The 60,914-nt window shown below is 44.6% G+C and overlaps 2 protein-coding genes and 1 long non-coding RNA gene across 3 annotated transcripts; 1 reads left to right on the forward strand and 2 right to left on the reverse strand.

Moving 5' to 3' along the window:
* Positions 1-11,939: 11,939 nt before the first annotated feature.
* Positions 11,940-12,368, reverse strand: LOC117529019 (histone H2B-like). The gene has a single exon (XM_034191711.1). It carries the CDS (start codon positions 12,366-12,368, stop codon positions 11,994-11,996), a length of 375 nt encoding a protein of 124 aa, XP_034047602.1. The 3' UTR covers positions 11,940-11,993.
* Positions 12,369-12,825: 457 nt separating this feature from the next.
* Positions 12,826-13,261, reverse strand: LOC117529024 (histone H4). The gene has a single exon (XM_034191715.1). It carries the CDS (start codon positions 13,177-13,179, stop codon positions 12,868-12,870), a length of 312 nt encoding a protein of 103 aa, XP_034047606.1. The 5' UTR covers positions 13,180-13,261; the 3' UTR covers positions 12,826-12,867.
* A 9,908-nt stretch (positions 13,262-23,169) lies between these two features.
* LOC117529688 lies at positions 23,170-39,841 on the forward strand. The gene is made up of 2 exons (XR_004566075.1): positions 23,170-23,269; positions 39,739-39,841. It is a non-coding gene; the product is annotated as an uncharacterized LOC117529688 (long non-coding RNA).
* The last annotated feature ends 21,073 nt before the right edge of the window (positions 39,842-60,914 follow it).

Genomic DNA, 60,914 nt, shown 5'->3' on the forward strand with positions numbered 1-60,914 from the left:
CCTGGTTCTGCTGGAGGTTTCTTCCTGTTAAAAGGGAGTTTTTCCTTCCCACTGTCGCCAAGTGCTTGCTCACAGGGGGTCGTTTTGACAGTTGGGGTTTTTCTGTCATTATTGTATGGCTTTGCCTTGCAATATGAAGCGCCTTGGGGCAACTGTTTGTTGTGATTTGGCGCTATATAAATGAAATTGATTTGATTCGATTTGATTTGATGAATGACATCCAGTGGATCCAAAGGAAAACTGAAATTGCGAATATCTGTCCAGTCCAGACACTTAATCGGATGAAAAATTATGGATTTATTTTGTCAAAATGGTATTGCTTTATCCAAGGAGATGATTAATATAGGTTTTGACTGAAAAAAAAAAATGGTTTACAACAGAAAATGGGGCTGAAGTTGTGAATATCTGTCCAGTCCAGACACTTATGATGAAAACAAAAATTCCTTCATTTTTTTTTTTGGTTAGAATGGCATTAATTTGGTCCAGTGATATGACATATAGGTTTTACCTGAAAATAACTGTCTGGACTGGACAGATATTCAGACAGATATTCGCAATTTCAGTCCAATTTCCTCTATTATGTGTCTCTGTGGATCCACTGGATGTCATTCATCCAAAAAACAAACAAACAAACAAACAAAAAAAACTGTCAAATAACACAGATATTATCAATTTCAGCCCAATTTGCAATTGTAACCCAGTTTTTTTTTCAGTCACAACCTATATTAATTATCTCCTTTGACCAAATTGTCTTCTGACCAAAAAATAACCATTTTCTTCTCCAGCCGAATAAGTGTCTGGACTGGACAGATAATTGCAGTTTCCTCTATTAGGCATCTATGTGGATCCACTGGATGTCATTCAAACCAAAAATAAAAATTGTTGAATAAGTAACTGGTAACTGAATAAGTATCTGGACAGAATTTCAAACAGATATCCCCCATTTCAGCCCGATTTGAGCTGTAGCCCAATTTTATCAGTCAAAACCTATATTAATCATCTCCTTGGAAGAAAAAAAAAAACACATTTTGACCAAAAAATGAACAATTTTTTTTTTTTTTTTTAGCTGAATAAGTGTCTGGACTGCAGACAGATACTCGCAATTTCAGGCTGATTTCATGTATGATACATTGCTGTGGATCTACTGGATGTCATTCAAACCACTGAAAAAAAAATGCAGAATAAGTGTCTGAATAAGTTTCGAGTAACTGTAAACCAACTTAACTCTGTCTTGACTGTCAATAACCAATCAGCATGTGTTTGTCAGTCATAACATTTGAATCTCCTACAGTTGGCAGTATTATTAGGGAAAATGTGCCTGTGATTTTAAAATAAAGTGACCTCAGTGATATGTTGAGTGTCTACAGTGTTTGTGTGTTTACATGATACATAGTAGAGGAATATGAATGTTGAGAAATGAAAATGACCAATGAGCCTTATGTAAATGACATGGAATAAAACCAAAAAAGTTGGTGTAGTTTGTTTTTTCCAATACAGAACCATAGATTGAAAGAGAGCCAAAGTAAACAACGTTTTGATAAGAATCATGTCATTAGTAAAGCTCATTCTGATATTTCTCATAGCTACAAAAAGTGTTTGACATAAAACAGCACACATGTATTACTAATCATTACTGATTAGTCAGTACTCCACCCACACACACACACACACACACACACACACACACACACACACACACACACACACACACACACACACACACACACACACACACAATAAAAGGGAAATATATGCAAAAGCAAATATTTCTCATCTGCCTTGTCATTGAAAGTGTCTACTCAATCGACATTAGCTTTGGAAAATCTGTGTAGGTCCTTTGAGGTGTGCCCTCAACAAATTTCTGATTACTGCTGTCACGTGTCCAGATTACATCATTCTAAATCCTTACTCATGTTTATAACTTGATTTGCTGCAATAGTTATGTGATAGTCTACTTCAGTGGCTAATAGCTCACAAGCAAGAGGGAGGAGAGACATATGACATATGTTTAAACTGAGTTTTGTTGTGGTCGCCGGAAGGTTGCCAAAGTCCAAATGACAGCTGGGCAATGTTACACAGCCTAATACACCATTCATAGCTTTTTTTCCCCAGAGCTTTGACTGGGTTTTGAACAGAGGATCCTCTGTTCTGAATGGTTTATGGATGATTCATACAAAAAATAAAGACTATTCATAGACAAGGACCATTCATACATATTTGAAGAACCAGTCATTGTCACAGGTGATGCAGGGGTGGTGGCCAAGTGGTTAATACGCTTGGTTTCAGTTCAGAAGGTTCCGGGTTCAAATCCCACCCCTGCCACATTTCTCCATGTAATGTGGAGTTGCGTCAGGAAGGGCATCCGGCGTAAAACTTGTGCCAATTCAACATGCAGATCCACCTTGGATTTGCTGTGGCGACCCCAAGTGCAAACAAGGGAGCAGCTGAAGGGACTTACTATTGTCACAGGTGATGATTGTGGACTGGTTGATGGCAGGTCATGCAGGGATATTCCATGGTGTGAGCTCCAGCTCCTTACTGATTTTTATGTCTGGTGCAGGTCTCTTTTTAAAAGTGACAATTCCTTTAACGTGTGATCTATCAGTCATATGACTGCTGCTGCTATTGGTGCTGACAAACCATGGCCGCCATTAGATCGATCATTTGGATCATCTGACCTGCTCCACTCAGTGTTGTTCGACAGGCGCAGCGCATTGGAGGCTTGCCTCTACTGGTGGTTGGCTCTCACTGCGGTATTGTATCACTTCCTGTTCCGGAGCACAGCGGTGTTTTTCTGTATCTGTTAGCTGTTTAATCTGCGCAATTAGATTGATCTAGTTATCTAGATTACGATTTGTTTCCCAGTGTAATCGTCACGTGCCTTAACTAAAGCACTCCTTCTGCTGAATCACCTCTAAATTATTTACACATTATTCACTTTGCGTGTTTTTAGGAATCCGCTAGCTTAGCGTAGCTACTAGCTCTTAGCCAATTTAGCATGGCGGCTTCTCCTGTCTCTCCTGCACTTTTCTGCTCTGGGTGTGAAATGTTTAGTTATTCGTCGGCCTCCTTTAGCAGTAACAGTACTTGTAATAAGTGTAGCTTATTCGTAGCTTTGGAGGCCAGGCTGGGCGAATTGGAGACTCGGCTCCGCACCGTGGAAAATTCTACAGCTAGCCAGGCCCCTGTAGTCGGTGCGGACCAGGGACGTAGCCAGAAATTTTGAATAGGGCGGGCCTGAAGAAAAGTGGGCGGGCCAACTTTTGCCAGAGGAAAAATCCATATAATATCCAATAATGCCTAGCAGAAACAACCTTAAGGTAATTATTCTATGACCTATTTAAGTGAAACAGCGCACCCTGCTGTCCTCAAGTGCACACTGACAAAGTGGACTGACTACTACAGTACATCATTATATTTCTATAGTTTAAAATTAAGCATTGTTGTTTTGCAAAAACATTTCCTCCATTGAAAAAAGACAACTGGTGTTCAATATTCCCCTGGTGCAGCTAATGTCAAAATAACTGCAAAGGCAGAGGTAAAGATATAACACATTTATTGTCAAATATAAAATTTGAATTTGATGAAAATGAGAACATCTCAAAATGTAGGCCTAATGACAACATAGTCTACTTGTATAAAATGTATATTAAACAGGTGTCCTATATTCCCCACGGTAGAGAATTGCAAGGGCAGGGGTAATGATACAAAACATGAACTGTCAAACATAATATTAAAACTGAGAACATAAATATAAAACATATAGAAAAGTATTAAAACTTGTGCTGCTGTCTTGTTCTCTTGTTCGAAACAGCTCTTTTTATTCTGCTCTCTTCCTATTCTGTTCTTCTGTTTTTTTTTCTTCTCAATAGTTCTGTTCTTTAGTTGTTGTGCTCTGCTGTTATATTCTACATTGTTCTGTTCTATTCTGCTCTATGTCCTCATGTTCTCTTCTACTGCTGTTCTACTCTATTCTAATGCTATTCTGCTCTGCTATATTGGCCTAATATTCTTCTCTATTCTATTCTGTTCTCTTATGCACTGCTCATGTCCTGCTCTTCCATTCTACTCTACTCTTCTGCCCTATTCACGTTCTGCTGTTCTATTCTACTTGGTTCTCTTCTGCTCTGTTCTCCTAAAGAGTTAAAGAAGGCGCAAACGCCTGGGTTTGCGGTTGAAAATTGTGATGATCTCATCATAATCCAAAGAGTCACTAATTTCCCTTTCAAATGACAAGAGGGACAAGTGGTTGAGACGGTCAGTGTTCATCTTTGATCTAAGGTAATTCTTGATGCGGCCCACAGTTGAGAAAAGTCTTTCTACACTACACGAGGTTATAGGAAGGGTTAGGATGACTTGAAGGACTCTGTTCAGGTTTGGGAATATGTCTGCTGGACAGATGTCCAGTACCTCCATCAGTGAAGGAAAGTTTTCTTTTAAGGCTTTCCTTTTCAGTTGCTCGTAGAATACTGCCAACTCTGCATCCCTGACTGAAATGTTGTAGTGATTACATACAGAGTGCAGAGATTCCTTCTCGCCAAAGGTTTGTGACTGTGGTAGGAAAGCTGCTGCAGCTTTCATGATGCCATACTGGTCCTCTTGGAACCGGGTATCAAGCTCGGTCAGCTGCCTGTCAGAAAAAGAAAGAATAGTCTATCAAATGCAGGCTACAGTAGGCTATGCATGCCATAGGCCACAGGAAAAGAAAAAGTAATGATGATGAATACAGGACGCCTAAGGAGTAAAAGGAAATTAGGGACAAGGAAACTCAGATTATTATATATTATTTCATTATGAATTGCCTTGGCCTAATGAAAGAAGTGGTATGCTGTTATTGGTTATTACATAAGGTATTACATTAGGCTAACTTAGTACCAGAATGTTCTATAAATGTGTTAATCTGGCCTAGATAAACAACATGGACAAGACTGCCCTCAATTGCATATAGTGAAAACAACTATAGGCCCAGTCTATGGCATTCTACACTCTACTTCAGTTGACACAATAGGTTATATAAATCAATTACATTGTTCTGCAGGACCTGAAGAATAGAACACAAACAAAATAATGCATAGCCTTCGATAAATGCAAGAGGTCAATATACACAGCCTATCAGCCTATGTTACCTGTCAAGTATGTCATTCCAGATGTGTCTCAGGTCGTCATCATTCCCCACAGCTGTTGCTTTTCCCAGAGTCGTCGAGACCACAGAATCAGTGAGCCTGGAAGGGAGGCTCCTCTTTCTGGTCCCCACTGTGATATCCCAGCTTGTGATTTCACATTTCTGCATAAGGTCTTCAGTTAGCTTCATCACTTGTTGGAAAACACATTCTGGCTTGTCTCTAAACTCTGCAAAACTGTCTTTCAGTCCCTCGATTAAGTCAATGCATCCAGTGACTGACAGGGTTGGACTTTGTAATCCCTGTGTGGCAAAATAACTTGTTTCAAATAATTTACCAAATGTTACAAGCAGAAATAGGAACTTCTTTGTTTGTATCTGTTGGAGCAGGGACTGGGCATCGACTTTTGTTTGACCACTGCTTTCTGCACACTCAGCCAGTACTTCAAGTATTACATCAAATAATGTCAGTATTTTGTCTACTGATCCAGCTTTGGAGCTCCAGCGCGTATCCACAGAACGCTCAAGTTCAAGGCAGGGCCGTCCTGGGTGCATCTCTTTCTGCATTTCTATAAAGCATGTGTGTCTGCTTGACCCTGTCATGAACGCGTGCAAAATGTTTACTGTTTCAAAGAATGTGCTAACATGTCCAGACGCTTTTATTACTGCACTGAGAACCAAATTTAATCGGTGTGAATTGCAGTGCACATAGACAGCAGGGGAAATGTCTCTTTTAAAATAACCTGCACACCTCCTTTATGGCCTGACATTACTGAAGCCCCGTCAAAGCTGAATCCAACACACAGAGATGGGTCAAGACCCAGTGGTTCAATGATCTCTAATATCTTGGCTGAAATCCCCTGCGCACTCATGTCCTTGCTGGTGTCCACAAAGCCGACTGCGTGCTCTTTTATTTTTCCTCCATGGATGTATCTCACACACACAGCGACAAGTTCACGCTTGGAAACGTCTTTATACTCGTCTGCCATGATGGCAAAATATATACCAGGCACTTCCTTGATTTCATCCTTTATTTTACGCAGCAGTAAGGAGGCAGCTGACTCGAGCAGCTCATTTTGTATGTCAGGGCTCATTAGGGTTGCATTTTTGGGCAGCTGCTCTAAACGTGCTTTGATCTCCGGGTCATATTTGCAGACCCAATTAAAGATTTCTAGAAAGTTACCTCTGTTGAGATCTGCCTCCGTTTCCCTGTGCCCTCGCAAACTTAAATCCTGTTTGGCACAAAGCATAACAATATCCAGGACGACTTTGATATGCTCCCTATTCCTTTCAACAAACACTTTATCCCGCGCATCCAGGTCCATCTGATCAATGATGTTTCCCCTTCCAGATGTTTTGGTTTCCCTGTAGGCCTCAAACTTGGATAAGGAAATTGAGTGCTGCTCACTTCTTTCATGTCTCTCTAAAGAATAGCGCAGGTGTTTCCAGTCAGTGTACCCGTCCTGTAAAAACGCACGTTCAGCTCTCGCGCTGGGGAAATGTCTACACATTTTACAAAAAAGTGCGTCCCTGCACACACTGTATTCCACCCAGGGAAATTCATCATACCACTTCAGTGAGAAGCACCGTGCTTTCCCATGACTCACAGTGTAGGAAAACTTCTTCGGTTTTGGCTGGGCAGGTGGTTCATCTAGCTGTGACAAATCACTGGGTGGGCCTTCATGCTGGCGACCGGGGGGAGGAACAGGACCCGCCGATGTCGGCAGCCCGGCTGGAGAGGCGCTGGCGGGGGGTGGCGTGCTGCTAGTCTCTGGAGTGGGAGTCGACGTTGATGGAGTAGCACTAGTAGGAGCGACGGTGATGCTGCTAGAAGGTTGTGGCTCATTTTCTAGTCTAACCCTTTTAAAGCCAAATTTACTCAGTTTACTCTGAGCCATGATGGCTAACTTAGCTAATTGTGTACGCTGTCTGACAACAAAATTAAGCAGCGGCGCACAGCGCGCACAATCCGCACATCTCAGTGTTCGCTGCAAAATCGTTAGTTCCGTTGTAACAATTGCAATATAAAATGAATATGATTGTCCTATTTTTCATTCTACCAAAACATTTTGTAATTTTAAAATTTAAATATTATCATGACTTCAAAATAACTTAATTACAGTGTAATTTACACGGTCCCACTCATTTTTATTTTTTCAATACATTTTTATACGTTTTGGTTTGAATGTCAATGTTAAGCATATTTTTAATGAGTGAATAAAAAATATCAATAATAAAATAATAGTGAGAAAAATCATGTAAGCTTTCTCAGGGCGGGCCAGGCCCTGGGCCAATCAAAAAGTGGGCGGGCCTAGGACCGCCCTGGCCCTAATATGCCTACGTCCCTGGTGCGGACCAAGGTAGCTTAGCCGCCGTTAGTTACCCCCTGGCAGATCCCGAGCAGTCGGGAAAGCAGGCTGACTGGGTGACTGTGAGGAGGAAGCGTAGCCCTAAACAGAAGCCCCGTGTACACCGCCAACCCGTTCACATCTCTAACCGTTTTTCCCCACTCGACGACACACCCGCCGAGGATCAAACTCTGGTTATTGGCAACTCTGTTTTGCGAAATGTGAAGTTAGCGACACCAGCAACCATAGTCAATTGTCTTCCGGTGGCCAGAGCAGGCGACATTGAAGGAAATTTGAAACTGCTGGTTAAGGCTAAGCGTAAATTTGGTAAGATTGTAATTCACGTCGGCAGTAATGACATCCGGTTACGCCAATCGGAGGTCACTAAAATTAACATTAAATCGGTGTGTAACTTTGCAAAAACAATGTCGGACTCTGTAGTTTTCTCTGGGCCCCTCCCCAATCAGACCGGGAGTGACATGTTTAGCTGCATGTTCTCCTTGAATTGCTGGCTGTCTGAGTGGTGTCCAAAAAATGAGGTGGGCGTCATAGATAATTGGCAAAGCTTCTGGGGAAAACCTGGTCTTGTTAGGAGAGACGGCATCCATCCCACTTTGGATGGAGCAGCTCTCATTTCTAGAAATCTGGCCAATTTTCTTAAATCCTCCAAACCGTGACTATCCAGGGTTGGGACCAGGAAGCAGAGTTGTAGTCTTACACACCTCTCTGCAGCTTCTCTCCCCCTGCCATCCCCTCATTACCCCATCCCCGTAGAGACGGTGCCTGCTCCCAGACTACCAATAACCAGCAAAAATCTATTTAAGCATAAAAATTCAAAAAGAAAAAATAATATAGCACCTTCAACTGCACCACAGACTAAAACAGTTAAATGTGGTCTATTAAACATTAGGTCTCTCTCTTCTAAGTCCCTGTTGGTAAATGATATAATAATTGATCAACATATTGATGTATTCTGCCTTACAGAAACCTGGTTACAGCAGGATGAATTTGTTAGTTTAAATGAGTCAACACCCCCAAGTCACACTAACTGTCAGAATGCTCGTAGCACGGGCCGAGGCGGTGGATTAGCAGCAATCTTCCATTCCAGCTTATTAATTAATCAAAAACCCAGACAGAGCTTTAATTCATTTGAAAGCTTGACTTGATTTGAAGTCTTGTCCATCCAAATTGGAAGTCCCAAAAACCAGTTTTATTTGTTATTATCTATCGTCCACCTGGTCGTTACTGTGAGTTTCTCTGTGAATTTTCAGACCTTTTGTCTGACTTAGTGCTTAGCTCAGATAAGATAATTATAGTGGGCGATTTTAACATCCACACAGATGCTGAGAATGACAGCCTCAACACTGCATTTAATCTATTATTAGACTCTATTGGCTTTGCTCAAAAAGTAAATGAGTCCATCCACCACTTTAATCATATCTTAGATCTTGTTCTGACTTATGGTATGGAAATTGAAGACTTAACAGTATTCCCTGAAAACTCCCTTCTGTCTGATCATTTCTTAATAACATTTACATTTACTCTGATGGACTACCCTGCAGTGGGGAATAAGTTTCATTACACTAGAAGTCTTTCAGAAAGCGCTGTAACTAGGTTTAAGGATATGATTCCTTCTTTATGTTCTCTAATGCCATATACCAACACAGTGCAGAGTAGCTACCTAAACTCTGTAAGTGAGATAGAGTATCTCGTCAATAGTTTTACATCCTCATTGAAGACAACTTTGGATGCTGTAGCTCCTCTAAAAAAGAGAGCTTTAAATCAGAAGTGCCTGACTCCGTGGTATAACTCACAAACTCGTAGCTTAAAGCAGATAACCCGTAAGTTGGAGAGGAAATGGCGTCTCACTAATTTAGAAGATCTTCACTTAGCCTGGAAAAAGAGTCTGTTGCTCTATAAAAAAGCCCTCTGTAAAGCTAGGACATCTTTCTACTCATCACTAATTGAAGAAAATAAGAACAACCCCAGGTTTCTTTTCAGCACTGTAGCCAGGCTGACAAAGAGTCAGAGCTCTATTGAGTTGAGTATTCCATTAACTTTAACTAGTAATGACTTTATGACTTTCTTTGCTAACAAAATTTTAACTATTAGAGAAAAAAATACTCATAACCATCCCAAAGACGTATCGTTATCTTTGGCTGCTTTCAGTGATGCCGGTATTTGGTTAGACTCTTTCTCTCCGATTGTTCTGTCTGAGTTATTTTCATTAGTTACTTCATCCAAACCATCAACATGTTTATTAGACCCCATTCCTACCAGGCTGCTCAAGGAAGCCCTACCATTATTTAATGCTTCACACTAAAGTTAATTATGGAGTTCCACAAGGTTCTGTGCTAGGACCAATTTTATTCACTTTATACATGCTTCCCTTAGGCAGTATTATTAGACGGTATTGTTTAAATTTTCATTGTTACGCAGATGATACCCAGCTTTATCTATCCATGAAGCCAGAGGACACACACCAATTAGCTAAACTGCAGGATTGTCTTACAGACATAAAGACATGGATGACCTCTAATTTCCTGCTTTTAAACTCAGATAAAACTGAAGTTATTGTACTTGGCCCCACAAATCTTAGAAACATGGTGTCTAATCAGATCCTTACTCTGGATGGCATTACCCTGACCTCTAGTAATACTGTGAGAAATCTTGGAGTCATTTTTGATCAGGATATGTCATTCAAAGCGCATATTAATCAAATATGTAGGACTGCTTTTTTGCATTTACGCAATATCTCTAAAATTAGAACGGTCTTGTCTCAGAGTGATGCTGAAAAACTAATTCATGCATTTATTTCCTCTAGGCTGGACTATTGTAATTCATTATTATCAGGTTGTCCTAAAAGTTCCCTAAAAAGCCTTCAGTTAATTCAAAATGCTGCAGCTAGAGTACTGACGGGGACTAGAAGGAGAGAGCATATCTCACCCATATTGGCCTCTCTTCATTGGCTTCCTGTTAATTCTAGAATAGAATTTAAAATTCTTCTTCTTACTTATAAGGTTTTGAATAATCAGGTCCCATCTTATCTTAGGGACCTCATAGTACCATATCACCCCAATAGAGCGCTTCGCTCTCAGACTGCAGGCTTACTTGTAGTTCCTAGGGTTTGTAAGAGTAGAATGGGAGGCAGAGCCTTCAGCTTTCAGGCTCCTCTCCTGTGGAACCAGCTCCCAATTCAGATCAGGGAGACAGACACCCTCTCTACTTTTAAGATTAGGCTTAAAACTTTCCTTTTTGCTAAAGCTTATAGTTAGGGCTGGATCAGGTGACCCTGAACCATCCCTTAGTTATGCTGCTGTAGACGTAGACTGCTGGGGGGTTCCCATGATGCACTGTTTCTTTCTCTTTTTGCTCTGTATGCACCACTCTGCATTTAATCATTAGTGATTGATCTCTGCTCCCCTCCACAGCATGTCTTTTTCCTGGTTCTCTCCCTCAGCCCCAACCAGTCCCAGCAGAAGACTGCCCCTCCCTGAGCCTGGTTCTGCTGGAGGTTTCTTCCTGTTAAAAGGGAGTTTTTCCTTCCCACTGTAGCCAAGTGCTTGCTCACAGGGGGTCGTTTTGACCATTGGGGTTTTACATGATTATTGTATGGCCTTGCCTTACAATATAAAGCGCCTTGGGGCAACTGTTTGTTGTGATTTGGCGCTATATAAAAAAAATTGATTGATTGATTTAATCCATCATAACTCTCTGAATACGAAACTGATTTTCACACTTTTTTTTTCTGCAAACATCTGACATATAGCTATGATACAGGACAAATGGTATGTCATATTTTAATATTCATATTGGTATTAACAGTAATAGGATATTCTGATATAACCTAGACTGTAGACAGGTATTTTGCAAACACTCTGAACACACACGATACATATATACAAACACCGATATATGATAAAGAAGCAGATAGTGGCAGTAAAGTCAACTATTTTAGTCATTTGAAGAGACAAAATATGATTAGACTATTAATAAATATTTATATATAAACAAAATACTGACTAATGAATACATTATATTTCTATGTAAAACATAATAAATATAAGTTATAACACAGGTGTGATCTCTCAGTATGACTTGATGTCATTCAGTAAATCTGAGTGGTCTTTTCTTTTTGTCTATGAATCGTCTGGTTACTGGTCTGAAGCCCAACAAGTAACCAATACATTTCCTCATGCCATATTTTGCAATACTGATTCACTGTTTATTATGCTCTTTAACAAATATTGATATTTTTCTGTGGCACTATTTTAACTTTACGCACCAACTTCACAATTCTTTTATCAGTATGTGCCAATGCTGTGGACATCACATTACACGGTTGCCAAAAATTGTATAACATATGTAATGTGTTTGTATTGATATCCAACATTACGTATAAGAGAAAAATACTAAAGACGAACTAAAACTACTGTTTGTCTACAACATATAGAATGTTTGCACTTTTGCAGACGTGTGTGGCTCTTAAAAGAGCCGTTGGTTTGATGGTGAAGGCGCACATCAGTTCACTTGGAGCTGGTGTACTTGGTCACAGCCTTGGTGCCCTCGGACACGGCGTGCTTGGCCAGTTCACCGGGCAACAGGAGGCGCACGGCGGTCTGAATCTCCCTGGATGTGATGGTGGAGCGCTTGTTGTAGTGAGCCAGACGGGACGCCTCGGCAGCAATGCGCTCAAAGATGTCGTTGACGAACGAGTTCATGATGCTCATGGCCTTGGAAGAAACGCCCGTGTCGGGATGGACCTGTTTAAGCACTTTGTACACGTAGATGGCGTAACTCTCCTTCCTGCTCCTCTTTCTTTTCTTGCCTCCTTTTCCGGCGGTCTTGGTTACCACTTTTTTGGAGCCTTTCTTGGGCGCCGACTTTGCTTGTTCGGGCATGGTCGATTTCTCTCCTACTTTTTACACGAAACGAATGAGATTTCGTTTGTGAGAACAGCTCATTTAAAGACACCGCATGCAAATTTAACTGTGGGACTCCCCGTGTGTGATTGGTGGACGGCGTTAGGGGCGGAAACATTGCTGTGGCGCTCGTTTTCATGAGAAGTTTTTGTCCAGACCACAGTCGCCACAGAAGGATGAGGATCAGTTAATATTGACGCACACGGACACAGAAAACGCTATTTTTCCCCACACGTTGCAATCATCGCACATTACTGTCAGGACGTTTGTTAATCAATAATAGAGCAACATAAGACATAACAACAAAGGACATAAAAGTTACTCATTTAATGTTTAAAAAAAATATTAAAACCAAATTGTACTCAATCCTGCTGTGATAACTGTGTTACCATACAATCAAAGGAGATGAGCTCTTTCATAGGACAGTGGGCGGCTCTTAAAAGAGCCTTTGTGTTGTCATTAAAGACACTGAAGCGGTTTAACCACCGAAGCCGTACAGGGTCCTTCCCTGTCTCTTCAGAGCGTACACCACATCCATGGCGGTCACAGTCTTCCTCTTGGCGTGTTCAGTGTAGGTGACGGCATCACGGATCACGTTCTCCAGAAACACCTTCAACACACCGCGAGTCTCCTCGTAGATAAGACCGGAAATCCGCTTGACGCCGCCGCGACGAGCCAGACGGCGGATGGCGGGTTTGGTGATTCCCTGGATGTTATCACGAAGAACTTTACGGTGCCGCTTAGCGCCTCCCTTTCCGAGTCCTTTGCCGCCCTTTCCCCTTCCACTCATCGTCACCAGCGTTCAAGTATCATACAACTACCGGCGCCGTTCAGATGTCCATGTCCTTTAAAACCCACCTGAGGACGTAAGTGAAGACAGGGGCGTGGCTATTTTCTTCTTTGGCCACGATGGTTCTTTGGAGCTGATGCGCCACTTGCTGGACAAACATATGAATGACGAAGCATTTTTGCTGTGTTTCTGTCATTGCTTCTTTGCCTTCTCCCTCTTTATGAGTTATGAATCAGTCATTATTTGTTTTCTACTTAACTGTCTTTAAAAACACAAAATAAAAAAAATTGGGGAAGAAGAGATAAAAACTATGATACCTCATCTTACATAGTGAAGCAATGCTGAAGAGCAGATAACTGAGTGGTTCAAAGAAACAAAAAAGTGACTTTAAATAAAGTGTTTATATTACACCAAATGACACCAAACCTGCCCCAAGGCACTTCACACGTTATTCTCCTCTTTATGGAAAACAATCGTTGTTTGACATGATTTGAATCATTTTGGAGGCAGTAAAATGATATGTAATAAAAATATCTGGACTGCACAGTCTTTGGAATAGGGGTTTGCTCCGTCCACTCCACTCATGGACCTGGTATTGCAGTATTACCAGGAAGGGTGCACCCTCTCCAAACATGTTTAAAATCTTTTATATATATATATATATATATATATATATATATATATATATATATATATATATATATATATATATATATATATATATATATAAAAGAAAAGAAAAACTAGTTACACTTTCAGTAACACAAAATAAAATCTTTCTCTTATTTCATCTGCTAGCTCAGAGAGGGATTTATATCTACACACCCACAAAACATGCAGACATGTTCTTAACAGGAAATAATCAAACTCAGCACACTGGCGCCACATAGTGAAAAAATGTTATAAACGCAGTAAGTTTTTGCAGTACTTTTATTAAATTCTCTAATCTGCTGCTGGGTAACCACTGAGTGCTTGAACAATAAATTCATCACTTTTAAAAAACTTTTTTTTCCACCCTGTCAAACTCTGTTCTATCCTGTTAGGTCATTTTTAAAGAATAATTTGACAGCATCATTAAATGTTTGGCATTTTTTTTGTGTTGAGAAATAAGGAATGTTAACAGCATAAATATGTTTTTTGTGCCAAATTTTGGTATCTATTTCGTCCTGTGAAATGGGTCCACAAGAAATACCACTTTTTAAAAACTGACACTTAATATTTGTCAGATTTTTTTTCAAGAATTTAAAAATACTATGATGGCATAAGGGACATATACAATCATTTATGTTTAACACTTACTTTACTAACATTTTATGATAATCCTGTGTACGTCCCAAACAGGGTAGAATATCTTCATGACCAGTCTCTACGCAATCTGTCCATAATTATTAGGGCCCGAGTACCCTATTGTAATTGCGCTGTTTATTATTATTATTATTATTATTATTCTCACTCTTGAAATCGAAATTTCAGCCTCTTCCTATGCTCAAAAACTCACCAAACTTTCCAAAGTCGTCCGGCCGGATCCGAAATTCGATATTTTGGGGGCCTCGCACATGGTCGCAGAAAAATCGCGAAATAGCGCCCCCTAGAAATTTTCAAAAACCCCTCCGCATTGGGCTTTTTTCGTCGTAGCCTCACGAAATTCGGTACACATATTTACCATGCCAGGACGCACGAAAAAGTCTCTTACTGTCATGGTGAAATATCGACAGGAAGTCGGCCATTTTGATTTTAAATTTCGATTTTGAGCAAATTTTTGCCATTTTTGGTCATTTCCACTACTTACATTTGAAAGAACTCGTCCTAGGGATTTCATCCGATCGACTTCAAATTTGGTCAAAATCATCACAACACAATGGTGATCAAAAGTTAGGCGAGTAGGCGTGGCTGCTAGGGGTCGTCAAACTTTGGCAAGCTTTTCGGAGCACACCATTTCACTTCGAACGGCTGTCACGCCCACATACTTCATCGTAGATCCTTCAAACTTGCTGGACATGATGAGAGCTCCGCCCTGAACGTCTACATATCTTAATTTCCCACCTGCGCCATAGCGCTCCCCGGTGGCGGGAAATGTCCTATTTTTACTTTAAGAGGTCCTGATGTCACATACTTAACCCAATCAACTTCATTCCACTTTTAAAACATGCAGAACAAATTGGTGAACATAGGCAATAAACACCGTGAAGTTACGAGTAACGGCGTCCGTATGGCGGCGTACCGAATATTGCCCATTCGCCATGAAATTACGTTCTTCCTTTTGACGGCTTTAATTTTGTCACGTCATCATGAAAATTGATAGGTCGAGCACGACAACCTCTTACCACTCATAGGGGCGTCGCCCATGGGTGGGGCAAAATGCCTCAATAGCGCCCTCTTGGAACTTTCAAAAACCCCTCCACATAGGGGTTTTTTTGGAGTTGGGAGATGAAAATTGGTGCACATGTGTGACTTGCATAGACGTACAAAAAAGTCTCTTGCACCATGGGTCTACTCCAAACAGGAAGTCGGCCATTTTGAATTTTCTTCTCATTTTGGCGTGATTTCCACATGTTGTATTTGAACGAACTCCTCCTAGGGATTTTGTCCAATGCACTTCAAATTTCTTCCACATCACCCACAGACGATACTGACCAAAAGTTATCGAATACTTTCTTTATGTCGAAGGGTGTGGCCGCTATGGCGTCGCCATTTTGACCCTTCGCCATGGAACATTATACTTAAACAGGTACTGATGTCACATACTTAACACCATCAAGTTCCTTCCACTTCTAAAACATGCAGAACACGTTGGTGAAGGTAGGCGATGATCGCCGTGAACTTACGAGTAACGGCTTCTGTGTGGTGGCGTACCTAATATCGCCCCTTCGCCATGAAATTACGTTCTTCCTTTTGACGGCTTTAATTTTGTCATATCATCATGAAAATTGATACACAAGTCAAGCATGACAACCTCCTACAATTCATAGGGGTCTCGCCCATGGGCGGGGCAAAGTGCCTCAATAGCGCCCCCTTGAAACTTTCCAAAACCCCTCCCCTTAGGGGTTTTTCTGGAGTAGGGAGATGAAAATTGGTACACATGTGTGACTTGCATAGACGTACAAAAAAGTCTCTTGCACCATGAGTCTACTCCAAACAGGAAGTCGGCCATTTTGCATTTTCTTCTCTTTTTGAAATGATTTCCACGTGTTATTTGAACAAACTCCTCCTAGGGATTTTGGCCAGTGCACTTGAAATTTCTTTGACAGCATCCAAAGATGATACTGACCAAAAGTTATCGAAAGCTTTTCTCTATGTTGAAGGGTGTGGCCGCTATGGTGCCGCCATTTTGACCCTTTGCCATGGAACATCAAGTCATGATAACTCCTTTATGCTTTGCCTGATTGACTTGAAACTTCACATGTATGATGACGGTTGGCCCCTGAACACACCCAGCCCCTCTGTTTGTACACTGAGCGCCCCCTAGTGGATGAATAATCAACATGTCATAACTCCTTGATGCATTGACTTAGACTTAGACTTAGACAACTTTATTCATCCCACCAGGGGCAATTAATTTCAGCAGCCTGCATACCGGCACATCACAAAAAAAAAACATACTACATCCACATAAAACGTGCAACATACTACATCCACATACCCATACATCTACGCCTTACAAGGAATTTAAAAGACGTATAGCAGAAGGAATAAAAGATTTTAACAACCGATTCGTCCTGCAGACAGGTGAAACATAACGACGGCCCGAAGGCAACAAAGAAAATTCACCTGCCAGCACATGTCCGGGAGAAGACAAGATACAATTTGCCTTCCTCACCATTTGTTGTTCACAAAAACTAGCTAGGTCTCTGGTTTCCACTCCAATGATCTTTGAACATGTCTTTGTGATACTATGCAAGCTACTTTTATCTTTCAGTGCCAGGCTAGGAAACCAGCAGATGAAAGAAAAACATAAAAGACTTTCAATAAAAGACTGATAAAAACGACCCATAATAACAGAACTGACAGAGAAGGACTTCAATTTGCGAAGGAGGTACACTCTCTGTTGCCCTCGCTTCACAATGTCTGCCGTATTTACGTCAAATCTCAACTTCTCATCAAAAAAAGTGTCCAGATATTTATATGCAGGAACATTTTCTACAGCTTTCCCATGAATAATGCTGTCTATAGCAAACCCTTTGTTACGTCTAAAATCAATTATAAGTTCCTTCGTTTTAGATACATTTAGCTCCAAGTGATTTGTATCGCACCATGAAACAAAATCAGCAAGGGCCTCCCCATGTCCTGACTCCTCTCCCTGAAGAAGGGACAGCAGAGCAGTATCATCAGAGAACTTAACTAAATAGCTGCGGTGCCTGACACTTCTGCATTCATCTGTATATAAGATGAAAAGCAAGGGGGAAAGAACACAGCCCTGTGGTGAGCCTGTGGACAAAACTAAGGAGTCTGAAACGCGTCCATTTACCAAAACTCTCTGTCTCCTATTCGTTAAAAAGTCCGCCAACCATTCAACCATCTGGTGAGGCAATTTAAAATCACACCTTAACCTCTTAATTAAAAGGCAAGGCTGCATCAAGTTAAAAGCTGAAGAGAAATCAGCAAATAAAAGTCGAGCATGAGCTCGAGGCTTTTCCAAATGTCTGTAAAGACAGTTGAGAATAAAAAGCTTAGCATCTTCTACTCCTTTACCCGCCTGATATGCAAATTGAAGTGGATCAATATTCCCTTTCATATTTGACATTATCATATTCTTCATAATTTTCTCAAAGACCTTCATACACAGTGATGTAAGTGCCACAGGTCTAAAGTCATTAAACTGTTTAGGAAATGACTTTTTCGGGACAGGAATTATAAGTGATGATTTCCTTGCTTGCCTCTACTGGTGGTTGGCTCTCACTGCGGTATTGTATCACTTCCTGTTCCGGAGCACAGCGGTGTTTTTCTGTATCTGTTAGCTGTTTAATCTGCGCAGTTAGATTGATCTAGTTATCTAGATTACGATTTGTTTCCCAGTGTAATCTTTACGTGCCTTAACTAAAGCACTCCTTCTGCTGAATCACCTCTAAATTATTTACACATTATTCACTTTGCGTGTTTTTAGGAATCCGCTAGCTTAGCGTAGCTACTAGCTCTTAGCCGATTTAGCATGGCGGCTTCTCCTGTCTCTCCCGCACTTTTCTGCTCTGGGTGTGAAATGTTTAGTTATTCCTCGGCCTCAATTAGCAGTAACGGTACTTGTAATAAGTGTAGCTTATTCGTAGCTTTGGAGGCCAGGCTGGGCGAATTGGAGACTCGGCTCCGCACCGTGGAAAATTCTACAGCTAGCCAGGCCCCTGTAGTCGGTGCGGACCAAGGTAGCTTAGCCACCGTTAGTTCCCCCCTGGCAGATGCCGAGCAGCCGGGAAAGCAGGCTGACTGGGTGACTGTGAGGAGGAAGCGTAGCCCTAAACCGAAGCCCCGTGTACACCGCCAACCCGTTCACATTTCTAACCGTTTTTCCCCACTCGACGACACACCCGCCGAGGATCAAACTCTGGTTATTGGCGACTCTGTTTTGAGAAATGTGAAGTTAGCGACACCAGCAACCATAGTCAATTGTCTTCCGGGGGCCAGAGCAGGCGACATTGAAGGAAATTTGAAACTGCTGGCTAAGGCTAAGCGTAAATTTGGTAAGATTGTAATTCGACACCCGGTTACGCCAATCGGAGGTCACTAAAATTAACATTAAATCGGTGTGTAACTTTGCAAAAACAATGTCGGACTCTGTAGTTTTCTCTGGGCCACTCCCCAATCAGACCGGGAGTGACATGTTTAGCCGCATGTTCTCCTTGAATTGCTGGCTGTCTGAGTGGTGTCCAAAAAATGAGGTGGGCTTCATAGATAATTGGCAAAGCTTCTGGGGAAAACCTGGTCTTGTTAGGAGAGACGGCATCCATCCCACTTTGGATGGAGCAGCTCTCATTTCTAGAAATCTGGCCAATTTTCTTAAATCCTCCAAACCGTGACTATCCAGGGTTGGGACCAGGAAGCAGAGTTGTAGTCTTACACACCTCTCTGCAGCTTCTCTCCCCCTGCCATCCCCTCATTACCCCATCCCCGTAGAGACGGTGCCTGCTCCCAGACTACCAATAACCAGCAAAAATCTATTTAAGCATAAAAATTCAAAAAGAAAAATAATATAGCCCCTTCAAATGCACCACAGACTAAAACAGTTAAATGTGGTCTATTAAACATTAGGTCTGTCTCTTCTAAGTCCCTGTTGGTAAATGATATAATAATTGATCAACATATTGATTTATTCTGCCTTACAGAAACCTGGTTACAGCAGGATGAATATGTTAGTTTAAATGAGTCAACACCCCCGAGTCACACTAACTGTCAGAATGCTCGTAGCACGGGCCGAGGCGGAGGATTAGCAGCAATCTTCCATTCCAGCTTATTAATTAATCAAAAACCCAGACAGAGCTTTAATTCATTTGAAAGCTTGTCTCTTAGTCTTGTCCATCCAAATTGGAAGTCCCAAAAACCAGTTTTATTTGTTATTATCTATCGTCCACCTGGTCGTTACTGTGAGTTTCTCTGTGAATTTTCAGACCTTTTGTCTGACTTAGTGCTTAGCTCAGATAAGATAATTATAGTGGGCGATTTTAACATCCACACAGATGCTGAGAATGACAGCCTCAACACTGCATTTAATCTATTATTAGACTCTATTGGCTTTGCTCAAAAAGTAAATGAGTCCACCCACCACTTTAATCATATCTTAGATCTTGTTCTGACTTATGGTATGGAAATAGAAGACTTAACAGTATTCCCTGAAAACTCCCTTCTGTCTGATCATTTCTTAATAACATTTACATTTACTCTGATGGACTACCCAGCAGTGGGGAATAAGTTTCATTACACTAGAAGTCTTTCAGAAAGCGCTGTAACTAGGTTTAAGGATATGATTCCTTCTTTATGTTCTCTAATGCCATATACCAACACAGTGCAGAGTAGCTACCTAAACTCTGTAAGTGAGATAGAGTATCTCGTCAATAGTTTTACATCCTCATTGAAGACAACTTTGGATGCTGTAGCTCCTCTGAAAAAGAGAGCTTTAAATCAGAAGTGTCTGACTCCGTGGTATAACTCACAAACTCGTAGCTTAAAGCAGATAACCCATAAGTTGGAGAGGAAATGGCGTCTCACTAATTTAGAAGATCTTCACTTAGCCTGGAAAAAGAGTCTGTTGCTCTATAAAAAAGCCCTCCATAAAGCTAGGACATCTTTCTACTCATCACTAATTGAAGAAAATAAGAACAACCCCAGGTTTCTTTTCAGCACTGTAGCCAGGCTGACAAAGAGTCAGAGCTCTATTGAGCTGAGTATTCCATTAACTTTAACTAGTAATGACTTCATGACTTTCTTTGCTAACAAAATTTTAACTATTAGAGAAAAAATTACTCATAACCATCCCAAAGTCGTAAGCCCTACCATTATTTAATGCTTCGATCTTAAATATGATCAATCTATCTTTGTTAGCGGCTATGTACCACAGGCTTTTAAGGTGGCAGTAATTAAACCATTACTTAAAAAGCCATCACTTGACCCAGCTATCTTAGCTAATTATAGGCCAATCTCCAACCTTCCTTTTCTCTCAAAAATTCTTGAAAGGGTAGTTGTAAAACAGCTAACTGATCATCTGCAGAGGAATGGTCTATTTGAAGAGTTTCAGTCAGGTTTTAGAATTCATCATAGTACAGAAACAGCATTAGTGAAGGTTACAAATGATCTTCTTATGGCCTCGGACAGTGGACTCATCTCTGTGCTTGTTCTGTTAGACCTCAGTGCTGCTTTTGATACTGTTGACCATAAAATTTTATTACAGAGATTAGAGCATGCCATAGGTATTAAAGGCACTGCGCTGCGGTGGTTTGAATCATATTTGTCTAGTAGATTACAATTTGTTCATGTAAATGGGGAATCTTCTTCACAGACTAAAGTTAATTATGGAGTTCCACAAGGTTCTGTGCTAGGACCAATTTTATTCACTTTATACATGCTTCCCTTAGGCAGTATTATTAGACGGTATTGCTTAAATTTTCATTGTTACGCAGATGATACCCAGCTTTATCTATCCATGAAGCCAGAGGACACACACCAATTAGCTAAACTGCAGGATTGTCTTACAGACATAAAGACATGGATGACCTCTAATTTCCTGCTTTTAAACTCAGATAAAACTGAAGTTATTGTACTTGGCCCCACAAATCTTAGAAACATGGTGTCTAACCAGATCCTTACTCTGGATGGCATTACCCTGACCTCTAGTAATACTGTGAGAAATCTTGGAGTCATTTTTGATCAGGATATGTCATTCAAAGCGCTATATAAATAAAATTGATTGATTGATTGATTGATAAATCTGGCACTCGGCCGCAACTAAGTGACCTCTGAAAGATATAGAGGAGGACACTACTGAGTTGCTCACCACAATACCTCAGTGTACGTCCACAAATTCCATCTGGACCACAAGACTTCATTACATTAACCTTCTCCAGAAGTCTTTTCACACTATCCTCGCTAATGATTATACCATCGTCAGTAGCAGAGGAAGTGCTCTCAAGGGGGAGTTTATCTGCAACTTCATAGTTCTCAAACCTAGAATAGAAACAGTTAAATGCATTCGGCAGATCCTCATCGTAGCTCCCCTCTACTTTAATTGGCGCTCTATTATTATCCTGTTGGACATTAGTAACTGAAGCCATAGATTTAATGCCTATCCAGGCTGCCCGCAGATCACCACTACTGTACATATGTTCTACCTTGTCTTTGTAAGCTCTTTTAGCTTTACGGATTTCGTTCCTAACCTCCTTGTTAATTTCTTTCTTTTCCGCATTATCTCCTATATAAAAAAATTTTTTCTTCTTATTTAAAACACTCTTTAAATTTTTGGTGACCCATGGTTTATTATTGGCATAGCTAATAATATTCTGAGGAATGTTGATATCCACACAGAAGGATATATAAGAGGAAACAGTCTGTGTCAGTTCATTCAGATCAGAGCATGTATCATAGAAAACCTCCCACGCAGTCCATTCGAAGCAGGCCTTCAGTTTGTCGATGCAGTCTTCGGACCAACACCTCACAGTCTTTATAGTCCGCTCCCGACGTCTACAGACTGGCTTATAAGTCGGCAAAAGAAGAACACTATTATGGTATGAGGCTCCGAGAGGGGGCATACTGATGGACCTATAAGCTTTGGCTACTGAGCCATAGCACTGGTCAACAATAGAATTCCCCATAGTTGTTGAACAAGTAACATACTGCTCGTATGTCCTCAGTACTCTGTCTAATCGGCAGTGTGTGATTTGTTTAAAATTTTAACTGTGTGATGAGTGGTTGCCCCTGCATGCACATGCCCACATGTGGTCACAAGGGCACCCAGTGGCCTGGGTAGGTGGTTGTGCGGAACGAGGGCCCATATATGACTGCTTGCAGTCCTAGTTATTATTATTTTTTGAGTCTCTGAACTCCCCACCACTGCCCTCCAGCACACATTCCTTTCAGGTGACACACATGAACATGCAACACCGCTCACTTGACACTTAAAAATGTGTGGCCATTCACGCTTTTAGCATGAAAATAGTGAGCGGATGATAACTTTTGAGCTGACTGTGAAATTTGTCTAAGTGCCCCTACGAGTGTGGCGTTCCAAAAAGCAACACACATGTGGTGCACGTGTCTCTCACGTGTGTGCGTGTGTCGCACAGAGTCAAACTTGACACCCAGGATCTCCATGTTAGTTTGTATATGGATTTCACTTGACTTTAGTTTAAACTTAGGAGGGGTTTTTAGTCGGCTTTTTCCTACGATACAAACTTGTGTTTTCTTTAAACCAAAAGTAAACAGCCAGTCAGCAGTGTGGTGCAGATATTGATAAGTGAGTGGAGTCTCAGGAACATTGAACTCAGTACTGTTACATCATTAGGGGAGGTGTTGGTCTAGTGGTTAAGCTGTTGGGCTTGAGACCAGAGGATCCTTGGATCAAATCCCAGCCTGACTGGAAAATCACTATGGGCCCTTGGGCAAAGTCTTTAATCCCCTAGTTGCTCCTGGTGTGTAGTGAGCGCCTTGTATGGCAGCACTCTGACATCGCATGAATGTGAGGCATTATTGTAAAGTGCTTTGAGCGTCTGATGCAGATGGAAAAGTGCTATATAAATACAGTCCATGTTGTGTGGGCCACCAGAAGAGGTACTGCTGGCCCACCACCAGAGGGCGCCCTGCCTGAAGTGCGGGCTTCAGGCACGAGAGGGCGCTGCCGCCACGGACACAGCCAGGGGTGACAGCTGTCACTCATTATCTCCTGACAGCTGTCACTCATTCATGCTTCATCATCTCACTCCATAAAACCCGGACGTCATCTCCACCTCATCGCCGAGATATCGTCAAACCGTTCAGGTAGTATTCTCAGCCTTGAAAGGGAACTGTGTATCAGTCTGAACTCTTTTTTTGCAGCCGCTTTCCTGTGGTGTTCCGTGTCTGTGTGACCGGCATTCGGTGTGTCCAGCAACGGCTCCGCTGCACACCTCTACCAGATAAGTGGGTAGACAGGAGCTGCACGAGTGTGTGTTAGAGGTGGAGGTGGCATTCCCACCATTGTTGCTACTGGGTGTGCACACACCCATATCTTATTGTCTCTGCTCCCTGCCAGCAGTACCAGATCCGACCTTCGAAGACGGTGGCCACCTGGGGACTCGGGACTTGGCGGCTCCAGTATTCGCCGGGTTCGGTGGCGGAGGAAATCGTGTGGTTCCGGTTCATCTCAGGACAGACGTCTTCTATCCTCGAGCCTGCCCACACGTCACCCTTGTGATTGACTGTCTGTTAAATTTCACATTCCTCTGTGTTGTGCTCATTCACAACAGTAAAGTGTTCATATTTGACTCTTTCATTGTCCGTTCATTTGCGCCCCCTGTTGTGGGTCCGTGTCACTACACTTTCCCCAACAGTCCATTTACATCATCAGCATATACAAACCATTAATATTGTTGTGTGTTGGGGGGTTTGGCTGGATGTTTTTGTGTTGTTTTCTTTTCTTTGCTCTCCAGGTGGTATGCAAACTGTTTTTTGTCTGTGGAGACGGTGCTGGCAGAAGAGTCCTTCACCCTCATCAGCATTATTAGCTGCACCTGTGGATGATGCTCACGTGTAATCTTAAAGACTTTCAGCTGAAGCAGATAATGAGATGGCGTTCTGCATTTAAGCCATGAGTGGTTCAAGCAGAATTGCCGGGAACTCGACCTTGTGACGTTCAGTTGTGAGACGCTGAGGACCGCGCCTGGGTTTGACACATCATGCCTGTGAAGGAGGACGGGTGAGGGACACATGCTGTCAGCACACATCAGAGGTGATGATTGTCTGAATAAGTGTTAACAGTAATTTGATATTTTGTTACGCAGTATATTTTAACATTGATGAGAATTGTGCAGCTCGCTTCTCACTGCCATGGCGTACAGAATGATGATCCTCCACCTGTTGTGAGAAGCTGCTCATTTACATAAAGCTTAAATTCAGACCTGAATGTGTTGCTGATAGTGTGTGCCTTTGAAGGATATTTGTTGTAGCTGTTGACTTGCCTCACCTTTTCCATCCTTCACAGAGTCAGTTTGTCGTGTCCACCTGGGGGGTGTTCGGCGGTGAGTCTGGGTCCAGAAGCGTCGGGCTTCGATCCATTTGGGCGCTGGAGAGCGTGCCATCCTTCACCTCGCCAGACAAATGCACATTTATGTTGTACACAATTATTGCACAAAAGGGAAATAAATTTGTTTTGTTTTTGGAACCGCTTTCTGGTTATTTTAGCGCGGGGTTCAGTCAGACGCTGGTCGCGCTCCTCAACTCGCGTCTGCACATAACAGTAGTTCCCGGCCATTCCAAAATGGATCCAGCGGCAGAAGCGGTTCCTTTTGCTGAAAGAGTTCAAGAATACTTGGAGAAGATATGAGAGCAATTACAGCCTCTCGCAAATCAAATTAAACAAACAGATGCTCACATTACGGAGCTTGCAGCACAAGCCGTTCTGCTTCCTGCTGCTCCAGCTGCGGCACTATGGATACCGGTGCAGATAACTCCGTCACCCAAGGGGAGGTGGAGTGCGGCAGATTATTCTGTGGATTTCCGAATTTTTTCTGCTCAGTCCGGTTGGGATGCCGCAGCTTTGAGAGGAGTGTTTGTGGATGGTTTGAACGATTCATTAAAAGACGAGCTAGCAGTCTGTGATGAACCAAAAGATTTAGATGAGCTGATATCTTTGGCTATTCGTCTAGATGATCGGATAAAGGAGCGTGGACGCGAGAGAGGGCGGACATCAGAGCGGGTCTTTTCGTCTCGGGGTTTTCCCCGACACAGCTCAGGGCTGCCTCTTCTTCGCCCCACTGAGACTCCTCCGACGGGACCTCTGGCTCCTCTTGCGGATGAGCCCATGCAGCTCGGACGAGCTGAAGCCGCCATATTGCCCCGGTCACATAAGCGTCAAGAAAGAGAACAATGACGTATCTCCAGGTGTTCTTAGACAGGCATAATAATGGACACACAAAAAAATAAATAAATAAAGGGGCAGACCATTGGTTGTTTAGTTATTTGGGCTGTTTTTGTTTTCATGTAAGGGGTTATAAATTGTTTTGGGATTTTGAGGCGGTTCTGGTGAACGACTGGCAGTTCGGAGCTCGGCTGGACTCAGGTAATCATAGGTTTTCATTTTTTGGACTTAGGTTATTTCTGTTTGAGGATTGGGTCGTTTTGTTTTATTGTTTTTTATTTCCCTGCTTCCCTAACCCCAACCTCACAGGCTCTAAGACCGATTGTCTTGTGGGTTGTGGGGTGGTGCAGGTTGGTTATGCTGAGCGTTTCTCAGAAAACCTCTGCACCTGGGGGGGGGGTTGTCAGGGGCGTTTTTTTGTGTTTGGTTGATCCCCGGTTCCACTCCAGCTCCGGTGGGCCTTTGACCGTTCGTCATTGGTGTTACCGGGGTGTGGTGCAGCGGGAACGTACCTCAGTCAGAGTGGTGGGCCGATCTGTGCCGTTCGCCATTTCGGTAGTTCCACCCCTCCCGATGGGCTGGTGGTATGGTCGGTTTGGGGCACCGGACGTATTTCCGGTTTTCCGCTGCGCTTAGGGGATGGGACTGGGTTAGTTTTTCCTGTTTCCTTCCCCAGCTTAGTAGTTTTGTGCCGTTCGCCAAAATAGGGCTAACGATAGACTCTGGGAGTGATCTGGGGTCTTTCGGGGTGCTGGGGGGGGGTAACAGGGTTTGCCAGTTGTTTTATTTTGCCCCCGGGGTGTTTTAATGAAGTCCACCGGGGGTTGGATTTTTGTGTTGTTATGTTTCCTTCCAGGTTCCACCTCCAGGGTCGATGGGACGGTCCTCTGGGGGGGAATTGATTGTGGGGCTGATTAACCAAGTGTGGCCGGGTCTGGGGTTCCTGGGTTGTGGGGAGGGTACCTCCTGGGGTTGATGGTACGGTCCTCTGGGGGGCGCTGTTCCTCCGTGTAAACCTGGGGACCTCTGTAAGATTCCGGTTTTGGTTGTTCTCTCCTGGAACTGGCGGTAAAGGTCTTTTGGGGGTGGGGTGGGCTCTGCATATCGTTCTGGGGTTGTTTGTTATTTTTCTTTGTGAATTCATGTTTGTCTTGTGTTGTTGGGGCTGTGTTGGGTTATTGCATTTGGGAGTTTTTCTTTTCTTCCCGGGGTTGGATGGGACGGTCCCCTGGGGAGGGTTTGGGTGGGTTTTGTGTTTTTCTTCTATGTTGGGTTGTATATGGGACTTGTTTGGGGTTTTTGTTGATGCCAGCCGGCCTTCCAGCCGCGGTGCCCTGTCCTGCCGTCTGCTTTCTGTCATGGACCCCGGAGGGAGGTGTTGTTCTCGGGCCTGGTCTGTTCAGTCGCCGGGAGGCTTCCCGTTGATGGGGGAGTACTGTTGTGTGTTGGGGGGTTTGGCTGGATGTTTTTGTGTTGTTTTCTTTTCTTTGCTCTCCAGGTGGTTTGCAAACTGGTTTTTGTCTGTGGAGACGGTGCTGGCAGAAGAGTCCTTCACCCTCATCAGCATTATTAGCTGCACCTGTGGATGATGCTCATGTGTAATCTTAAAGACTTTCAGCTGAAGCAGATAATGAGATGGCGTTCTGCATTTAAGCCTTGAGTGGTTCAAGCAGAATTGCCGGGAACTCGACCTTGTGACGTTCGTTTGTGAGACGCTGAGGACCGCGCCTGGGTTTGACACATCGTGCCTGTGAAGGAGGACGGGTGAGGGACACATGCTGTCAGCACACATCAGAGGTGATGATTGTCTGAATAAGTGTTAACAGTAATTTGATATTTTGTTACGCAGTATATTTGAACATTGATGAGAATTGTGCAGTTTGCTTCTCACTGCCGTGGCGTACGGAATGATGATCCTCCACCTGTTGTGAGAAGCTGCTCATTTACATAAAGCTTAAATTCAGACCTGAATGTGTTGCTGATAGTGTGTGCCTTTGAAGGATATTTGTTGTAGCTGTTGACTTACCTCACCTTTTCCATCCTTCACAGAGTCAGTTTGTTGTGTCCACCTGGGGGGTGTTCCGCGGTGAGTCTGGGTCCAGAAGCGTCGGGCTTCAATCCATTTGGGCGCTGGAGAGCGCGCCGTCCTTCACCTCGCCAGACAAATGCACATTTATGTTGTACACAATTATTGCACAAAAGGGAAATAAATTTGTTTTGTTTTTGGAACCGCTTTCTGGTTATTTTAGTGCTGGGTTCAGTCAGACGCTGGTCGCGCTCCTCAACTCGCGTCTGCACATAACAAATATTTTAATTTTATACATTAATAATTAATACATTCTTGTTCATGTACCTTCTACTAAGTCACCAAAGTTTTTTTTTTTAATTTACATTTTTGAGAATCTCAAACACTGAACCCTGTCCGTGTCTACCAGCATCAACCCAGACAGAGCACCAAAAACGCTTTTTATCCCTAATTTTACTGAGTGCAGGACACCAGTGTGGTTTAGGTTTAAAAACCATTTTAGGAACACTCCCAGCCTCCTTAGAGGTACATATGTCACTATTTTCACTTTTTCAAACAAAGTGAAAATAGTGCAACAGCATAACTGCAAGTGGCTTTCAAATCCCAGCCTGACCGTAAAATCACTAAGGGTCCTTGGGCAAGGTCCTTAATCCCCTAGTTGCTCCTGGTTTGTAGTGGGCGCCTTTCATGGCAGCAGCCTAACATTGAGGTGAATGTGAGGCATTTGATGGGTAAAGTACTTTGAGCATCTGACGCAAATGGATAAGAGCTATACAAATGCAGTCCATTTAGCCATTTCCATCCTTTTTGCAAAATCAACTACCATCTGTCCATCCACATTCCTGTTCTTGATACCATATCTACCCATTACTTCCTCATTACCTCTGTTCCCGTCATCAACATGCCCATTGAAGTCTGCTCCTATCACCACTCTTTCATGCTTGGGCACACCCTCCACCACCTCATCTAACTCACTCCAGAAGTCTTCTTTCTCCTTCAACTTACAACCTACCTGTGGGGCATATGCACTGATGATATTCATCCTCACCCCTTCAATTTCCAACTTCACACTCATCACCCTGTCAGACACTCGCTTAACCTCCAACACACTCCTGACATACTCTTCCTTTAAAATGACCCCAACACCATTTCTCTTCCTGTCCTCACCATGGTACAGCAACTCAAACCCACCTGTGCTCCTGCTCTTACTTCCCTTCCACTTGGTCTCTTGCACACACAATATGTCTACATTTGTCCTCTCCATCATATCAGGTGATGGATGTTGTTAATCTGGGCCTCAACTGTGGACCCACTGTGGAAATTTGATTCTTAGTCTACATTGTTGAGTTGGCTTGTTTTACGCCGGATGCTCTTCCTGACACAACCCTCCTCATTTATCCGGCTTGGGATCAGCACTCAGAGTGTACTGGCTGCACACCCCATGTGGCTTCATTCATTCATATTTGGGAACACAGCCAATGATAAACATTATCCAATTGTATGTGTTGTGTGGGCCGCTGAAGAGGAGGTACTGCTGGCCCACCACCACCAGAGGGCGCCCTGCCTGGAGTGCGGGCTCCAGGCACCGGAGGGCGCTGCCGCCTCACAGGAGCAGCCAGGGTGACGGCTGTCACCCATCACCTGAGACAGCTGATATCAATCAACAGGGAGGTATATCAGCAGGACGGCATCTCCACCTCATTGCCGAGATATCGCTCTACCAAGGAGGTAACGAACTCAGCCAGCCATACGGATTAATCCATTGTTGCTTGTGTGTAAAACGACTGAAGACTGAAAAGGACGTATTTGGATAAGTACTCTTATTCCCACATTACAGCGTTGTTTCTGAGTAGAGGTGGAGGTGGTGTTTTCCACCCCACGTGTTGTTGGGTGCAGCCGCACCCAAATCTGATTGTTTCTGTTCCTCGCCAGCAGTACCGGATCCGACGAGCGGAGGCAGTGATCACCTGGGAGTTCGGGACTTGGCGGCTCCAGTATTCCCGGGGTTCGGTGGCAGAGGAAATCGGGTGGTTCCGGTTCGACTTGGACAGACGTCTCCTATCGTCGAGCCTGCCCACACGACACCGTTGGAATTCGACTCGTGACCAAAATTGTAATTTGTTGTGTTTGTTGTGCGTGTTCACAACAGTAAAGCTTTGTTATTTGACTTTCTTCATTGTCCGTTCATTTGCGCCCCCTGTTGTGGGTCCGTGTACTGACACTTTCCCAACAGGATATCTCGGCCATCTTCATGGATCCCGAGGGGCGTCAACCGGCTGTTGAACGGCCAATGGAAGAACAGGATGCGCAGGCGTCCGCAGGAGGGGTAATCGGTGAGTTGCAGCGGATCCTCACCGCTTTCACGACTCGGTTAGATTTGATGACCGAGCAGAACGTCCTCCTGAACCGCAGGGTGGAGGCTCTCGCCGCGCAGGTGGAAGCGCGCCCTCCAGGCGCCGCTGCGGCTCTCCCTCCCGTAGACCCTGTACGTAACATAGACGTTCCACTGGTTGTTCAACGACCCCTCCCACCTTTCCCGGAAGCATACATAAGCCCCCCAGAGCCGTACGGAGGCTGTGTGGAGACGTGCGCGGATTTTCTTATGCAGTGTTCGCTCGTCTTCGCACAGCGTCCTGTTATGTACGCGACCGATGCTAGCAAGGTAGCTTATGTAATAAACCTGCTTCGCGGTGAGGCACGCGCTTGGGCTACAGCGCTCTGGGAGCAGAACTCATGGCTCCTTCAGACATATGATGGGTTTGTGAGGGAGTTCAGAACCGTGTTCGATCATCCCAATAGAGGAGAAACCGCTTCAACAGTGCTACTGTCAGAGACAGGGGCGTCGACTTCCGCATCGCGGCTGCGAGGTCCGGCTGGAATAGCACTGCCCTCCGCGCCGCCTTTGTAAACGGACTGTCATTGGTTCTTAAGGAGCACCTGGTGGCTAAGGACGAACCGCGGGATTTAGATGGGCTTATCGATCTGGTCATACGATTAGACAATCGGTTAGAAGAACGTCGTCGGGAACGAGACGAAGGGCGTGGCCGGGCACGCGCCGTCCCTCTCCCTTCCGGTTCCGACCGCGTCCCGCCTTCCCCACGCTCCACGGCTCCGGCGCTCCATGTGGCTACAGCTCCCCCTGCTGACGAAGCTATGGACACGAGCAGGGCAACATTTAGGGCACCAGATGCACAGAGGAGGCAGGCCCACGGCGTATGTTTTAATTGTGGCTCGACAGAGCACCAAGTGAGAGACTGCCCTGAGCGGTTAAACACCAACGCCCGCCCCTAGAGACTGGGCTAAGGGTGGGCCGAGACATTCACGTGGGACACACCCACATTGCCACACGACTCCCAGTTACGATCCTTTATGAGGAATCAACCCTGAAAGCCCCAGCACTGGTGGACACGGGATCTGAAGGGAATCTGTTGGATAGCAGATGGGCCAGGGAGATAGGGCTCCCTCTGGTGGCGCTTACCTCGCCTGTGCAGGTGCGAGCACTAGATGGCTCCCTACTCCCTCCAATCACGCATAAGACACCACCTGTAACCCTGGTGGTGTCCGGAAATCACCGGGAGGAGATCGAGTTTTTTGTGACTCCTGCTACCTCCCGAGTGATTTTGGGGTTTCCCTGGATGTTGAAACACAATCCCCGGATCGATTGGCCGTCCGGGGTAGTGGTTCAGTGGAGCAAAACCTGCCATCGGGTGTGTTTAGGTTCCTCGGTTCCTCCCGGCTCCCAGGCTAAGGAGGAGGTCAGAGTCCCGCCCAATCTGGGGATGGTGCCGGTGGAGTACCATGACCTTGTCGACGTGTTCAGCAAGGATCTGGCGCTCACCCTTCCCCCCCACCATCCTTATGATTGTGCCATTGATTTGGTTCCGGGCAGTGAGTTCCCGTCCAGCAGGCTGTACAACCTCTCACGGCCTGAGCGCGAATCAATGGAGACCTACATCCGGGACTCGTTAGCCGCCGGGTTGATCCGGAATTCCACCTCCCCGATGGGTGCAGGTTTCTTTTTTGTGGGTAAAAAAGACGGCGGTCTTCGTCCATGCATTGATTATAGGGGACTGAACGAGATCACGGTTCGCAACCGATACCCGTTGCCCCTGTTGGATTCGGTGTTCACACCCCTGCATGGAGCCCAAATCTTCACCAAGCTCGATCTTAGAAATGCGTATCACCTGGTTCGGATCCGGAAGGGAGACGAGTGGAAGACGACATTTAACACCCCCTTAGGTCACTTTGAGTACCTGGTCATGCCGTTCGGTCTCACAAACACTCCCGCGACTTTCCAAGCGTTGGTTAATGATGTCTTGCGGGATTTCCTGCACCGGTTCGTCTTCGTATATCTGGACGATATACTCATCTTTTCTCCGGACCCTGAGACCCATGTTAAGCATGTACGTCAGGTCCTGCAGCGGTTGTTGGAGAACCGGCTGTTTGTGAAGGGCGAGAAGTGTGAGTTCCACCGCACGTCTTTGTCCTTCCTGGGGTTCATCATCTCCTCCAACTCCGTCGCTCCTGATCCGGCCAAGGTTGCGGCGGTGAGAGACTGGCCCCAACCCACAAGCCGTAGGAAGCTGCAACAGTTCCTCGGCTTTGCAAATTTCTACAGGAGGTTCATTAAGGGCTACAGTCAGGTAGTTAGCCCCCTGACAGCCCTGACCTCGCCAAAAGTTCCCTTCACCTGGTCGGATCGTTGCGATGCCGCGTTCAAGGAGTTGAAACGGCGTTTCTCGTCTGCACCCGTTCTGGTGCAGCCCGATCCTAGCCGCCAGTTAGTGGTTGAAGTGGACGCCTCGGACTCAGGGATCGGAGCCGTGCTGTCCCAGAGCGGGAAGACCGATAAGGTCCTTCACCCGTGTGCCTATTTTTCCCGCAGGTTGACCCCGGCCGAACGGAACTATGACGTCGGCAATCGAGAACTCCTTGCGGTGAAAGAGGCTCTTGAGGAGTGGAGACATCTGTTGGAGGGAACGTCCGTGCCATTCACGGTTTTCACTGACCACCGGAACCTGGAGTATATCAGGACCGCCAAGCGGCTGAATCCCAGGCAAGCCCGCTGGTCACTGTTCTTCGGCCGTTTTGACTTCCGGATCACCTACCGTCCCGGGACCAAAAACCAAAAATCAGACGCTTTGTCCCGGGTACATGAAGACGAAGTCAGAACGGAGTCGTCGGATCCCCCGGATCCCATCATCCCGGAGTCCACTATCGTGGCCACCCTCACCTGGGACGTGGAGAAGACCGTCCGGGAGGCCCTGGCACGAAACCCGGACCCCGGAACCGGGCCGAAGAATAGACTCTACGTCCCACCAGAAGCTAGGGCTGCTGTTCTGGACTTCTGTCACGGTTCTAAGCTCTCCTGTCATCCTGGGGTGCGAAGAACCGTGGCAGTCGTCCGGCAGCGCTTCTGGTGGGCGTCCCTGGAGGCTGACGTCCGGGGTTACATCCAGGCCTGTACCACCTGCGCCAGGAGCAAGGCCGACCACCGCAAGACATCGGGATTGCTACAGCCGCTGCCCGTGCCTCATCGCCCCTGGTCTCACATCGGCCTGGATTTTGTCACGGGCCTTCCGCCGTCCCAGGGAAACACCGTCATCTAGAAGGAGAGAGCATATCTCACCCATATTGGCCTCTCTTCATTGGCTTCCTGTTAATTCTAGAATAGAATTTAAAATTCTTCTTCTTACTTATAAGGTTTTGAATAATCAGGTCCCATCTTATCTTAGGGACCTCGTAGTACCATATCACCCCAATAGAGCGCTTCGCTCTCAGACTGCAGGCTTACTTGTAGTTCCTAGGGTTTGTAAGAGTAGAATGAGAGGCAGAGCCTTCAGCTTTCAGGCTCCTCTCCTGTGGAACCAGCTCCCAATTCAGATCAGGGAGACAGACACCCTCTCTACTTTTAAGATTAGGCTTAAAACTTTCCTTTTTGCTAAAGCTTATAGTTAGGGCTGGATCAGGTGACCCTGAACCATCCCTTAGTTATGCTGCTATAGACTTAGACTGCTGGGGGGTTCCCATGATGCACTGTTTCTTTCTCTTTTTGCTCTGTATGCACCACTCTGCATTTAATCATTAGTGATCGATCTCTGCTCCCCTCCACAGCATGTCTTTTTCCTGGTTCTCTCCCTCAGCCCCAACCAGTCCCAGCAGAAGACTGCCCCTCCCTGAGCCTGGTTCTGCTGGAGGTTTCTTCCTGTTAAAAGGGAGTTTTTCCTTCCCACTGTAGCCAAGTGCTTGCTCACAGGGGGTCGTTTTGACCGTTGGGGTTTTACATAATTATTGTATGGCCTTGCCTTACAATAAACGTGGTTTCCTCTGCTATGCGTCTCTGTGGATCCACTGGATGTCCTTCATCCAAAAAAAAAAAAAAAAAAAAAAATGTAGAATGAGTAACTGAATAAGACAGATATTTGCAATTTCAGCCCAATTTCCAGATGTAACCCAGTTTTATTCAGTCAAAACCTATATTAACTATCTCATTTGACCAAATTTATGTCACTCTGACCAAAAAATAAACATTTATTTCTTTAGCAGAATAAGTGTCTGGACTGGACAGATATGCAGACAAATACTTGCAATTTCAGGCCGATTTCCTATATGATGCATCGCTGTGGATCCACTGGATGTCATTCACACCAAAAATAAAAATTGTTCAATAAGTAGCTGGTAACTTAATAAGTGTCTGGACAGATATTCAGACAGATATCCCCCATTTCAGCCCGATTTGCAGTTGTAGCCCAATTTTTTTCAGCCAAAACCTATATTAATCATCTCCTTGGAAGGAAAAAAAAAGCCATTTTGACAAAGAATAATTTTATTTTATATTCACAATTTCAGGCCAATTTCTGACATGATGCATCGCTGTGGATCTACTGGATGTCATTCACACCATTAAAAAAAAAAAAAATTGGCCAATAAGTGTCTGAAATAAGTTACTAGTAACTGGAAACCAACTTAACTCTGGTCATTGACAGTCAAGACAATCAGCATGTGTTTGTCAGTCATAACATTTGAATCTCCTACAGTTGGCAGTATTATTAGGGAAAATGTGCCTGTGGTTTTAAAATAAAGTGACCTCAGTGATATGTTGAGTGTCTACAGTGTTTGTGTGTTTACATGATACAGACATAGTATGTAGAGGGATAGTGTTGGGAAAGTGTAGGAACACGGACCCACAACAGGGGGCGCAAATGAACGGACAATGGAATAGGTCAAATAACAACACTTTACTGTTGCGAACGTGCACAACAAACACAACAAATTACAACAATGGACAAAGTTCAATTCACAAAGGTGTCGTGTGGGCAGGCTCGAAGATAGGAGACGCCTCTCCAAAGTAGAACCGGAACCACACGGTTTCCTCCGCCACAGGACCCCGGGAATACTGGAGCCGCCAAGTTCCGAACTCCCAGGTGGCCACTGCCTCCGCGTGTCGGACCTGGTACTGCTGGCGAGGAACAAGAACACAATTAACGTGGGCGCGTTTGCACCCAGCAACCTGTACGGCAGGGAAGCTACCTCCACCTCTCGTTGGAGAAAAAAGTCTACAATCACTCACAAAAATCACAAAGGTTACTGTCAAGCAGTCAGCTGAGATTATTACCTTCCACGTAGAACGATATCTCGGCGATGAGGTGGAGATGCCGTCCTGCTGATATACCCCAGTGATAATTGCCGTCAGCTGTCTCAGGTGATGGGTGACAGCTGTTACCGAGGCTGCTCCTGTGGGGCGGCGGCGCCCTCTGGTGGTGGTGGGCCAGCAGTACCTCCTCTTCAGCGGCCCACACAACAGATAGTAGAGGAATATGAATGTTTAGAAATGAAAATGACCAATGAGCCTTATGTAAATTACATGGAATAGAACCAAAAAAGTTGGTGTAGTTTGGCCTGATACAGAACCATAGATTGAAAGAGACCCAAAGTAAACATGTTTTTATAAGACTCAGGTCATTAGTAAAGCTCATTCTGATATTTCTAGCTACAAAAAGTGTTTGACATAAAACAGCACACATGTATTACTAATCATGACTGATCAGTCAGTACTCCACCCACACACACACACACACACACACACACAATAAAAGGCAAATATATGCAAAAGCAGGTATTTCTCATCTGCCTTGTCATTGAAAGTGTCTACTCAATCGACATTAGCTTTGGAAAATGGCGGAGGGCGCGCTGCGCTCAGAGCGGCGATCGACAGGCTGAAACGACCAGATCATTTCCAAACTGAATGCTGTGTTGATCCGGGACGTCGTCTGACTACCAGAGAAATGACAGAAGATGTGCACATAGCACTTTTTCACCACATTCCACTGTTACAGGAGTTTTTGTCATGAAAAGACGTGCGGAGGAATTCACGCGTCGGGACGGAGGTGCTAATGGCTTTGGCCATTTGCACAACAGCATCATACTGTTATACTTACATGACCTACACTGCTTTATATTATTTTTATTTTGTAAATCAGTAATATTTAAGGTAAATTTTTTTCTAAGCTCAGTAGTTTTTATTCTACAACACCTGGCAATAATTATGGAATCACTGGCCTCGGAGGATGTTCATTCAGTTGTTTAATTTTGTAGAAAAAAGCAGATCACAGACATGACACAAAACTAAAGTCATTTCTTTAAGAAACACTATAAGAAATCAGGAAAAAAAATTGTGTCAGTCAGTAACGGTTACTTTTTTAGACCAAGCAGAGGGAAAAAAATATGGAATCACTCAATTCTGAGGAATAAATTATGGAATCATGAAAAACAAAAGAACGCTCCAACACATCACTAGTATTTTGTTGCACCACCTCTGGCTTTTATAACAGCTTGCAGTCTCTAAGGCATGGACTTAATGAGTGACAAACAGTACTCTTCATCAATCTGGCTCCAACTTTCTCTGATTGCTGTTGTCAGATCAGCTTTGCAGGTTGGAGCCTTGTCATGGACCATTTTCTTCAACTTCCACCAAAGATTTTCAGTTGGATTAAGATCCGGACTATTTGCAGGCCATGACATTGACCCTATGTGTCTTTTTGCAAGGAATGTTTTCACAGTTTTTGCTCTATGGCAAGATGCATTATCATCTTGAAAAATGATTTCATCATCTCCAAACATCCTTTCAATTGATGGGATAAGAAAAGTGCCCAAAATATCAACATAAACTTGTGCATTTATTGATGATGTAATGACAGCCATCTCCCCAGTGCCTTTACCTGACATGCAGCCCCATATCATCAATGACTGTGGAAATTTACATGTTCTCTTCAGGCAGTCATCTTTATAAATCTCACTGGAACGGCACCAAACAAAAGTTCCAGCATCATCACCTTGCCCAATGCAGATTCGAGATTCATCACTGAATATGACTTTCATCCAGTCATCCACAGTCCACGATTGCTTTTCCTTAGCCCATTGTAACCTTGTTTTTTTCTGTTTAGGTGTTAATGATGGCTTTCGTTTAGCTTTTCTGTATGTAAATCCCATTTCCTTTAGGCGGTTTCTTACAGTTCGGTCACAGATGTTGACTCCAGTTTCCTCCCATTCGTTCCTCATTTGTTTTGTTGTGCATTTTCGATTTTTGGGACATATTGCTTTAAGTTTTCTGTCTTGACGCTTTGATGGTCTACCAGTATGTTTGCCTTTAACAACCTTCCCATGTTGTTTGTATTTGGTCCAGAGTTTAGACACAGCTGACTGTGAACAACCAACATCTTTTGCAACATTGCGTGATGATTTACCCTCTTTTAAGAGTTTGATAATCCTTTCCTTTGTTTCAATTGACATCTCTCGTGTTGGAGCCATGATTCATGTCAGTCCACTTGGTGCAACAACTCTCCAAGGTGTGATCACTCCTTTTTAGATGCAGACTAACGAGCAGATCTGATTTGATGCAGGTGTTAGTTTTGGGGATGAAAATTTACAGGGTGATTCCATAATTTATTCCTCAGAATTGAGTGAGTCCATATTTTTTCCCTCTGCTTGGTCTAAAAAAGTAACCGTTACTGACTGCCACAATTTTTTTTCCTGATTTCTTAGTGTTTCTTAGACAATCAATTATAATCAATTATATATATATATATATATATATATATATATATATATAATTGATTATAATAATTAATAATTATAATAATTAAAATCATATATATATATATATATATATATATATATATATATATATATAGATAGATAGATAGATAAAGAAAAACTAGTTACACTTTCAGTAACACAAAAGGAAAAACTTTCTCTTATTTCATCTGCTAGCTCAGAGAGGGATTTATATCTACACACCCACAAAACATGCAGACATGTTCTTAACAGGAAATAATCAAACTCAGCACACTGGCGCCACATAGTGAAAAAATGTTATAAACGCAGTAAGTTTTTGCAGTACTTTTATTAAATTCTCTAATCTGCTGCTGGGTAACCACTGAGTGCTTGAACAATAAATTCATCACTTTTAAAAAACTTTTTTTTCCACCCTGTCAAACTCTGTTCTATCCTGTTAGGTCATTTTTAAAGAATAATTTGACAGCATCATTAAATGTTTGGCATTTTTTGTGTTGACAAATGAGGAATGTTAACAGCATAAATATGTTTTTTGTGCCAAATTTGGTATCTATTTCATCCTGTGAAATGGGTCCACAAGAAATACAAGTTTTTAAAAACTGACACATAATATTCGTCAGATTTTTTTGCAAGATTTTAAAAATACTATGATGGCATAAGGGACATATACTGTCAAATACAATCATTTATGTTTAACACTTACTTTACTAACATTTTATGATAATTCTGTGTACGTCCCAAACAGGGTAGAATATCTTCATGTCCAGTGTCTCAGCAATCTGTCCATAATTATTATTATTATTATTTTTTGAGTCTCTGAACTCCCCACCACTGCCCTCCAGCACACATTCCTTTCAGGTGACACACATGAACATGCAACACCGCTTAAAAATGTGTGGCCATTCACACTGTTAGCATGAAAATAGTGAGCGGATGATAACTTTTGAGCTGACTGTGAAATTTGTCTAAGTGCCCCTACGAGTGTGGCGTTCCAAAAAGCAACACACATGTGGTGCACGTGTCTCTCACGTGTGTGCGTGTGTCGCACAGAGTCAAACTTGACACCCAGGATCTCCATGTTAGTTTATATATGGATTTCACTTGACTTTAGTTTAAACTTAGGAGGGGTTTTTAGTCGGCTTTTTCCTACGATACAAACTTGTGTTTTCTTTAAACCAAAAGTAAACAGCCAGTCATCAGTGTGGTGCAGATATTGATAAGTGAGTGGAGTCTCAGGATCTTTGAACTCAGTACTGTTACATCATTAGGGGAGGTGTTGGTCTAGTGGTTAAGCTGTTGGGCTTGAGATCAGAGGATCCTTGGATCAAATCCCAGCCTGACTGGAAAATCACTATGGGCCCTTGGGCAAAGTCCTTAATCCCCTATTTGCTCCTGGTGTGTAGTGAGCGCCTTGTATGGCAGCACTCTGACATCGCGTGAATGTGAGGCATTATTGTAAAGTGCTTTGAGCGTCTGATGCAGATGGAAAAGTGCTATATAAATACAGTCCATTTACCATTTACATCATCAGCATATACAAACCATTAATATTTTTATTTTTATACATTAATAATTAATACATTCTTGTTCATGTACCTTCTACTAAGTCACCAAAGTTTTTTTTTATTTTTTTTTTTATTTACATTTTTGAGAATCTCAAACACTGAACCCTGTCCGTGTCTACCAGCATCAACCCAGACAGAGCACCAAAAATGCTTTTTATCCCTAATTTTACTGAGTGCAGGACACCAGTGTGGTTTAGGTTTAAAAACCATTTTAGGAACAGACCCAGCCTCCTTAGAGGTACATATGTCACTATTTTCACTTTTTCAAACAAAGTGAAAATAGTGCAACAGCATAACTGCAAGTTGCTTTCAAATCCCAGCCTGACTGTAAAATCACTAAGGGTCCTTGGGCAAGGTCCTTAATCCCCTAGTTGCTCCTGGTTTGTAGTGGGCACCTTTCATGGCAGCAGCCTAACATCGAGGTGAATGTGAGACATTTGATGGGTAAAGCGCTTTGGGTATCTGAAGCAGATGGATAAGAGCTATATAAATGCAGTCCATTTCTTTCTTTCTTTCTTTCTTTCTTTTTTTAATATTTATGTAATTCATTTAAAAGAAAAAAACAGAAAAGCAGAAATAAAGCATCACAAAACACCAGAATGAAAAGGAGCATAAAGAAGAACAAGTCTTATGTTTTCTGCCCCTTTTTACAATACAGTCTTTCAATATCCAGCGTCATTATTCAACATTATTTAACAGATTGCATTTCTTTAACTTGTCACATGACATACCACTGACTTATTTCATAATTATGACCATTATTTAATAGATTACATCTCTAACAGGTGACTTATTTCATACTTTCATACTTACTTAATACATCTAGTTTAATACGTTTTTTTAAATAATTTAAGCAACCTTAGAGAGAATACTGAGAGACCTTATGTCAAAAAGTGATGTCAGCCAATCAGAATCGACTACGTCACTAAGCCCCGCCCCTAATCCCGCCCCTTATGATGTCACAGCCAATCACAATCGATTACATCACTATGTCCCAAGCTCCTCTCCTAGTCCCGCACCTGGCTCCTCCCCTAGCCCCACCCCCAAGCTCCTCCCCTACCTCCCCTAGCCCCACCCCAAGCTCCTCCCCTAGCCCCGCCCCTAACCCCTCCCATAGTCCCGCCTCCAAGCCCCACCCCTGGCTCCTCCCCTAGTCCCGCCTCCAAGCCCCGCCCCTGGCTCCTCTCCTAGTCCCGCACCTGGCTCCTCCCCTAGCCCTACCCCCAAGCTCCTCCCCTACCTCCCCTAGCCCCACCCCAAGCTCCTCCCCTAGCCTCGCCCCTAACCCCTCCCATAGTCCTGCCTCCAAGCCCCACCCCTGGCTCCTCCCCTAGTCCCGCCTCCAAGCCCCGCCCCTGGCTCCTCTCCTAGTCCCGCACCTGGCTCCTCCCCTAGCCCCACCCCCAAGCTCCTCCCCTACCTCCCCTAGCCCCACCCCAAGCTCCTCCCCTAGCCCCGCCCCTAACCCCTCCCATAGTTCCGCCTCCAAGCCCCACCCCTGGCTCCTCCCCTAGTCCCGCCTCCAAGTCCCGCCACTGGCTCCTCCCCTAGTCCCGCACCTGGCTCCTCCCCTAGCCCCACCCCCAAGCTCCTCCCCTACCTCCCCTAGCCCCACCCCAAGCTCCTCCCCTAACCCCGTCTCAAGCACCGCCTCCAAGCCCTACCTCCCCTCCCACCCGGGTCTAATATTTTAATGTCATTTTATTTCACGAATTAAAGAACGATTAAAAAATACCTAGATCTTTTTAATGTATTAAAGAATTAACTAATTCTGAAATAATTAAACATAAATCAGTGTCTAATATTTAATACCCCTTTAATATTTTTAATTCTTAAATTAAAGCGCGTCCTATTATGGTTTTTAATGCCTCAATTAAAGAAGGAATAAAAATACCGTATCTTATGCATAATTATGGGAGGTTTTCTTCAATTTAGTGATTAAACACAAATATTTTAATACGCCTTTAATATTTTTTAATTCTTAAATTAATGCGTCTCCTTTTCTGTTTTTTAATTCTTAAATTAAAGAAGGGTTAAAAATAACCATCTCTCGGCTGTAACGGCTGTCTTTGCAGCAAGACGGTCAAATACCCACGCATAGAGCTCCTCACGGAAACATGACCCCACGGCTGTAATACCTGTTGCAGACGCTAACTGTGTGTTTCGGAGGTGTGTGTGTGTGTGTGCGTGTGTTTCGGAGGTGTGTGTGTGTGTGTGTGTGTGTGTGTGTGTGTGTGTGTGTGTGTGTGTGTGTGCATGTGTTTCGGAGGTGTGCGTGTGTTTCGGAGGTGTGTGTGTGTGTGTGTGTGTGTGTGTGTGTGTGTGTGTGTGTGTGTGTGTGTGTGTGTGTGTGTGTGTGTGTGTGTTTCGGAGGCGTGTGTGTGTGTGACCTGCGCAGCGGGGGTGTCACGCCGGATGGTCTTTTATAACATAGTAGAGAAGCTTGAATCTTTGGTTGAAGCTTGAATGTTTTATTACATCCGATTTCCTGATGACGGGGTCGTTCGCTGGGCTTGTTTGAAGACGGAAAAACAAAGCTTATTCTTAGTCAGGGTAGATGCAGTTTCTTTTAAGATATTACCCGGTCGATCAGGGGCTGCGGGACACCCGCTGATCGGAGATGCCGCCCGAGGTGATGAAGCCGGAAAAAAACAAAGTTCCTTCTCAGTCACGGTAGATGCAGTTTCCTTTAAGATATTACCCGGTCGATCAGGGGCTGCGGGACACCCGCTGATCGGAGATGCCGCCCGAGGTGATGAAGCCGGAAAAAAACAAAGTTTCTTCTCAGTCACGCCAGATGGTGTTTTTATTCATCCGAGGCGTTGAATTATGCCCCGCGGGCGAAGACGGGGTTTAAAAATCCCCTTTTCGATGACAGAGTGACATACAGCATTCACCATGGCGAGACGAACTCCAATCCTCCGCTACATCTGTGAGACGCCCGTGAACATCACCATGACGACAGAGGGCTCGCTCGCTCCAAAAAAAGCGAGGATGTACGTCAGCCGCTTGAGTCAGCCAATACCGGAGGAAGATTTGACGTACGGCCTGGAGGGGCCCGAACGTTTAACTTACACGTTCGATCCGTATTTTGCCCAAGTAAGTTTCTTCACTCTGGCTGAGGGTGAGACCGCCACTCGAGGAACCCCGCGGGTGGCGCTTACTTCCGCCGACTGGGGAGTGTTCTCCGCGGCTGCAGGGTCGATGATTCGCGACACGGTCAACCCTGAGCCTCCAGGAGATCGGACGCAGGAAAAGAGGAAAACTCACTTCCAACTCACCTGGCTCAGCCCCCAGGGGCCGCGCTATAGGGTGATATTTCAGCGGGGACCTCCTGACACTGACTCTGAGGGTGAAATTAAATTGGAGCAAGTTAGTGCCAGCGGCCGCGTCAGATCCGTCACAGCCGTGGCTGAGAGCTGGCACGAGTTGTTCAACACCTGCAACGACAGGATTACGGGCCTTTTTACAAGGTGTCTGGCCTGGAGGGACGTGATCGAAGTCCGAAAAAACTTGGCCCCTCTTTTTACTTAAAAAAAAAAAAAAAAAAACTCTGCCGTAGCTCCTCCCCCGCATGCACGGGGATTTCTATAAAAAACCAGGGGACCACATCTCATTTAAGCATCGGACGATGAACCAGCATGAGCTCCTCAACCTCCCCCATCGCACCGGCCGATGACATCGCTTGTGACTGCGCACTCGCCTGTGGAAGAGACCCGCCATCCCCGGGACAGGCCTGGACGAGATCCGCCAAGCCGGTCGTGAACCAGGACCAGCGCCAGAAGGCTTCACGGACCCGCGGCGGGTACGAGAGCCCGTGGGGAGTTCAGCTCGAACCGGTCTGGGGCGAGATCCATCCTTCTCACGCGCTTTCCAGCCCGGGAGGCGTGGGCTCTCTTCCCGCTGTCACGGAGGCCACGAGTCCGGGGGAGGTACAAGACTTCGAGCGGGCTGAGAAATATGTCACATCTTACGCATCAGACCGGCCAGACGGGTTCCTGTCAGAGGAATTCCTGAAAACGGTGAAAGTCGGCGTGGCCCACTTACTTTTGGCTGTGATCAAAAGTTACAGACAAAAACTCTGTTACGGGTGTGAGATCGATCACCCCAGCCAGCGCCAGCACGAGTGCCTGGACCCATTAAATGAATATTTCTTTACCGGACATTTTGAGAGATTAATGGTGAGACTCTGGAGACCGACCTTCATTCCAGCTGTGGTAAAACTCGTAGCCCAGCGCTTCCTCAACCCATCGGCGGCGAGGGTCCAGGGGGCGGTAGAAAACATCCTCACTGAGCTGAAATACACTGATAATTTTGAAGCAAAGATCAACGAACTGTACACATGTTTCGGTGAAGATGCAGATCTCGAACTGGAGGGGATGGTAGCCGTCTATAACCCAGATGACTGAAGAAAAAAACCTGCAATTTTTTTTTTAATATCATTATATTGTTTACAGTCATGGGTAATTGTGTGATGAGTCTCTTTCAAAGCTTGCGGGAAGTTTATATTATACGTGGACTCTTGTATAAGCTGGAGCGGGCAGTCATTCGCAGGCTGGAGACCCCAGACACCCTGCCTTCATGCGTTATGGAGAGGGTCTTCAACGTTATCAGACGTCGCCCCGGGCCCGGAGTCTGGACAGAACATATCTACAACGCGGCTCTCCATTCATCTGAAAAATCTCTGTACAACGTATTACTGGAAATCTCTGTTTTGACCACCGACGATTTTACACGGTGTAATCCGCTGCACCTGCTTACATTATACACTCTGTTTGTGGATGTGATGGCGTGCCGGGTGAAACAGCTGGGACTGCCCAGAGAGGAGATTGTTCCTGTTGTGTGGGCCGCTGAAGAGGAGGTACTGCTGACCCACCACCACCAGAGGGCACCCTGCTTGGAGTGTGGGCTCCAAGCACGAGAGGGCGCCAGACCTAGAAGAAGTGACAGCTGTCATTCATCCCCTGCACCAGCTGTCACTCGTTCATCATCATCACCACCATAAAAGCCGGACTGCAACTCCACCTCCTCGCCGAGAAATCGACTACCAGTAACAAGGTCATTTCTCTGCTGACTGACACTGTGTGTGTTTAACCTGCACTTCTATTGCAGCCGTTTTCCTGGAGTGTTTCCTGATCTGGAGGATTGGCGTTTGGTGTGACAGTGACGGCTTCGCCTCACACCCCAACTCAGATAAGTGGTTGACCAGGAGCTGCATGAGTGTGTGTGATTGGAGGTGGAGGAGCTCCCTCCTAACTGTGTTTGGACTGTGGATTACTGAGTGTGCGGACTCACACTCACACATCATATCTCTGCTTTCTGCCAGCAGTACCAGGGTCGACAGCCGAAGACAGAGGCCACCTGGGGACTCGGGACTTGGCGGCTCCGGTGTTCTTCAGACTGTTGGTGGTGGAAGCCGTGTGGGGCGCGGCTTCTCTCTCGTCAGGGGTCTTCTATCTTCGAGCCTGCCCACACGTCACCTGGTGTTTATTGACTGTGAAAATTACTGTACATTTCGTTGTGTATTATCACAACATTAAATTGTTACCTTTTGGCTTACGCATTGTCCGTTCATTTGCGCCCCCTGTTGTGGGTCCGTGCTACGACACCTTCCCAACAGTTCCTACACTTTTACAGCTGAATACTGAAATAAACCGTAAATGCGGGGGAGATGTATTACTGAGAGTTTTCCAGTTTTGTACGTGAACGTATACTTTTTCCTTCATGTATGTTGTGTTTAATAAACATGAACAATTGTTTTTTTCTCTGTGTGTGAATGTAATGAATGTAATAAAGCATACATTCTAAAACTCAGACGGTCAGTGTTCTTTCCAATAATATTGTTGAAAAAAAGGGTGAAATGTTTTCAAATCAAATTTATATAGCGCCAAAACCACAACAAAACAGTTGCCCAAAGTCATACAAACAAGGTTTTGGTGGAAAAAAGGTTCTCGTATGAATTAATGCAGGGTTTTAACACGGTCTTATTAAAAGGTCGAGGCTGATCTGTGAGCGCTCTCCGCGGTGCTGAATCAGAGTTCAATTTAACGTCTCCAAGAGCGCCTATTTAAAACAAAAGACTAATATTTATGGTCGCTAAAACATATAAAAATGAAAAAGGACTATCCGGTTCATCATTCTGAAGAGATCCGTCTTAAAAGATGGGTGATGAGGGTTTAATGAGGGATATGTATTATAGTCCGGTAAATCCGGGGAGTTTTGGAGGACCGGAGCGTTTACGCAGGGCTCTGCGCGATCAACACGGATCTAAAATTCGTATGAAGCATATCAGAGATTTCCTGTTGGGGGAAGATGCATACACATTACACAAACCTGCCAGGACGCATTTTCCAAGAAATAGAGTATTTGTCACAAACCCGCTTAACCAATTTCAGGCGGATTTATGCGACATGCAGGGGTTATCAGATTTTAATGACGGGTACAAGTACCTGCTGACCGTTATCGATATCTTCTCAAAAAAAGCGTATGCCAGAGCCCTGAAGTCAAAGCAAGGGCGCGAAGTCTCACTGGCCTTTGCCTCGCTCTTAAAGCAGAGCGGGGTGCCTCTGAAGCTGCAGACTGATGCTGGGAAAGAGTTTTTTAACAAACCGTTCAAGGATTTAATGAAAAAACACCGGATTCTACATTTTGCCATGGCCAGTGATCTGAAAGCCTCGGTTGTCGAGAGGTTTAATCGCACGCTAAAGACGAGAATGTGGAGATATTTTACTGCTAAAAACACACGAAGATACATCGACGTCCTGCCATCTTTACTCACGGCTTATAACGAGAGTTATCATAAAAGCATTAAGATGAGACCGAATGAGGTTAATGCTCGAAAGGTGGATCAAGTGTTTCAAAATTTGTACGGGGCATCCACCCTACGCAGGAGGCCTGCGAAGTTTAAATATAAGGTCGGAGATATAGTCAGGGTCTCCAAGTTCAGGGGAGTTTTTGATAAAAAATATGAACAAAGTTTTACGGATGAAATGTTCACGGTGTCAGAATGTATACAACGTGCGCCGACCGTTTATAAATTGAAAGATTATGACGGCGAGATCATTGAAGGTTCATTCTATGAACCAGAATTGCAGAAGGTTAAAATAGCAAAAGACAGACCGTATCAGGTTCAAGAAATTATTCGTGAACGTTTTACCAAGGGGAAGAAATTTGTATTTGTCAGATGGAAAAATTGGCCCGAGAAATTTAACTCCTGGGTTCCCGCGGACCAGCTGATGGCCGTATAAATATGAGAACATCTATCTTCAACCGACATATGAGAAATGGATCGGGATCTGAAACACGGATTTTATATGACTCTGCCTTCAAACGCCAGCCTAAAAGTATTCCCGGACAACACAATTTCATGCTACCAGGTGGACTTGGCTCGACACCTGGATCTAGAGGGTGACTGGGATGTGGCGCTGACGGAAATTTCTTATCTGCACACCTGGTTAAATATCCTTGCTGTACGTTTCAGGTGAAGAAAATTACGGGCTTACCGCCCAAGAACAAACTCGCCGTTCACTCGCAATTTTTTGACACGGGATATTGCGATAACTTTGAGGTTATTGCAGCGCGGGTAAACCCTCGTTTGAAGACTATAGATCCAAATCTGACTTTAAAATATGACGATATCCAGAAAAAGTTTCTGTGGGAAGGAGACGGTACCTGCCAGGTATATTTTGAAGCCCCGACGGCGTACATGCTGGGGATACAGCCTAATCAATGGCTGAGATGCGGACCCGGGGTCACGAGCTCTCCCCGCTACCCCGATATAAAAGCGGGCATGTATCACCTGTTCTGTTATACAGACGTTGTTCAGCCTCAGGCGGTGGGCGATGCTTTTGCTCCTCTCCTCCGAGCATTTGAAATTGGAGGTCGTTTCGGGGAAATAATTACAAAGAAATTCAACCCCGCTTATTACATCCCGGTCTCCAAAAGACATATTGAGATGATACGCATCGAAATCAAAAGCGATCAAGATCGACCGGTGAATTTCAGATACGGTAAAGTGGTTGTGACATTACATTTTAAACCGGCGGGATAAAAAAAAAAATGGCCAGGGCAGTGCACAAAGCCGACATTTATAGATTTGTGCCTTACTATGAAAATCAAGTCGGGAACGGCCTTCATGGCTTCCACGGCGCTCCTGTTATGTACGGGCGCGGGCTCGGGAACATATTTTCGAAACTGTTCAAATTTGTGTCGCCGCTGATTAAACAAGGATACACGATCGCCAAACCTCACCTGAAAAACGCCGCTCGAAGCATCGCTTCCGACGTAGTGAGCCACGTTGTTGAGAGGGCTGGAACCCGAGCAGCAGTGGGGGTCCGGGATCATGGTGCTCTCAAGAAGGCCCCGGAAACGCCCCCCGGGGAAACGGGTCAAAACGGTTAAAAAGCGAAAGACCGCCGGAAAAAGCAGAACAGTTCGAAGGAAGCATAAGAAGAGGAGGTTGTCCGGGGATATTTTCTCTTAAACAATGTCTCTTTTGCGAAATAATTCCCCCGAATAATTCCCCCGAAAATTACAAACGCCGACGGGGCTGACCTGGCTAATGACGCCCGCGTGGGTGTAATAAATTACCCTCTCAATACGATTTTCTCGCAAGTCGACGTGACTCTGGGTGACCAGCTGATTTCCCAGTCCAGCGCGACGCACCCGTACAGGGCGATGATTGAGACGCTGCTGAACTTTTCGCCCGCTTCATTGAAATCGCAGTTCACGGGCGGTTTGTTTTACAAGGACACCCCGGGTCAGCACAATTCGACCGCTGTGGAGGACGCGGGCCTGAATAAAGGCCTCGTGAGCAGAGCGCGCTTTAGCGCAGAATCGCGTGAATTTCAAGTTCAGGGCCCGCTGCACGCGGACATATTTTTCTGCGAGAGGCTTCTTCTGAATAATGTTGATCTAAGAGTTAAATTAATTCGAGCCAGCGATGCTTTCTGCCTGATGGGGCTGGCGGCCTCCACTTTCAAGCTGACAATTCTGGGCGCATCCCTATTCGTTAAGAAAGTCACCGTATCCCCTGCAGTGAGATTGGGTCACTCCGCAGCTCTCATGAAAGGGAACGCCGTGTACCCGTTATCACGAATCAACGTTAAGACTTACGTGATCCCCAGCCATTCCAGGATATGCAACCAGGAGAACCTGTTTTTAGGAACCATGCCCAAATATGTGGTTCTGGGTATGGTGAATCACAATGCATTCAGCGGGAGAAGAGATCTGTCCCCGTTTGAATTTGCACACTATGACCTGGAGTACCTCGCACTCAGTCAAAACGGGAGACAGCTGCCGGCTAAAGCTTTCCAGCCTGAATTTAACAACGGACTCTCTGTCAGGGAGTTTTACAATCTCTACACGGCAACCGGGCGACACCTCAAGGACCTGCCTCTCTGTATAGACCGGGAGGATTTTGCGCTCGGCTATGCGCTGTACGTCTTCAATTTAAACCCGGAGGAGGACAGCGGCGCTCTGAGCCCCGTCTCCACAGGGACCCTGCGACTTGAGATGAGATTCAGAGTCGCGACTCCGCATACCACCACGCTGATAGTGTACGCGTGTTACAATTCTCTCCTGGAGATTAATTCCATGTGACAGGTCCTTGTGGATTTTTACTGATGAACACCCTGGAATTGGACGCTGTTATGAGGGGCTTAATAGGAGACCTGTTCGCCGGTGTTTTTGCGTCTGACGAGTTATTCACCGTTGAAAAAAATGGTCGAGCCACATTTTTTGACTCGTTTGGCCTCAGCCCGGACTTTGAATACTACCCTAAAAGCATCCTGCGATATCTGGAGAATCTCCCAGATGTTAAAAACATTCTGTATCACAACAAACAGCTTCAGCACGAGTTATCGGACGTATGTGGACAACACTGCGTGTATTATCTGTATAACAGAGCCACTGGGAAGTCGTACCAGGACGTGGTGTCTTTATACACCGAAAATACTATCACGAACAATGATTTGGTTTCTGATTTTGTGAAAAGATATTTTAAAAAATCTTGATCATAATATCCAGTCAGTTTTTAATTCGACACCCTCCTTTTATGATGAGAAACCTTCCCAGCGTTGGAAGTCTTTTTTTTTCTTAAGTTTCTTCCTGGCCGGCGAATCGGTTAAAAGAAGGGTTTCATCCGGCGAGCTGCTCCGGCCTTTTTTAAGCTTCTGAAACTGCTCGCGGGCTTGCGGGTTTGATACGCACGCCACCGGAATGTTCCGCTCCTGTAAAATATTGAGGAACTTCACCCAGCCTGTAGGGGGGCTCGATTTCTTGAACGAGGATCCGAGACGTTTCATAAGATCTATGGCGTGAGACCCCCTCACGACTTTCCCCTTGTAAATAAATTCCCCCAATGGACTCCAGCGCGTATCACCCATCGACAATTTCCTCATAATATATTCAGCGTTTCTACACTCTCTGGAGGGGATGTTCTTCAGGACCTCTGTCACAGTCTCATCCAGCTCCTCCTCCTCCTCCTCCTTCTCCTCCTCAGGTTGCTTAGCGACGCGAGTCTCTTGCGGGGGTGAAACGCGTGATTCGAGTTCCCCCTGTTTGATCAGGGTTAAATAGCGCTGCAGCAGAGCTCATACCTTTTAATTGTTTCATAAGGGGAGTGAGTACGTTCCTCCAGCACGGCCCGCATTCGCGAGACTAAATCATTTTCCGCCGTTTGTCTGATGTTATTTCTGCTCTGCGGAACGGAATGTCCGAGTTGAAGCATCTGTTGAGGAGTCAGTAAAAACATCTTTTGCGCCGCTTTGAATGCCATTATCCTCTGGGTGCTATTAGACTCGTTATAACGGGCAGGGCCGCGGCGAGCAGAGGCAGGAGAAAGCCGCCCGTCTGAATCAGCGCTCCCCGCTTCCTTTTGTAAGTGGTTTTTCTGTCGGCCAGAAGACGTAAAACTCTTTTTCGTTTTTTCAAGGCACGGAATTGAGAGTCGCTCAAGGCGATATTCCCCTTTAATATATTGAAAGCGATCTCGGATAAAGTTTTCAGAAGCTCCGGCCTGCAGGTCTTCAGGCTGTAGTGACGCTCCCTCACCCCGGCTCTGATTAGCGCTTTAAGAGCGGGGGCGTTCCTTTTCAAATGAGAGCTCATATCCGTTTATCTTTCTGTAAATAAACCGCGGGCCACTCGTGCGGGAGTAATCCCGATCTCAGTCTGAACTGATCTGGACACTCCTGCGTGCAATCCAGTAATAAATACCCGTAAGGTACGCTCGTAGCATCAAGAGCCTCCAAAAAAAATTGTTTTCTGCCGGGAAACATTTGCTGAGCCAGAATGTTCATCTGTAACTTGTCTCTGGGGTTTTTAAACAGCACCATATAATTACAATTCAAACTGATGGTTCGACTGTATTTCCCTTTATGAAACACGTTCTGTGTGATCATGATGACGCTCATATTCCGGTGATGTCTGTACTGGGTGAAAATTCTTACAACTTCAGGATGATCCGTTGCTTGAAAGATGAGATCGTCCAAAATAACCAGATGGCTCTGACCTTCAGGGAAAAGGCTGTCGTCCAGAAATGAGTCAGGGAGTCCTCTTACAAATTTAATATTTTTATTCTTCAGTTCAGAATACAGAGGTTGTTCAGACGTATACAGCCATACAATGTTGTCAGGCACATGTCTCGTAGCGTGGCTACAATTTTCCAGCAATGTTTTCACAAACACAGTCTTTCCCGAACCACTCGGTCCAACGATGAGACAGGAGAATGGGGGCTGAAGTCTGGGGTCAATCTCCACCATATTTCCCGAGTGAGACATGTTTCAAAATCCGAACGGTTCGGTTTCCCCGTCCTTTAAAAGACGCCGCTTGTCATACACCACCCTGAAGGATTTTTGAAATGACACGTTTGCCAAACTGAAACTGCTTTTATGACGTTTAATTCCCTGCTGCGGTGTTTTGATAGATGCAGCGAGGGCGGGGTCTTTTATATAACCCTCGACCAGATCTTTGACGCTGTCAAAGTTTATTTTCTGACAGCTCTCGTGGGTTTGAGTGATCCCCTTCACACGCATGACCGTTTTACCTCGTACGGTTTTATATGCGTAACTTTTAGGCCCCGCTGCTGCAAACTCTGTGATGACGTTGCCGTTCAACTCGTCGGTGAGCTGCCCCAGATAATTACCGGTAGGCAGCGGGGTTTCACCCCGCCTACAAACGTAAATCAGGCTATCGGTATCATAATACAGAATCCTGTCAGGATTTGCCACAGCCTCCATAAAACCGTACAAGGTCAAACGCGCGTACACCATTGTAAACGCTGCGATGAAAATATTGACGGCTTTACCCGGTCGGCTGACGTACCGCGGGCCGTACCTCCATTGAACCATAGCCGCCTGACTGCTGAGGAATGTTAGATATGTGACCTCGTACTCTTCAGAAAACAGATACCTGAACAGATCGTCTGCGTTTTTAACGAGCGCGGTCTGCGTCAGATTTGACCTCTGGGCGAATTTCCCCCAGAAGGAGTTGAGGCAGATCTTACTGATTTTTTCTGGGTCTAAACGAATCTTCTGATTCATCCAGTAGTCCGTGATATATTTTTCTCTGCTCTCGGGGTCTTTATCAAATTTGGGAGGGAAACCATAGGCTTCCTGCTTGTGTTTTAAGAAGGTGTTTATGTACCCCTCAAAGATTTTATCACTTTTTTCCTCAAAATGCCAGACTTCAAAAATCTTAGCTACAACATAGCCTGTATCCAGAGCTTTGTGGAATTCCGGGGTCGTCCAAGTCCCAGGCAGAGCTCTCTGCTGCTGACTGTGTGTGCACGCTCCAGCTTGATTATTTTCATCAGCGCAGGTGCGACACAGAGTAAACACCAGTTTACCGTGAGGAGTTCTGTGTGGGAGGACGGGGAATTTTAGCTCCCGGGGCGGATACACGACGGCTTTGATGAGCCCGAAATAAGTCCTGGGGTCTCGGAAATTTCTCTCGATAATTTCCGGATGCCCCGTGGGATATGTGAAATTTACGTTAACGTAAGGATACAGCGAGGTCACGTCGACGTAATAGACCCTCTCATCTTGCTTAGCCGTGTACCTCAGACGGGACGCACAAGTCCGACCGCTGTATAAAGCGTCGCGAGGTTCGAGGGGCGGCGGTAACCCCCTGCGGCTGAGGAAACGCCGAACGCTCTCATCCCTCAGCCTCATTTCAAGCCACTGATGTTCCCAAATTACGCTGAGGGTGACGCCCGGCATAGCCCGCAGAAAGGCTATTTTTTTCTGACACGCTGCGTGGAGCTCTCCAAATGAGGTGTTTGTGAGAGGGTTTATTTCGTGCTGTGTAAAACACGTTGCACACCCGCGGTAAAAACACCCGAGAAACTCCCACACTTTTATCCGCCCGTCAATCTGAGCATACCCATCAACATAATAACCTCCTATTTTTTTCTCGCCCCTGTTTAGAGCATGATCGATGATAATGTTTTGCGTCTCAGCAACCCATTCTAACCACTGCACGGCCACGCCCGAATATTTTTTATGCTTCGTTCTATAATTGTCGGCGGAGGGGATCGCCAGCGTTTTTGGAGCAAGAAAGTTAGTTTGGAAGACTTTCATACACGCCGAGGCGATTGTAACGCAGGTAAAAGGATCCACGCGTGTTTCAGCGATGAATTCAGACATAAATTTGGAGCAGGCTGCAGCCAGGATTTTTGTATCGTTATCACAATACATAACGGCCTCGGCTTTAAAATCGAAAATTGCGTTTTTTTTTTTGCGCACGTACCACGCGTTAAATTCCTCTCTTTCTTCCTCTGACATATTTGCGACCCCGTAAGCCGCAGAGTCAGGGTACGGACCGACATAGTTCAGATTTTTTTCTGAACTGAACAGGTGCGGAAAGTAACCTTTGCGGACGATTTCGTCTTTCAGCCGGATTCCCAGGACTTTAGGCATCTGAGATAAGCGCATTGTAAGGAAAGATAACAAATCTATATATTTCTGTTTAAAGGCGGTGTCTGTCATGAGTAATAGTTTACTCCCGGTCATAATCACAGCGGGGGTTACGCCCTGCTGGACTAAATACTTTAGAAGCAAATAGCCGTCAAAACCTTTTGAGTTGTGAGCGATGAACACGTATTCCTTGAATTTTCTCGTTCTAAAATGTTTAAAGAAGTGGGCTACACAGTCTGTCCCCCATGCGCTCCAAAAATCACCCGTCTTTGTTACAGCGCTGACGTAAAACGGTACGTGTTCCCCGTTATTATTGACATACGTTTCAAAGTCATAAAAAACATATTTCTCTGAATGCGTCTCTTCAGCTTTGACCGGCGTCATATAACAGAGGTGACCCTCGCTCAGCTCCTGGAGAGCCTCGCCGTATATATGACACCTCTTCTGTTTACACACGTGCGGAGCGCTGTTTTTAGAAAACGCTATGTAATACTCGCGTTTACATCGAGAGCATTTTTTTCTGTTATCACACACATTAACGAACTTACCGGCGGAAGGACGATACTTCGGCTGTTTATGCAGGCTGTAACAGGCCGGCGAGCGGCACTTCTTGTTACATTCGCTGCAGAATACAGGGTTATTTTTCTCGTAACACTGCGTGGATTCACAAATTTTACAATATGACGGACAATTATGGGAGGCGGGGTTATTGTACCCCTCAAAGCAAAACTCACATACATATTTCACTCCCAAAAATCTCTTTAAATCGGTGATTCCGTAAAAATGATTATTAAACAGAAAAACGAAAAGAGTTTTCTGCAGCGCCGGTATTCCTGTCTGGAATTTTGTCAGCTTTCTCTCCCCTTCAGCTCTGAAAAACACCACAATTTTACAACCCAGAACGTTTTCAAATTTTCCCACCTGCTCTAAAGATACCGGCGTAGCAGCCGATAATCCGACGCTATTTTGTAACGCCAGCCCGCGCTGCTCCGCCTCGTGCGTAGTCAGATGAGGATTCAATAACTGAACGAGGTTTATCGCGAAACATAAACTGTTGTCAGGATTATACACGATATTAAGGCATTTGGATTTTTTCCTCAGAACCTCGTGATGGAGGAGGTCATCTATTCTGCGCTTCCCCGCGCCGTTCTGGTTGTGGATGACTTGGACCACTAATTCCAGAGACTCGTCAGATAAAACGTTGGAATTCGATTGTATCAATCGTTCTAGCAGATTCTGGAAGCCTGTCACATCGCCCGCGTCGTTATATGAGCTGATCAAAGCGGCCTCGTTGTAGACTGAGTCCCCACGAATCTCCGTTTGGATAAAGTCCCCGGCCCTGGCGTGTGTTAAAGCCTTTTCGACCGAGTTCTGAAGAGTCCCTACGACGTTACGATAAAATTCCACGTAGTCAGGAATTTCGTCGACGCGCTGGAGATTTAGAGGCTGCCTGATTTCGATATTGTTAAAAGCAGGTCTCCTGATGACGTTAGCAGCCCCACCGCCCGTCATGGGAGAGTGTCGGCTGGACCCCGGTCGTGCATCATCCCCGCCTTCCATCAAAACAGAGATTGCCGCGTTTATCGGGGTTAAACGAGCTCTGTTTGAAATCTCTTCTCCGTGCGCATTGCGCGGGGAGGGACTTCTTAAAGGTGAAAAAACGCGCGCGTCATTAGGCATTTGATTTAATTCATCCACCGCGGATTGGACGTGAGGATTAACTTCACACGCGAGGAGGTTTACGGCGTTATTTAGAGGAGTCAGACGCACCTGGTTCAATGCCGCGGGACCGGACTCTTCTGGAGGCGGGGTGTGCGGGGGGTCAGGGGGCTCTTCAGTATCAGACTGGACCGTCGAATTTATAGCGTTAATCGCAGAAATGATGTAGGGGTTAATTTCTTCCGATTCTCGTTCAGCCGCCAAATTGTTAAGAGCATCATTTAACGGTGTTAAACGAACACGGCTTAAAAGGCTCTCTCCGGACTCGATGTTATTTCGAGGCGGTGAATTTAACGCCTCGGGTAATGGACCATCTGTTCCAGGAGCGCTCCCCGCTGAGTCGATTATTGAAGCGTTTAAATCCAATACACGTCCGAAGTTATTTTCTCGACCTGAATTCTCTCCTTCCATCTTTTAAAATCTGTACCAGGATGAATCTACCTCAAGAAAATCAATTAATATACCTCTTCAAAATCAATTAATATACCTCTTCAAAATGAATAATCCCGTTCCATCGGAATAAGAAAAAAAAAAAAAAACAGAATACACATTTTCAAAAAAGTTGCGAGATGAGGTTAATCCCAGCTCAATATCTTCGAGCCTTGCGTCTCGGTGGAAAATAGATGGTCTCCCTCCACCGCGTGCTGAAAAAAGAGAAAATCGTTAGTTATTAAATATTTAAAATAAATAAATACATAAACTCTGACTCCTTACCGTGTACATCCGTGGATCGTTTTACGGTTCTCTGCCGCTGACCCGCTTCTCCACGGGCTGTAACAGAAAAAAAATCGGGTTATTCCAGAGTTTTAACCGTGATTTAATTTCGGTCAGTGTACTTACATCTGCGTGGTGAAGTCGGGGCTTCCAGCCTTCGAACTTCTTCAGGGGGCTCTGACTTGATTTCTAGAATTAACATAAATAAATAAATAAAAAGCAGCACCCTCGCAAGCAGATATTCTGTAATATTTCAAATATATTACCGAGGCCGGGTCCGAACGCACTCTGGACCGTCTGCGTGGTTTTGTCTAAAAAAGACACAGTTTCAGACCGCGTGCCTCATTTAAAAACAGTCATTTCTATCAAAAAAAGATTACTTAAATCACTTACCCTGAAAGCTGATGCGGTTATCGCACTCTGCTCGAAGACAAGAAAACTTAATTAAACAACATGGTTTTTCAGGATTTTTTTTTTTTTCCGCAAATTAATTCTATTTTATACCCATCGCAGGGTCCAGGCGCCTTCACTCTTCACCGGTCGTAGTGGAAATGAGCGGTGACTCCTTCCCACAGGGGGACGTGACTGAAAAGGAACTTTGTTTTTTTCCGGCTTCATCACCTCGGGCGGCATCTCCGATCAGCGGGTGTCCCGCAGCCCCTGATCGACCGGGTAATATCTTAAAAGAAACTGCATCTACCGTGACTAAGAATAAGCTTTGTTTTTCCGTCTTCAAACAAGCCCAGCGAACGACACCGTCATCAGGAAATCGGATGTAATAAAACATTCAAGCTTCAACCAAAGATTCAAGCTTCTCTACTATGTTATAAAAGACCATCCGGCGTGACACCTCCGCTGCGCAGGTCACACACACACACACACACACCTCCGAAACACACGCACACCTCCGAAACACACGCACACACACACACACACACACCTCCGAAACACACGCACACACACACACCTCCGAAACACACAGTTAGCGTCTGCAACAGGTATTACAGCCGTGGGGTCATGTTTCCGTGAGGAGCTCTATGCGTGGGTATTTGACCGTCTTGCTGCAAAGACAGCCGTTACAGCCGAGAGACGGTTATTTTTAACCCTTCTTTAATTTAAGAATTAAAAAACAGAAAAGGAGACGCATTAATTTAAGAATTAAGAAATATTAAAGGCGTATTAAAATATTCGTGTTTAATCACTAAATTGAAGATAATTATGCATAAGATACGGTATTTTTTTATTCCTTCTTTAATTGAGGCATTAAAACCATAAAAGGACGCGCTTTAAGAATTAAAAATATTAAAGGGGTATTAAATATTAGACACTGATTTATGTTTAATTATTTCAGAATTAGTTAATTCTTTAATACATTAAAAAGATCTAGGTATTTTTTAATCGTTCTTTAATTCATGAAATAAAATGACATTAAAATATTAGACCCGGGTGGGAGGGGAGGTAGGGCTTGGAGGCGGCGCTTGGAGGCGGCGCTTGGGGCGGGGTTAGGGGAAGAGCTTGGGGTGGGGCTAAGGGAGGTAGGGGAGGAGCTTGGGGGTGGGGCTAGGGAGGAGCCAGGGGCGGGACTAGGGGAGGAGCCAGGGGCGGGGCTTGGAGGCGGGACTAAGGGGTTAGGGGCGGGGTGTAGGGGCGGGACATAGTGACGTAATTGATTCTGATTGGCTGTGATGCCATAAGGGGTGGGATTAGGGGCGGGGCTTAGTGACATACTCGATTCTGATTGGCTGACATCACTTTTTGACATAAGGTCTCTCAGTATTCTCTCTAACCTTAATTCTTTAATTTCATTGTTGTGTCAGATCCCGTTATTTTTTTAGATACACGGCACACGCTCACCCTCCGATGAGTGTGTTTGTGTACTAAAACCAGCTCTCCGTCTCTGGGGTCCGACCTTCGTGTCTCCACGGGTATTACCCGGCAGGGCTGCACAAAGGCTGTTCAAGCTGGTGGCGAGGAGATTCGTCTAGCCGCTCACTGCCTCCATCCGGACGTCCACCCCGCTGATGCTGATCTCGCACCCCGGTCGAATAGCCTTCTCTGGAACCAGGATACAAACCGGCCATGCCCGTTAACGGCAGCTCTCCTCTTATGGATCAGGGCTCTTGGAATGTTGCTAGATTTTGAATTTAGTGACTCGTACAGCGAGTCCCCAGGATGTGTTATTTTCATTAAAAACCAGACTAACCTTTTAGAGCACTTTTTGATGTTGTACACCCAATAAACTTTAACTTTTACACCTTAAGAAGCATCAATAAATCCAATGTCCGAGCCTTAACACTTTAACTGCATGCTTGGAAATTTATTGCAGGTTTTGCAAGTGCCGACAACATAATCAAAATAGGTTATATGATGATAATTTCACAACAGTAATTCAAGTATAATTAGAATAATGATTGGCAGAGATTTTTGTTTTTAATTCAATAATACTGTCTGATCTTACTTTGACTGGACTGGATTGACTTCTTAACAATTTTTCTAGGAGTGAGGGAAGGAGGTTTTTGAGGTTAAAGTCCCCAGCTCGATGAACTTGATTTCCTCTTCATCAGCTATTAGTCGTTAGCTGACCACGATCCTTGTGTGATGTTGTAATCCTTCAGGAAATTAATCCACATAAGAGGTTATTCCTTCTTCAATCAACCAAAAGTTGATCTAATCCATTCTGGTATGCTGTGATGTTCCTTGAGAGAGAAAACGTTGAACCTTCCCCACTCAGACTTAAGGCCAGTGATTATTCTCCAATGCTCTGCTACTCCGTGGCTGGACGGCCTGAGTGGGAGTTGAAAACTCTCTCAAATGATCTCTTATGGCTCCAATCCTCTCACTCCACGATTCCAATTGCTGCTCACAAGATGGTCAAGTCTTGTGATCTCCTCGTAGCAGGGGAGAAGTGACAACAGCACCTCTCCCTGGAAGAATAATCCCGTTTCCTGGTGTTTCACGGTTTATATATGTGCTTGACTCTTTGTTGTCCTTAGATGATCTTGGTTACCATGGGGGCGCTGGTGACTCAAAACCTCCTCCCTTCTCCTTCCCTTACTGGAAGCCATCTGCGGCCCTTTGCCAGTAACTTATTTCTCAAGTTCCTCTTTTCTGTTAACACTTCAGCTTTTCTGAGAATTCATTCTTTTTAAATCATTTCTTTAGAATCACATCAATCATATTCAATCATTTCATTACAACTCTTTTTCACATAAAAACAATTCATATGATCATATACAAACATTTTCATTCCTTATTATTCATTTAATATTTTACCACATCTTAATCATTTGATCAGTTGTTTATCATCAGCTTTTCTTGCCTCGTTGCAACATCACTTCACTTCCTCTTTCTCTCTGACTGCACTCTTTATGAAAAACAACTTCTTCACTTCCTCTTTTCCTCTGACTCTGCACTCTTTATGAAAAACAACTCATATAATCATTCATTTCACTTATTTGTAACATACTTTTTCTAATCAACTCTTAATTTTTAACACATTAATACTTCATTTAATCATACTTGTCATGTTAGAATCATTCTTAGACATATTCCATCGTCTTCACCACTGAGTTCATTCCGTGGGCCTCCCCATTTGTAATGGAAAAGTCCGGTATGACCTCACTTACTCCGGGAAAGTACCAAACACTGTTCAGTTTAATCCAACAGCATGTATATTAATCCCATGGCACGTACTATATTCCAAGATGAAAACAAGCTGAAAGCAAGCTTAAAGTCATCTTTCCTGACACCCCCTCCATGACTTGAAGCTCTGCCGATCTCTCTATGCCTCCATGAAAACATCCTCGTCGTCGTCGACAGGGTGAAGGGTGAGCACTTCTTTTTCATCCACCATCGGAGACAGAACAGGAGCTGGAGTTGAACGACACTCATCCAGCACCACGTACTCTTCTCCGCCCATCTGTAGATTGCTGTCGCCGTCAGAAGGCTGCTCTTCCAGTAGTGATGATTGTGATGGTAATCCCGATGGAGACGGAGTTGCCTCATATTCCTGAGATGATAATCCGTCAGGGAACGATGGTGCGCATGGTGAAGTGGGGGTGACGGGTGTATAACACGGTGTAACTGGTGTAGATGGCCGTGGTGATGTATCCTTCGGTTGAGGTGAAGCTTCAGCGTGAATATCCTCAGGCTCGGGCTGTTGAAGGTGTTCATCCAGGAACACCTGCGTGAGGGCCTCCAAACACCAGTTCATATCCTCGGTCTGCACTCCAACCTCCACAGTGCGCTGTGGAGATGAACGTGGAACTGGTGGTAATGAAGGACCAATGGCCACGATCCGGCCATCGGCAAGATGAGCTGTGGAGAATCTTATTCCCGTAGGATACATCCACATTTTGGTAAACACGGGGCAATACATATATCCTTCTGGAGACACTATAGTGTCAGCTCGTATTTGATCACTCAAGAGAGAATGCCAGATCATGTCTGCCTCTATCTCAATTTTTAAGTATGCTTCTGTTGGTAGCTGGGGTAGAAAAGATGTATCCTTCCGTCCCAATATTCCTCGTGCCACTTGAACAGCGAAGTTGTTGCTATAACACGTCGGGCACCACAGAGTCGGTGTTATCTCCCAGAAGTAGAGCGCTTGTTCCAGGGTGGCTTGACAATGAATATATCTTATATCCCCCTATAGTGTAAGAGGAAATATTAGTCTTTTAACTATTATATTGCAAGCAAGCAAAAGCGTTCGTCGGGATCATTCAGATGCACGCCAGAGCCGCCTCATGATCACCATAGGAGAGTGGGACTGTGATGACTCTAATAGATTACAATTTGTTCATGTAAATGGGGAATCTTCTTCACAGACTAAAGTTAATTATGGAGTTCCACAAGGTTCTGTGCTAGGACCAATTTTATTTACTTTATACATGCTTCCCTTAGGCAGTATTATTAGACGGTATTGCTTAAATTTTCATTGTTACGCAGATGATACCCAGCTTTATCTATCCATGAAGCCAGAGGACACACACCAATTAGCTAAACTGCAGGATTGTCTTACAGACATAAAGACATGGATGACCTCTAATTTCCTGCTTTTAAACTCAGATAAAACTGAAGTTATTGTACTTGGCCCCACAAATCTTAGAAACATGGTGTCTAACCAGATCCTTACTCTGGATGGCATTACCCTGACCTCTAGTAATACTGTGAGAAATCTTGGAGTCATTTTTGATCAG

This window comes from Thalassophryne amazonica, chromosome 17 (genome assembly GCF_902500255.1).
Source record: "Thalassophryne amazonica chromosome 17, fThaAma1.1, whole genome shotgun sequence".
Taxonomy (NCBI): Eukaryota; Metazoa; Chordata; class Actinopteri; order Batrachoidiformes; family Batrachoididae; genus Thalassophryne; species Thalassophryne amazonica.

Excerpts from the sequence above, each read along its gene's own strand:
- LOC117529019 (XM_034191711.1), bottom strand. The coding sequence starts at position 12,368 with ATGCCCGAACAAGCAAAGTCGGCGCCCAAGAAAGGCTCCAAAAAAGTG.
- LOC117529024 (XM_034191715.1), bottom strand. The coding sequence starts at position 13,179 with ATGAGTGGAAGGGGAAAGGGCGGCAAAGGACTCGGAAAGGGAGGCGCT.